This window comes from Babylonia areolata, chromosome 8, assembly GCF_041734735.1.
Source record: "Babylonia areolata isolate BAREFJ2019XMU chromosome 8, ASM4173473v1, whole genome shotgun sequence".
NCBI lineage: Eukaryota > Metazoa > Mollusca > Gastropoda > Neogastropoda > Buccinidae > Babylonia > Babylonia areolata.
This window is the reverse complement of record NC_134883.1, coordinates 21,997,995-22,070,083: the sequence shown is the minus strand read 5'-3', so window position 1 is coordinate 22,070,083 and position 72,089 is coordinate 21,997,995. Positions and strand designations below refer to the sequence as shown.

Here is a 72,089-nt window from a genome sequence, read left to right as displayed (position 1 = left end):
TATACAGGAGCTGGATCAGGCACTTCAGCGACAACGTCGCTTTGAACAGAGGTCACGGACAGGAGTGGACTACAGCTGGCTGATATCTGAAGCGCCAAAGCCATACAAGATTCCACAGCTTGAACGGCTCGAGTTGGAAGAACTCTGCATGAAGGTGATGCTGTGCTTTTGTGGTTGGACCATAAATGGTAGGGATACTTTATGTGTGTGTGTGTGTGAGTGTGTGTGTGAGTGTGTGTGTAAGTTTGTGTGTGAGGCTTATGTAGACCTGCTGATGTAATATTTGGTGTCATATACTGTACCATGTCATACTGATGCAAACTAGGCCTATCGGTTTGCTCTGCTTGGCCAAATTTCACGTGGCTAACAGTGGAAAGACGACCCGTCTTGCCCAGTCCACTCTTAGCCAATCAAACGCCTCTAAAAGCTATAAGTGTTGAATCATTCCTTTGGCCAAGGCTCTCCACGCCATCTTGCCAGGTTTACGCTCTGTTTCGTCTTACGCTTTTTTTGGCTGTTAAGCGTATTCATTTGGCCTGATTTTGCTGCATATGGCTTGTGTTTATTGTATTCTTACATTCTGCGTACTCGATTCAACTCGGCCCCCTCTAATCGTTCGTTTTTCTCTACCTCTAAGTCGATCCTGTCTTTCCTTTCTCTGTTGGGGATCGGATTTTCGCTGGGTGCCTAAGCGCGGGTACCATGCCTCGTATGCCATCCCACGACGGCAAGAATCATGATGGGATCGAGACCTGGCAAGAGACTCTCCCAGGCCTGGAGCTCATGATTCCTCCCGACAGGGACTGCGGCGATGCGTCTTTAGACGCTGATCGCGGAGGCGACACTCATACCAATTAAACGGTCATGAAGGGGACTGGGGGGAAGGGGTACGAGCGTCGCCTCCTGAGGTGTCCCAGTGCGAGGCAGGGAAAAGGGGGAGTGGCAAGTCCTCTCTTGGCAGTGAGGACTCACAGCTAAGCATGAACTCCCAAAGGGAGGCCGCGCCCGGGCGTTACCCGGGTCCCCACTCGGAGACGGCCCTCAGGGGCCCCATTGCTGTTCCCCCTCCTCCCTCCTCTGCCGACCCCCATCCCCCACCTCCTTCTGGGGAGGAGAAAATTTTGGTTCCGGGGGGGGACCTCTACTTTGCCCACATCGGGCCAAGCCACCCCAGTCTCCCCACTGGAGGGGATTTGGGGCACGTGGCCACCTGCTCTGCAGGTCTTCCCGCTATCCGGCTGGTCTCCCCTGCTGGGAGAGGCCCGCACGTGTCAGGTGGTTCCGGGCAGTCAGCCCGCTCGTCTTCTGGCGGGACTGACACCCAAGTCGGACCTGACCTCCCTCCAACTTTCCCTTCATGGACGTCAAGGCGCCAGTGACCCTTGGGGTTGGGGTCACAGGATGGCTGGTGCCCACGGGTGGTTTCCCCCATTCTACCCATTCTGGGGCGCACCTATGGTGCACGCTGGGTTGCCGGGAGGACCAGGGGCCAGCCCCTCGTCCGCTCCCCACCGGACCCAACCCAGCACATCTCACAGGGTGACACACACAGCCCCGACAAGTGGGATCAAGTTCTTGTCGGTCAGGTTGAGCTCCTCGACCAATATTGCCACTCAGTCCACAAACTGGGCCTCTGTCAACCCACAGGTGACCTCCACGGTCACAACGCCCTGGTCAGGTCCGACAGCTGCCGAGGGGCCCCGCTCGGCCTGGGGGAGCCTGCAGTTCCCACCTACCCAGCCCTCGGTCCTACAGGGAGATGAGTGGGTGTTTGTCCCCTTACAGCACTCATGGGTCCCTTTTGCATCCAGGGACGCCCTCTCTGAGAAGGTGTGGCACCCACCATCCCAAGCATGGTTGGACCTACGGTCCACACGCTCCCCACCCGCTTCAGGCATCAAGGAAATAACAGCTGCGGCCATGGTCCCTGTTTGGGATCATCCCAGCTCATCCCACTGGGCTGACCACAGCTCACAAGATGCCCCAGCGGGTACATCCATTTGGGATGGCACCCTGCAGGGGATGGAATGGGAGAAAGAGTGGGAGCCTCTGTCTTCGGAGGAGGACGAATAAGCGGATGAGCACTCTTCAGGGGGACAGATTGAGCCCACGCCTCCCTAGGGACCAGCCTGAACCAAACTCGGACTTAGCCAAGCTAGAACTGACCCTGCCCAATCAGGTCACGCATGCCGAATCAGTCCCTCAAGCTACATTGTAACCCTTGACCCTCCTTAGGCCATGTGACTCTAACTCCAGAACCACCAGACCAGAGTGCCAGAAATGGCACAGGAATGGCTTAATAAACCAGCCTGCACTGTCAGGGGTGCTGCTTCCATCGTTCCTCCAGGCAGGGAGTCCCTCTCTGCCCCGGGTGCTTTCTCCCCGGGCAAGTTCCTTAAAGATTCCTCCATGGGTGGGATGTGGTCCTTGTACACACAGGATCACCCTGCCTACAGGGAAGCGGAACCCTCCGCGCAGAACAGGATGTTGGTCTCACAGCACACCACCTTCCCCACTTCAGCTAATCTATCTTTAAAACGTTAGCAGAGTGGGACAGATTGGCCCGCCGCTGCCTCCTCAAGGTTTCCACGGCTTATACCTTCTTCGACGTGTTCCTCCACAGGGCCAGTGAGCTGTGGGAACAGCGTCCAGTTAATCAGGACAGGGGGTCTCCTTCCTCTGTCCCGCCAGGCCTCTTCACCAACCAGAGGTTAAACACTTTTGGCAATAGGGTAGCATCTGGTCTCACGGCAGCTGCAGACACAGCTACCAGCCTTCACTTCAGTACTGTGCTAGCTCGGCGTGATGCCGTTCTCCGCCTCTCTAACATTCCAGTAGAGGAGAGGCCTGCCCTATGGTCCATCCCAGCACAGCAGCACTCTCTCTTCGGTCAGTATGCGCCCCATTTTGTCAGCCACAGGGCAGAGACAAACAGGGAGGTGGCCTCATATTTAGCCCACACCTCCCAGGGGCGCCAGGGTTCTATGCCATTGAAGAGACCAGCCACCAGGGCCCCTCCATATGCCACGCCACCTAAGTCGAAGCGGCGTGCGCAGAATCAGCGGCAGAGGAATAAACCACCTCATGTCCGTCCAAGCCGACCAGCCTTGCCCAAGGCCAGAAGGCAGCAACCCCAATGACTGGGCCCCAATTCAGCACCGCCAGTTGTCCATCCCCTCCAAGTAGGAAACTTGCCCCGGCATGCACATCTGTGGCGTGCTCTGGGACTCAACGACTGGATTGTGTCGGTGTTAGAGTCGGGGTACATGCTGCCTTGGGCGGAGGACCGCCCCCCTCTAAGATCCACTCCTCCTCCTTATGTGCCCAGCTCAGCGGAGCAGGAGAGCATCTTAGAGACAGAGATATAGCACCTACTCCTCATAGGGGCGATATCTCAACTCTCGGACCCGGGCCCCAGTTTTTACATCCGGTTGTTCATGATTCCAAAGGTCTCGGGAGGGTGGAGACCAGTCTTGGACTTAACTCCCCTCAACAAATTCCTCCCCAAAATCTAATTCAAGATGGACACACAGGCACAGATTCGGGATACCATTCAACAGGGCGATTGGGCTACCTCTATCAATCTGAAAGATGCTTATTTTCATATCCTCATCCATCCGGCGTCCTGTCAGTACCTGAGGTTCGTGTGGAGGGACAAGGTGTTCCAGTTCTCGGCCCTCCCATTTGGTCTGTCCCTTGCCCCTTTCCTGTTCACCAAGGTGGTGCGGGAATTGGTGTCCATCGTCCTGTCGGAATCCATTCATCTCTGTGTGTACCTGGACGACTGGCTTATCCTGGCCCAGTTCCAGGCCCTGTGCCAGAGTCATACGGCCAGACTTCTAGACCTTTGCTCCCAACTGGGCTTCCTCACGAACCCAGGGAAATGCAGTCTGTCCCAAAGTCAGTCCTTCGACATCTTAGGGATGAGATTCAACATGCAGTCCATGATAGTCTCTCCGACACCAGATCGCTGGAACCCAAGCAACAGCGTGGACACGTTCTTCTCTCTTGGGCATGATGGAGTCCATGGCACCTCTCATTCCCCTGGGCAGGGTTCTCAAGCGCCCTCTTCAGAGGGCACCGAGGCTACAGTGGTCCCAGAGCACTCAAACATGGGATACCCAGATATGTCTGGGCAAGCGGTTCCTCGAGGTGACATCAGAGTGGCTAACCACCCCTCTTTGGACACAGGGGGTGCCCATAGCCCCACCTACTCTTCAGGTGGCACTCTTCACAGATGCCTCCTCCCTGGGCTGGGGAGCCCACATGGACTCACTCCATGCAGCAGGGACTTGGTCCCCGGAGGAGCGCCTATGCCACATCAATGTTCTGGAACTAGAGGCAGTTCGCAGGGCTCTCCTGCACTACATGGGGGAGGCCACTGGCAAGACCATCCGCTTGTTCACGAACAATACGACAGTCGCATGTTATGTGAACAAAGGAGGGGGAGCACACTCGGCAGACCTCTCCCTGCAGACCGAGGCTCTCCTCCGTTGGTGCCACAGCAAGGGCATTACACTTTCAGCGAGACACATAGCAGGAAAAGCCAACATCTTGGCAGATGCTCTCAGCAGGTCCAAGAGTGTCATCCACACAGTGTGGACCCTGGACAAGGACACCCTTCAGGAGGTGTGGGAACGATGGTTTCGGCTGATGGTGGACCTCTTTGCCACAAAGTTCAACAAGAGACTTCCCACTTACGTCTCTCCGGTTGCCAACCCGGAAGCGTGGGCAGTGGATGCTCTTGCTTTAGGCTGGAGCAGTCTGATTGACTACGCGTTTGCTCCCTTTCCAGTTCTGTCCAAGGTGATATGCAAAGCCAGATTGGAACACCCGCAGCTGATTCTCACTGCACCGAAATGGCCAGCCCAGCCCTGGTTTCTGGACCTTCAGTCCCTGACACATGTTCCACCCCTGAAACTCAAAACCAAACCTCATCTGCTGAGGCAGCCTCCTCTGAACTGTTCTCCATAGTCACCAAAGCAAGGAGGGAGGGAACAGAGACTTTGTATGACTTTCGCAAGAAGAAATGGTTGCAGTGGTATACGGTGCAGGACGTTCCCCCTACTAACCCTACGAGCATGCAGCTGGCCAACTTTCTGGCTCACTGCTCCTCGGTTCTCAACTTGTCTGCTAGTTCTGTGCGAGGGTACAGGTCTGCCATCTGTACCACAATCAAACAGCTAGGTGGTCCCGCCTTTGAATCAGATTTCCTGCTCAGAGAGGTGGCTAGGGGCGCCTCTCTGAAGGAAGCTAGAAACCCCAAAAGAGTGCCCCTGTGGGACTTGTTCCTGGTGCTGGATTTCATTCGATAACAACCCTTCGATCCATTGGGTACTATTCCTTTTGACTTATTCACCCTCAAGACCACTTTCCTTCTGTTGCTGGCCACAGGCCATCATAGAAGTGAGATTCATGGTCTTAGTGGAATGCAACAAGATCTGGCCTTCCACAGAGATGGTTCCATCACTCTTCATTTCCTTCCAGAGTTCTGGCTAAGAACCAAGACCCCAAGGTCCCTTCCCCCTCTCTGATGGTCAGATGTTTGTCTGATATTCTTGCCCAAGATGATGAGGATAGGTATCTCTGCCCTGTTTGGTGTTTCAAATACTATTGGGATAGGTCTCGCCATAGGCGTTCTTCTCAGAGGCGTCTTCTCATCTCCTCAACGAGAATTACAAGAAAGACATCGCTGCAGGCACCATTTCCCGCTGGGTTTCCCAAGTCATTCGTAGAGCCTACTCTCATTCTCACAGGGATATCAGCTGTCTTAATCCCAGAGCACATGAAGTGTGGGCCATAGCTACTTTGGCTGCTTTCCAGCACTCAGTGCCACTGCAGCATGTCTTGGAGGCAGCCTTCTGGTGGTCTGAGAATCCCTTCATCAACTTCTACCTCAGGGATTTCTGTGTGACGAGGGCTGACGGTTCCAAGGGGATTTCGTTTGTCGCGGCTAACACTGCCGTCTCGGTTACAAGGGCTCCCCATACGAACCAGTAGGCGTTGCCCTCCTCCATTTGCTTTAAATTCTGCATCAGTTTGACATGGTACAGTATATGACACCAAAAGGAGGAGTTTGTATTATACTCCATGTTTGGTGATACATATACTTACCATGTCAAACTCGAATGCCCACCTGTCCGTCCCCATGTCGCTGCCCTGGTTCTCATGGAGCATATTTCTCGATGGCCACGGAATGATTCAGCGCTTATAGATTTTAGAGGCGTTTGATTGGCTAAGAGTGGACCGGGCAAGACGGGTCGTCTTTTCACTGTTAGCTGCGCGAAATTTGGCCAAGCAGAGCAAACCGATAGGCCTAGTTTGCATCAGTTTGACATGTTAAGTATATGTATCACCAAACATGGAGTATAATACAAACTCCTCTCTGTTTTCTTGTCTAAATCTTAGTAGAAAACAGACGGGAACCACTGTGTTTAATGTGGTTTTTTTTAATGGATGTTTTTCATGCGATGTAACTGTGTAAGTCCGACCACTCTGTTCAGTCTAGTTGTTTAGTTGGTTTTTGTTTGATTGTTGTTGTTTTTTATTATTTCTTCTTCTGCGTTTGTAGGCTGCAACTCCCACGTTCACTTGTACATACACGAGTAGGCTTTTAAATGTATGACCGTTTTTACCCCGCCATGTAGGCAGCCATACTTCGCTTTCAGGGGTTTGCATGCTGGGTATGTGCTTGTTTCCATATCCCACTGAACACTGACATGGATTACAGGATCTTTAACGTGTGTATTGGATCTTTTGCATGCGTATACGCATAAAGGGGGTTCAGGTACTAGCAGGTCTGCACATATGTTGACCTGTGAGATAGGAAAAATCTCCACCCTTAACCCACTAGGCGCCGTCACCGAGATTCAAGCCTGGGACCCTCAGATTGAAAGTCCAACGCTTTAACCATTTGGCTATTGCGCCCATCCATTTTTGTGGGTTTTTTTATTAAATTTTTTGGTGTTTTATTTAACATACTCTGTAAGTCCTATGAACTCTTACAAGACTTGCACCAGTACAGAAAGTTTAGCCATTGCTTGCATGTTCCATAGTGGTCAGAACAGAACAGGATAGAACATTCAGAATAGCATCAGATTTTCTTCTCTCCCAACCCCCACTCCCACCCCTCCCATCATCTGTCTTCATCTTGCTTAGTCAAGTAATTGGGTGTATGTGATTGATCAAAGTTTTCATTTGGATGATGTCCGTTGTCAATTAGATCCATCCCCTGACCAGATTAGTTCAGTATAGTTAAGTAATTTTATTTAATGTGTCTTCATTTTACTGACATAAGACACAATGTTATTTGTTGTAAATTTCGAATAAAGCAAAGTATGAAATATACACGTAAATACATGCATATCTTCTGCTGTCTTTGTTTATTTAGCGTGTGTGTGTGTGTGTGTGTGTGTGTTGTTTAAGGTTTTATTTTTTAGTGGACAAGTTTTCTTTGTGAAAAGAATTTTGCAAAGGAGTATCATGGTCTTATCGCAGTTATTATTATTATATCATTGACTGGATTATTTTTCTCTGTTGTGTGTTGATTGGATTATTTTTCTCTGTTGTGTGTGTGCTCAGCTGGAACCATGTGAATATTCCAAAGTGGTGATGCTCTTCAGAAATGCTGTTGTGAAAGAGCTTAAAACAGAAAATCTTCCTCGCATCATGCGCTCTTGTGTTTTACAGGTACAACTGTTGTTTGAGTACATTTTTCTCTGTTTCTGTGTGTCTCTGTCTCTTTCCACCTCCCCTTCTTCTCTGTCTTTCTGTTGGTCACCACTCTCCCATTTCAACATCTGTTCTGCTATGATGCAGTGCTTTATATTGGATTGAAATACCCTTGTAAATTTTTCATCTGTATCTACCCAGAGACATTCCACAGGCACAAATGGGAAGACTGGTATGAGAACAGTTAGGTGTTATCCATATCACTATTGTCTTTGATGACCGAGCAGGGTTTTTTTTTTGTGTTTGTGTTTTGTTTTTATTGTTGTTGTTTTATGAATTATTCATGCAAAGTCATAGACAATCTTTTCACCTGTGTAATATTCTTCAATTTCATCATCAAAATATAACTTTCATTTCGGATTGTTTCCTGTGTTTCATCTTGTTCATCAGGCAAGTAACACATGGGATGATAAATGCTTATGTCTACGCACACATACCCATGCACACAGGCTTACTCTCTGTCAATTTTTCATTGAAAAACACTTTAATGATTATGAATGTGGCTAGTAAACATGAATATACCATACTTACAGATTCAATAAATTACTGACTCAATCAACTTTTTACACATATACAAATGTGCAGAAATCCAAAGATATTATATTAGTATTTTTTTTAACTCTTATCACCTTTTTTTCAATTTCTATATTTTTTTTAACCATGCTTTTTTGTGACAGTGTCAGAGTAGACTTCCATCTATGAATAAAGGAAGCTTTTATGTCAGACTGTGCTCATTGTTGCATTTGTTTTTTAATGAAACATTTTGACCTCCCAGTTTTCTTAGAATGCAAATGGCTGAGCTTACTTTTTGTGATTTGCTTAAAATGACTCAGCAGTTGTTGTTAGTTGAGGCTTAGTGTGCAGTGTCATGCATGGCCAGGGTAGCAGTAACATTTAATTAAGATGCCATAGTTATGTTGGACATTGTGCAAACTAGACACATGAGCATTTAAGTTTACACATGTGATGTACACTCCTCAGAGTAACTTGGCAACTCTTTGTTTCTTTTCTGTTCGCAAGGCGTTAGAGCAGAGACCTAAGCAACACTCTGTGAGAAGCAGTATATCGGACTGGGTGAATCAGCGCACCTACAGTTTGGTCTCCCTTAAGATCAAGCCACCAACCCGCATAAAACCTGCAACTGAAGATATCGACATAGAGATGCAGACAGAGAAGCCTGGTCGCTCGGAACGCTCTTCCAGTATGCCCAACTTCTCTGTGACTTCCAGTGTGACTGCCATGGATTCATCATCCACAAGGATAAGTGACTGCACAACCGGAGCGTACCCTGTATAGAGCAGTACTGGGCTCTGTTCTCCACAGAGGGTGCTGTAGCAGATGTTCCCAAAGCAAGCAAGAGGCTCTGGGGACAGTGTTGAGAAAATACACTTTTCTCTCCTTTGGACTGCTTGAAGTGATCTGAGCTCAGTGATCTGACTTCAGTCAAGCGGAACAGGGTCAGATCATAGACAAAGGTCACTAACTTCTGGTTGCTTCGAAACATTAGAGAGCTCAGAGCAACAAAAAGTTGCTTGCCAACTTTGTTTTAACAGAGCAAAATACTCACCTGTATATTAAAAAGGGGTGGAATGGATGAACAGTGTACAAGTGTACTGCAAGCAGCAAAGCAAGTACTTATATGTGATTTTTTTCTTTTTTTTTCTTTTTTTTTAAGGATGGGGGAATGATTTAATAGGCAAGGAAGTGGAGAAATATCAAGTTAGAACCTGTACCTTTCAAGAAGCTTCATGTAAAAATTTTTACCAGCCACTCTGTGGCCAAGTGGTTAGCCTCACGTACTGACAGCTTGGAGAACACTGGTTCGAATCCTAGTGGAGGTGGGATTTTGTGTTCGCGGCCAGCTTCTACCCAGAGTTGAGTGTGCATGGGCTTAAATAGGAAGACTGAGACAACACAGTATCACCCACTTCACGGAAGCGTCTTTGGGTGTGTTGCTCTTATTTCCTGGCCAACACTGCAAGTGTATGTATCTAGAGCCCACTTAACACTGGGATATTATTATGACAGGAAGCGTAGAGTACAGCCTTGAAATGTAGCCCCAAACCTAAATGGACCTCCATAACAGTATCGTCGTCGTCATCATCATCACCATCATCATCATCATCCCCCTTTATCATCAGTATAAAAAAAGTCCGAATTCATGTGGCCTTTCATGCTCTGCTCTAATGGTGACCTCAGTTTTGATATCCCCTCCACTTCCGAGCTTGGGGTGAGTCATTTCAAGGTCTTCAGTGTTGACAGATTGATGGGAAGCTGTTGTTGAAGGTAAGTGGTGGTGGTCTCCACTCTGGGGGTAATGCTCACTCAGTCTGGCTCCGCAGCTAAGCCATTATTGTCATCAGCAGGGGGCTGAGTAGGTGGTGTCCAATGTACACAAAATCAGAACAGGCACTACTGAACACCACCAAAGTGACTCAGCAGAAGTGCAGGGTCTCCTCTGGTGTGTTGCCTCCTGGTGAACTAACACTGATGGTCCTTGCAGACTGACAGTGCTGGGACTATGACAGACGAACCCATGTGTGGCTGTGTATGGGGGACTTGGAATGAGCAGTGTGGGAGTAATGCCATTGAAATGATGCAGATGATATGGGACAGCAAAAAAAGAAAAGAAAAAGAAAAGAAAGCAAAAAAGCTTTATGCAATTTAAACATGCAATAAATCTATTAATGCAGTATATTATGTTTCATTTAATTTTAGTAGATTTATCTCTACTGCTATATCAAAATGACTCTGTTCCCCAAGACTGAGGGCATTTAAATCCCAGGTTGGCTCTGAAGTTTACTGCTTGAAGAAAAATCCAAGAACAGGAATCGGTGTTGGTGCAATGCCTTTGCATTTCGCTTGTGTGACAGTGCTTAAAATTCAGTGCAGTATAAAACAGTATTGAAAAAAATTTTGACTTTGAAAAAAGAAAGTATTAGTTTTGTGAGAAAAAAATCAAGTGTATTAAAGGAAGATTGGAAAAAAAGAAGAAAAAAAAGGAATCAGTTTTGTAAAACAAAACAAACAAACAAAATATGTGTATTAGTTTAGAGGAGGGATCTTTGGCAGTGTGCTGAAATTTGAAAAAGAACTCAGGCTGCTTGTTTTTCAACTATGAAAATGTAACAATATGTTGTTTTAGCAGTTGGCATGGCCAGTATCCATGTAGTGAACTGTGTACATGTTGTTGGCTTCCCATGTAACAGATTGGCAAAATGGTTGTTAGTATTCATAGAACTGGTAGCATGAGGATAACAGTAACAACAGAGAGAGGCCATATTTGTCAAAAGGTTTGCTGCTTGGGTGGGCAGATCTCATCAGAAAACTAAATCTGTCAAACATGTGCTCGGAATACCGGTAACATGTAATTGTCATTACGAATATATATCTCGTTTCGTTATTTAGGGCATTTTTATCAGTGCACAGTTGCTGGTCTATTTCAGTTTCAGGATGGGTGGTAGTTGGCATTACAGGATGGAGGGGTGAGGGAAAGGACAGTTTTATGACAAACGGAAGGTCTCTGGACAGATAAATCTAGTTAGTTTGTCCTTGTTTTGGTGACCAGTGCCTCAAAACTATTTGTTCATATGTCGCATAAGACGGCATGTTTATGTATGAAAAAATGTGTCTTGATATATGTCACTTCCAAGTTTGCTGCTTTGCATGTGAACATTTTTCTGACCAGTTATAATACAGTGTGGCTTGAGGGACATTGTGCTTTGATTTTTTACATCTAAAAATGTTGATTATTTTGTATTTATTTAAAATTCTTTGACACAGACATGCTTAGATTGTTATCTACTACAACTGCACAGTTTGTTTTTCCCCCAAATGTGTTCATTTTACATATGATATATGGTTTCACTTAACAGATCTGTTTTAACCTTTTTGTTCCGCTCAGGTGATTGTATTCAGTTCCTGGAAAGTTTGAGTAATGCTTATTTCTGGTGCTTGTTTTGTCCACATTGGATTGTAAATGGCAATGTGCAATAATAATAATAAAAAAAGACATGTAATCAGTCAGATTAGTTTGTATCATCAGTCATTTTTTTTAAATTAGTGTCATTGTCAGTTTCAAGTTGTGTCATAAGTTATTTTTCATGTTGTGTCATCAGTAACTTTTATTCAAATTATATCATACATCAGTCTGTTTTTTTAGGGGGGGGGGGGGGGGGGTTGTTGTTGTTGTTAAAAACAATTTTTTTTTTAGTTGTTTTATGATGTCAGTTTTGTAAAAAAAAAATTTAAAAAAAAGTATGATCAGTCATTTTAATAGAAACTGTTGCGTTATCAGTCATTTTTCTACTTGTGTCATCAATCATTTTTGAAGTTGTTGCATCTTGTTAATTTGTTCATTGTAAGGTATGAATCTTGCTCAGTGTTCATTCTGATACAGTTCTCTGGTTGTGCTAAAGTAATACTGTATGATGTAGTGAAAATGACTAGTTTACTGCGCATTTGGAATTGATTGCACGCTCTTATTTGTCCTCATGATGTAAATAGTATGACTTGAATAATCACTCTGTGCATTTGAAAGAGAATGCAAAAAGATCCAGAAGTGACGCAGCAGCTTTCTACGCACATTTTATTTTATGCATATCATACTTAACAGTCAAGTCATATTCTGTTGCGTACCCATGTCACCGTTACCTAGGTAGAGTGGTGGCAATGTAGGTATGACACTAATCTAGAGTGGTGGCCATGTAGGTATGACACTTATCTGGGAAGCAGGAATCATTTCTCTTGATCAACCAAAAAATAATTTATCAATATACCCAGCTGTTGGAAAACTGAAAAACAGATAAAGGACGCAGTCCTCATTTTCCAATCAAAAAATGAGGAGAGTTGTCTTTAAGGAATACACAGAATGTTGACGAAAGGATGTTAAAATTAAAATAAAATAATAAAAAAATAAAAAAAAAAGACAAAAGAAGAAAGCAAGATTTAAGTAAATGTCAGTGATGTCTTTCACTGTGGCCATGAAGGATGGAAAAGAATGATGTTTAGAAAGAGATCTGCAAACCCCATCCTTGACTGGAAGGGAGAAGCTGCTTGGAGAGAAGAAAGTGCAGACATAAAAAATATATTAAAAAATAAAAAATCATGTTGACCAAACCTTTGCAAATATGCACACATTCCTGAGAGAAGGGCGGTACCATTGCAGAATCAGGTGTTGGGCTTCTGATCTAGTTTTCACAAGTGATCAGTTTTTGAGGCCCCATTTCAGCATGGTGTTGTCCTTTACTCAAAATTTTTCTTAATTCCCTCAAGGTGTGAAAGTGGAAGGAGATCATTGGGCCCTGCCTTTCTGTGCCAAGTCCTACACACAGTGGATATGAATTCATTACCCTGATGGCAGTAAAAGGCTATAGGATCTTTAACCTTTTTTAACCTATGAGAAGCCATGAGTGAATGGTATCGGGATAATCAAAACTTTTTATCTGGTCGTACCAGAGAAAAAGACACAAGAAAAGATATTGAAACGAATACAAGAGTAAGAGAAAGACTGGCACATTGCCAAGTGTCCTTTCATGTTCTGGTTCATAAGTATTTTAATGATACCTAAATAAAAAAAATTAAAAAAAAGAAAAAAGATAATAAATAAGAAAGAAAGAAATTTATTCTTGTTAGCAGTCAGATTGAGTATGATTAAAATCTGCATGTGCACTTTGTTTATGCTGCAGCCATTGGAAACCAAGCAAAGAGAATAAAGAGTGGTGCGTTGTCGTTTTGACTGACTAATGCATGTTCTTGGCAAAGATGGTTGGTGGTTCTGGTCGAGTTTGTTGTGCGTTTGGCGTTAAAATCAACTGATAGTTAATATGATTTTGGATTCAGCAAATCTGAGATGAGATGAATCAAATTTTTATTCATTACTGTGTAATGTATGTGTCAAAGATGAAATGGTGCAAGGAGTTTTACTAAAGAAGTGTCTATGATGGTAATTATGTTTTCATTGACTGTGTTGATTTCTGTGGTGGTGGTTTGTAATGGATCTCTGTATATAATGTGTCCAAATATTATTGGTTGTTTCTGTGTTAGTGATAAAGCATAAAACAAAACAAAATCTGTGGTACTCCAGGTTTTATCAGGAAACAGAGACAAAACCAAGTGTCTTGACTTGTCTTTATGTTGATTGTTCAGCTGCTGTGAACAGATTTTAGTTTGCAGTTTTCAGAAACTGTATACATGTTCCTTCAGGCTTTATATGATTTGCAGCTCACTTATAGACAGTTTTGCGTGTAAAAATATAATTGTTGGTGTTATTGTTTTGGGGAATTCTCCCAGAACTTCACAAAGAGAAGCATGTTAGCTGATTTTCTTTTTCTTTTTCCCCAAAATGTGTTCATTGTATAGTTTATTTTAACACAAGACAAGATGTTCAACATCTACTCAGTGCATCATGTAAAACATGCATGGTCACTTTTTTTTCCCCAGATGTTTATAGTTCAGTCATCTTTTTCTTTGAATGCGTTAAACAATTGTTTAAATCAGTTCATTTTTGTGATTAATATTATTGAAGATGATTTGACTTGGAAATTTTTTTTTAATTTTTTTTATAAAGATGAAAGGTCATTTGAGTATGGGTTTCTTTTTTTTGTATAAAGATGAAAGGTCATTTGAGTATGGCTTTCTTTTACTTGTCCATTTGTTTACTTGAATGTTTATAATTGCTTCTTTTTGGCATGACCAAATTTTAAAATCCGAAATATTGCATAGACATGTGACAAGTTTTCATTTGTTTAATATCAGTGGAGGTAGGATGACCCTTTTCTAGAACTGAATAACTTTAAACCACTGCTAGGTGTTTGCAGTTTAAAGCTCTGACTTGTGGCAATTATTGTATTTCTTACTATCCCCTGTGGAATGCTGGGGGTCTTTCAGTATAAATAGCATCCCCACCTACTGGAAATTCTGTGCAAGAAATATCCTATTGCTCTCTTTATTTCTGCCCTTTTTCTTCCTTCACTGTTGTCTCCCTTTTCTGCCTTCCCAGTCCATTTCCCTTTCTGTTTTTTTTTTTAGCAAGCCTCGACGCCTTTTCTCTTTTCCACAGTCTATGATGTAGTATCTGTGCTGTCCTGCTCTGGTGATTATTTAATGACATTGTATACACTAGGATGTGCACTGGCTGTCCATTCTGCAGTGTTATTTTTCCTGTCTATGGCATTTTTATGTATTTTATTTATTTTTTTGTTTGGCATGAAGTATTGTTTTTTCCTTGTTTACAATGTTTTTTAATCTGGGAATGATAGATTAATCGGAAGGGCTGGCATTCTCAGCGCGGCCTAATCTTATTTGCCCAAAGGAGCTCAGCAATAAAGATAATGTGTCATGAACAGTGTCTTCCCCTAAGGAGCTAAACATTTAGATAATGTGCAGTTGGGCAGTCCTGATATGGCCCTTGCATGGTTGGCTGGACAATAAGCAACCAGAATAATAATGATAATGATAATAATAATAATTCTTACAACATGAAGCCCAAGCTGGGAAAAGGAAGCAGGCACATCTTGGAATACTACATTTTTCACAGAAAAAAATAAATTAACAAACACATCAGTATTTTGTGGGCTTGTCAGTGCAGTGCTGCATGAGCACCTATTTTGCTGCTGGAGTAGACCAATTTTCACTGGTTGACAAGTCATTGTCTTGTTCAGTTAATGTAATATAGTGGTGCAAGCTGCCAAAATCTGGAAAATGAGTGAATTTGCCTATGTTCCCAAGCTTGGGGGTTGGGGGTGGGGGGTTGTACTTGAAAATCATATTATATATATATATATATATACATACACACACACACATGCACACACATATATACATATATATATCAGTATTACTACTGCCTAAAAATTGTAAATAGCATCAGTCAGTCAAATGTATCCCCAAGGATCCGGTCAATTTTATTCCCTCTCGCTGTCAAAAACAAGATTTTGTTGAACTATGCTGGAAAGTGAATAATTCCATGTAAGATAGCCAACGTCAGTAGGAAATGTATTCACTTATAAATTGTGAAACATTCTTAAAATCACATTCCTTTTCCTTTTCAATGAAATACTTGCTTTTTAAATTCCTGCTTAAAAAAAAAATCTAAACTATATGTTATGCCTATAAGTTGTGGACTGCAAGTTCATGATTTTTGTTGTTGTTTTTGCCTGTACTCTTTTTTTTCTATTAATCATGGTGTCAGGCAGTCTTGAAACTGCAACTGAACATAACTGAATCTGCTTAACACGTTTATTGATTTTCTGCAATGTGGAAACATCCAAAAGAAAATATTGCTATTCTTGAGACTGATCCTGTGATCCGAGTTAAGGCCCTGTTTTGCCATGGTGTTGTGCACTCTGGAAAGGCTTCTACTCTGATTTATTACTTACTTTATTTATTTTCTAACAATTCCATAATTACTGTGCTAGATCACATGAGTATCACACGAGTCTTGAAGGCTTTCTCTTAATCCCTTGCTTGCCAAACGTTTAAACAATTTTGTTGTTCCTGTGTGCTGGTAACATACAACAGGGTTGCCACTGAAGTGTAAAAAACCAAAATAAAGTCCACTCCTTCCTTAAAATTCAGTCATATATCTTTGGAAATTTGCATGATGATTGCTCATACATTGTACTTTTAAGTAGGTGATAAATTTATAATTCCATTATATACCTTTTGTTATTGTTTTAAATCAAAGAAAATTTCCATAAAATCAAGTGATTAAGCCGGAGAGCGCGATGAGCCACAGATTGTGGCTTTCCCGGTGAAGTGCGATGGGCCACAGTCGTGGCTCTGTTTACATAAGGTCCGACATCGTACGGCTATGCTCGGCAGCCTTCGTAAAACTGCCTAGTTCTGGTGTTACTGCCTCCCTGCTTGTGTTTGCACAAACTTTGACCGAGTTTACAAGTCCAGATCTTCGGGTTTTTTTTGTAAACAATGAGTGACACTGAAGTTGACAAAGCTCAGGAAATGAGTGACCTTGTCACCAGTGATGATTCGTTTGCTGACAGGGATTCTGGTGAAAACGGCTTTGTTATTTTGACACTTGGGCATGCTGGCTTGCTTGTTGTTCATTCAGTTTTGTGTTTCCATCTACAGAAACTGGGGGGTGGGCGATTGGGGTGGGGAGGGGTGGTAAAGTGGGTTAGGCATGGATCTATTGATTTCTTGACCAAATCAAGATAGAAAACTGGAAATTATTTTGATTTAAAGCATTCTTGCTGCTTTTGAAAGCAACATGAGCTTAAAGAAAACATTTATTTCTGTTTTTGCCTGTGATTGCATAAAGTATTGTAGATGTGCGCGTGCGTGGCGTCGGTGGGTGTCTCAAACAAATAATACAATGCTTATAATTTCATTGTTTCAGTTATATTCATATCATGATTCTGCAGCCAGAACATTTTTTGTACAGTTTAATTCCAATTTTGAGATTTTGACTCTGTAAAAGATCTGAAAATACCTATAAACATTGTGGTTGACGTTTTTTGAAAACAAGTGTGCAAAATTTGTTAATTATATCCTATGGAATATCTCCAACTACATACAAGGTACAGCCTTTTTCTTACTTTTATCTGATTCTTCATTCACTCTACTTTCCAAAAATATGTAGGTTTACCTATTTATTCTTACTGATAAGCATACAAATGCCCCAAATCAGAGCACAGGTAGCGGAGGCAAACTATCTCTTTGTTTTAAGCATGATTTCTGTATGTATGTTTTATTATATCCAGCACTTGAGGGTTAAAAATTATCTGCATGACAGTTGATTCCAGGATTTTCAGTCAAATTTGTTTTCATTGCGTGCCTGTGGCCCACTAACACACAGAGAAAAGATGAAAGAGAAACTGGCCCTCTGGCTGTGTGTAGGTCGTTTCCTTTAACTATCAACCGTGAATTGCTGATGAAATTGGAAGTGAGAGTTCCGTCTTGTAGAAGTACAACAGTGCAACAAAAGGGACACAAGTATCACTTACCAAGGCAGGCAACAGGTTCAGTCTTTCTGTAGAACAGCCATGTTTTCTTGTTCTGCCAAAATGTAAAGCACTGTTGTGACTTTTTACCCTTTTCAGTTCGGGAGGGTGTTGGTTTGTTGGAGTCTGTCTCAATGTAATAAACTCTTTAAAAAGTGTTTTTATGCAGTGTGATCACTTGTCTATTAACTGCAGCGTGTGGTGTGCATGTTTGTAAGTATGGATTCAGTTTCAAAAAGGCATTAAAACATGCAGATTGATCATTTCCACTATGCCACATCTGCATAAAAAGGAATGCGGTACATTCCTGACCTTATGCGTAAGCCACATGTTCTGATGAGGCCTGGAGAGTGTGTGTACATACATTTTCTTGAGTGTGAGAACATATTCTGATCTGTCTTAATTGGCTAAAATATTGGTTTGAACCTCCTCATAAGCACAAAATACTTCTAAAAACATACACTTCACCAAAAGAGAAACCCATCACTTTGAATATATTTACTGATTACACATGAATTGAATGTTAATATCAATATATGGACATCATGGCAGCACACTTGACTGTCATCTCATCACATCTGCAAAAGAAAATCTGAATACAAGACTGGAAACTTTTTCTTAAAGACAGTTTGTACTGGTTCAGATTTGTTCACCATTCATATAATCATTGATCAAAGAAGTGAAGGATAAAAATGAAAATTTAAAAGATGTAAAAAAAAAAAAAAGAAAAAAAAAGAATGTCAGGTCAATCTTTTTACACTTAAGTGACTGTATTTGGGCAAAAAACAGTCACAGACATACACAGGCATGCACACATACATACTTTGCATAAATGTACGCGACCACAGTTCAATGACTGGCAAGACTACTGTTCAAAACTATTTTTTCTCCACCTCAAATAGTATTCAGGCTGCTTTTGTATTAAAAAAGAAAAAAAGAAACTGTATTCAATCTCGTAGAGTTTGCAATGTGGATGGAATTAATTTCAAGTCCATTTATTGAAAAAACAACAAACAAAAAACACCTTATATAAATACAAAAAACCTTCTGAAAAGGATGTAACAGTACATATCTGGAGGAATATACCAAAAATGAAAATTATTTCTAATACTTCAGTAGAACAAGGAGAAAAATGTTAGCAATCAACTGAACTTCAGTCATAATTTAAGTCCATTAAAGTTTCTCCTGCAGAGATGAATGGAAAAAAATCTGACACAAACTAATTTCAAATCTCAAAATATAATACAACTGTCTTCATCTGTACTATTTATCTCTCAGTTATTTGTTGGTGATTCATATACTGAATAGTAACATCCAATGGAAATCATCATCGAGGCATATTGTGTGAAGGTCAAAATCAGTATTCAGCTCTCCTTTTTCAATACAGCACATGAGAAACATCACTGAAAGGTAAAATGAAAAAGAAAAAAGTCAAATTCACTGAACTCTTGTGTACATTCACAGTCTAATGCACATCTTTGCTCACACACGCGCACACATACACACTTATATACAAATGCAATGATTAACACAAACTCAATGCATATCCATAGCAGTTATGTTTTCTAGCAAAGTTACGTTCTTTGAGAAAATATATGCATAACATACTAAGCTTAAGATTAGTATAATTTGTTATAATTTGCAAAAGTGCAATATCTACAATATTTCATATGACACAATTACTACAGGGTTACACAATTTCAATTCAACCCTGTTTAGTCTTCCAAGGAATAAATAACAATAAATACCACAGATTAGCATTTCCATTATGTTGAAAAAAATCTTTTAACAACTAGCAAATAGTTTTCAATTATGCTAAAATATCTTAAAATAGCAAACTTTCTAAGCTAGGGCTGTTGAAGTTTGCTGACTGGATTTACTGTAAAACAGTCACATTTTCTGGACTCTGACTCCTCAGTAAATGACACGTCTTGAGCCTGGAAAACAAGCACAACAGTGTCAAAATGTATGACTATTGTTCTGTGCTTAGGAAAAACACCTGTGCTTCATCAATAAATAGTGTTTTCATATATACATTAAAAACCATCCATACATCGATGAAAGTTTTTCATTTGTTTCTTTTTTTAAAAAAAGGTTTTTTTTAAAGTGCATCACAGGTGTTTCCATTTGTGCATTATCAAGTGTCATTAGAATATGCTTTCTCTGTTATGGAAAACATCTGATTTTTATCAAGGAAAGTATCAGCAGGAACCCTCCATCTAAAAAAAAAAAAAAAAAAAAGGCATTTTGTCCTTATATCATTTCTTAGAAGTAATCTGACATCACCAACCAATTTTAAAAAACACACTGACAGAAGTATTAACATCTATTCTGGCATGTGATCAAATCAGTATTGTAAAAGCATTAAAGAAAAAGAATAAATACAGCTCTTAGGGTGCTAAAAATGAAATAAAAAAAAGATCACAGTTGAAAATGCAAACCAAGATTGCACAACACCACTTTTTATTTTCCAATTTCATTTTGATTCAGCTTACACTGTCATAGAAATGTGTAACAGCTTAAATGTTATATTTTCAGTCCTGCTAAATTTATTTTAATATGTACACCGTTTTCCCCCTGTAACTGTCAACTGACATAACATTATTCTTTCTTTTCAAAATTAAATTAAAAGCTTTTGCTTTATTACATTTGGAAGCACAAGCTAAAATGTTACAGGAGGGACTTATATATACTCAAATTATACATTTTAAAATTAATAACACTGTAAAATGCATAACTGTTCAGTACAAAATGTTCCTTTTCAAATCTGTCATAAACCAAGCGAGATAAACCTCCATGACAAGGACTGCACTACTGCAACAAAATATACAAACATGACAAACTGAACATGTTTTGATTTCATCAACAATGAGACAGATTCAAAACACACTTTATCATGTGCACACGCATCCATCTTTAAGAACAATTGTTACTGACATCAAAAGATCAGATCCTTGTAGAAAGGCTGCCTGTGTTGTGGTCTGCACCAAAGATTCAGCAATTTGAAATGCACTTGACTTGAAAAGCTTGTCATGTACAGCACCTTGCTCAAATTCTTTAGAGAAAAAAAAAAAGACTGATCAAGATATGTTGATCAGATCTTGGTCTCAACAGAAACATCATAGAAACGTTACTTGAATCTGATCCTCCTGGTCCAACTATTCACTGTTAAATTTAAAGTGATCCCAAATATATAAAGCAAAAGAAAAAAAATGAAATACAATGAAGTGAAAATGTTAAAAATTTGATGTCCTGATTATCAGTATGTAACATTTTCCTGATGCCTAAAAATAATCCTGATAATGAAGTACATGATCATAAAAATAACCAAAAGAGATGCCCTTTCTCAAAACCTTAGTTATCCAGATTAAACAGATCTTGAACAACACATGAAAGTAAAAAATCCAATTAAGTTGATCAGATTACTTTTTCCCCATGGTCTTTGTGCATACATGCAGGATAGAGCAATAAATATGCTGCAAACAATTACAGCAATACATGGGCAAGAACTTGCTCAGAAAACATTTCTTTCTATTTTCTTTATGATAGGCTTAATCATCAGTCACCACAGAGTTTGAGTGTAAGGAGGGGGAAAATGCAAACTTTGTGGAAATTTCAGCAGGAGGGTAAACCAAGTGAAACAAAAATTCCTTCCTCTGTCAAAGCAGAATCACAACCGCCTAGGCATTTCAAACTTGACAAAGAACAAAGTCCGGTCCTGAAGAAAGATGTCACAGTCAAATCACTATGTTACTCACAAGGGAAAAAAAAAGTCATGTGGGATGGCTTTATGTTACTCACATGGGGAAAAAAAAGTCATGTGGGATGGCTTTATGGACCTTTCATCACACATCATACCACCTAAAGCATTCACAAAGGGGTCACAATATCAAAACACTGGCAGAACACAATCTCAGATGGACCTATGCTAGGGATGCTGCCACTCAACTCGAGTCACACATGTGAAAATGTTGGTCATCTGCAAGCAGCACCACTAAAGGTAAGGCAAAGGCCACACATCTCCACCTATCCAGGCCACACTGACTGCGAAAGGCGAGGCGAAAGGACAGTGTGTCCACTTGAAGACTGCATGGTGGCTGGTCTCTCATCAACGCCTGGACAAAACCGTCCTTCCCTCAGGGAAGAATGGCCCCCCGGGACAAAACTGGTGTCTGGGTCGCTGTCAGTTATGAGGTAGTTGCTGTGATTTGTTCCAGAAATGGATAGATGGCCAGTAGCACAGCAAAAAGCAAAACCAGTAGTGGAACACTGGACATAAAGGACAGCTGAAACAAACAAAACATCCTTTCTCGAACTTTGCTCCAGATATTGTCATCATAATAACCCCTCTCCCTTCACTGATTTCACAAATATAATTCCAAGTATATGATGTAAAACAGTTGAAACCAATATGTTATATGATGCAAAACTGTTGAAACCAATCTTTCTTACATTCATGACAAAGGATTTTCAACTTGACAACTAAGAACAAATTCTTACATATAATCCATAAAACACAGATAACTACACATGACATAAATGACAAGATACAAAGTATACACCCAAAAATAACATAAATGACAAGATACAAAGCACACACCCTATGATAACATAAATGACGAGATAAAAAGCACAGACACCTTGTCATAACTAAACCCCCCTATTCTAAATGACAGACATACTACATGCGTACACAATGAAGAAAAAACCAACATCATGTCTGAACTTGTAATTTTCACTGATATAGCCCAATAATATTTTGTGATATCACTGATTTTAGAGCAAGAAAAACAAGGAACAGTAAAGCTTCTTTTGAACTAAAAATAAAGGAGTTCAAAAGAAAGGAATCAATACTGTTGCAATGGAGAGGGACCTGTGGATATGCTCCAAATATTCTGCCGAGGGAGACTTTTGAAGTCAGATGCCAAGGTATGGCATGCTAAAACTTCTGTAAATACAATACTAAATAAAGTATTAACTATAATGCTAAATGCGATATTAACTATAAGAAAATAGATGCAAGAAAGAAAAACAAAAAGCAAAATTTCCTAACTCATATCTTGACTCCTACAAACTTACTTCTGATCTTTAATCAGAGTTCCATCAAAGTATAAATGACATTCTCTCAGCAAATAACAGCTGCACAGCCTCAAAACTGCTTTCCGTAAATTTCTTCAAGTAGGTAGGTAACAAAAACACAGACAACAGTAAGATTTTACATTTCTCCAAGTCAAGCTGTACTCCAATACATAACAGAACATGAAGACATAATGAGCACCTTCTTGCTGCGAAGAGCAATCTGTCGATAGTCTGTTTCCATGGTTTCGATCTGTGACCTGAGGGTACACACTTGCTGTGAGTACTGCTGACACTGGGCACGAAGCTGTGCCAGTTCATCCCCGGTGTTCTTCGACTGTAAATAAAATGTATCACTTTTGTATCACTTTTTGTTCAGTTCAGTTACTCAAGGAGGCATCACAGCATTCAGACAAATCCGTATGTATACACTTCACCACATCTGCTGAGCAGACGCCCGACCAGCAACATAACTGAACACTTTTAACACCATCATCTAACAATCACCCTCCCCCTGTTTGCCACCTTCTGCATGTTTGCACTTCAAAGGAACTGTTCTCTTTGCACATACATTTAAATTGTGGAATTGCTTCTATGTTCTCAGCCTGCAAACAGTATACTGAGTTGTCACTACATTTTGTGTATGCTGTTTGTCTAAGAAAATACTGTGTTGTCATTCTTAAACACTCACGCATGTGCACACACGCACACACACACACACACACACACAAACCCATCACTCACACACACAAACTGACCAACCAGCTATCGAATTTACCTGTGCCTGTTTGCCTGCTGACGGCACCTTTCGCCCAGTGACCGAGTGGGACATTTTTGCAGCAGCAGAGGCAGACACAGGGGACAAGGGGGTCTTGCTGGTCTCCTTCCCCTCCTGCCGACTTTTCTGGGCGTCAGTCAGGTTCTGACGTGTGGCCACTTCACTGCTGGTCAATTTCTCCTTCAAGGCTTCCAGCTGCTTGTAGGATTCCTGGAGCTTGTTGTACTCAGAGGACAGCTGGAGGTTCTCTTTACGGGACCTGCCCGTCACCATGTCGTTATTTGTAGTATACATAAAAAAAAATTACCGCTTCTTGTTATTGTCAATGCAGCAGCAGCACAATGTACAACAGCCTGATTTTTCTTTGCAAAAATCACTGCTTCTCATATCCAGATTACTGTGATTTTCATTACTCCAAAATTGTTTATATATATAACCAAATGACTGTTTTAAATACTTAACTGTGGACACCAGTACTTCATCCTACTAATTTTGGAAGCAAATCACACACACAAACACACAAGCATCACAAACACAAAACATACACACAAGCATACATGTACACACATAAAGCACATATTGTATTTGTATTTCTCTCTTTTGTCACAACAGATTTCTGTGTGAAATTCGGACTGCTCTCCCCAGGGAGACTGCGTTGCTACACTGAGAGCACCACCCATTTTTTTGTATTTTTTCCTGCCTGCAGTTTTGTTTTTCCTATCAAAGTGGGACCTCAGTTTATCATCTCATCCGAATGACTAGCGTCTAGACCACCACTCAAGGTCTAGTGGAGGGGGAGAAAATACCGGCGACTGAGCAGTGATTTGAACCAGTGCGCTCAGATTCTCTCAATTCATAGGCGGACGTATTACCTCTAGGCCATCACTCCACATATACACGCAAATGCCTAACCAGAAGCCACGTTATCAACTTATACATTAATAACAATAATAATAATAATAATGAAGTGCTCTTCTAAAGCGTTATTTCCTCACAGAGGCTCAAAGCGCTTCACATATTATATACTGTATACAGTAAGAAAGGAACAACAATAATCAAGAAGATTCAAAGAACAACCTATCACTCATGCAATCCACAAATTACATGTTACAAAAGAGAAGTAACAATCATCAAGAAACAAGAATCAACCATAAAGATCCTCAGATCATAAACAACACACACACACACATACTCTTTCATACATACATACAGAGAGAGACACACACACACACACACACACAGGTAACCGCCCGCACACACATACATACACACCACTGGAAAAAAATAGTACATCCCTCAAAAAACAGCAAATTAGACAAAACTGTTACTCGAATGCAAGACAAAAAAGATGTTTCCAGTTTGGACTTGAAAGTCTCGGGAAGGGGCCTTTTGCAGGTCAGCAGGCAGTGAGTTCCAGACAGTTGGGACTGAGAAACTAAATGATCAGTGACTGAAGGTTTTCTGATTAGTTCTTGGAACCTGACGTAACCTTTCAGCTGAAGACCGAAGTGACCAGGAAGACTGATGTGTTGTTAATGAAGAAGAGTACTGCGGGAGTGCGCCATAAATTTTTTTTTTTTTTTTTAATTGGTACACAAGCATGGCAATTTTGAACTGGATGCAAAATTTAACTTGAAGCCAGTGCAGCTCTTTGTGCAAAGATGTCACATTCTCTTGCTTAGATTTCCATGTTACAAGATTAGCTGCACTGTTCTGAACTCTCTGCAACTGACTGATCTGTTCAGCTGGAAGACCCACAGGTACCGAATTGCAGTGGGGGAGATGTCTCACCATAGCAGTCTTTGAAAAATAAAAACAAACAATGCTGGCAATTTTCCAAATTTTGAGATTACTAAGAACACAGATCACAGACATCAACTGATACTTACATTTTCATTTCTGCTTCAATGGCTTGTATCCTCTTACGCAGATTACTGCATTCCTCTTTCAGAGCCAAAAACTCAGCTGGAAAGCAAAAAAGGCATCACTAATTTCAAAAACAGTTCTTTTTTTTAAATCGACAAGATTATGAAATGCAGAAATGGAAATGATGCTATTACTACAGTGATGACAATGATTGTATTAGGTTCCATGCTGTTTTTGAGTACTCATACCAAAGATACATACAGTAAAAAGATAATGCATGTTGTCAGACAATGTAGATAATATGTCTTCCCATTAAATACAGGAAAAAGATAATGATCGTTGTTAGATAAAAACAACAACAAAAAACCCCAAAACAACAAAACCTTGCCCTATTTTGTGGCAGTACATAAATACACGTTCATATCTATACACTAGTAGGCATATACATACCCACACACATAAAACAAACATGAAAACCACTCTGAAATTATTAGTAGAATTGACAGAAAGAGCAAGACAAATGAAAGAATATGTCATGATGTGAATAGGACACCACAACCTCAGCTGTTCACACATGAGAACCCCCCAGAAAAGAGCCATATCCTCAAGCCTACACCAGAACAGATTACCTTTGCTGCGGTTAGTTCGACCTGAGTGGGAAGAGTCTCCATGAGAGAGGCGCTGAGAGGACTGCCGCTCCCTTCTTTCCAACTCCAACTCCTCCTGAAGGAGTTTGGTGCGGTCTAAACACACACACACACTGCCGGAGCTGACCTTCACACGACCCCTCAGCAAGGGAAAGACCACTCGCAATCATCAACAGCAGGTTAGACGCAAAGACCCAATCACCAGCATGTATAAAGCCAGCCACAGACAGCCAGGGTTTTCATAACGAAAGCAAGGAGAAGGATCGCAGACAGACACCAATGAAAGAATGAGATGTAAAAGTGTACAATGTCATCGCAGGCTGGTTTGCCATATCACAACATGTAAGCCACAGGAAACCGCTCATCTCGATGGCACCTTCCCATTAGAACAGGTTTCAACAAAGCCAACAAAAGACTGGACAGCAAATGAAGTCATTCCAGTGACAGCAGGAGGCCCCACAACAAAATGCTGAGTGATGCTGGTTGAGGACAATGAAGCAGGAAATGGATGACAAAAAAGTCATTGGGAGAGTGACAATGAACAAAGACATCATCTCATGCTCAGACAGCCCATACAGCCACATCAAAACAAAAACCAAATGCCCCCAAGGGTAAGAAAGCACAAAGCATCCAACATACAAAACTGAACATCCCACTAAGATGCAAGACAGTGCCAGGAATCAAAGAGAAAGGAGATTCATGCAAAGGTGCAGAAATGGATGCAAACAGATGAAACTGACAATCGAACACAAGAATGGGAATTCACAACAGCAAACTTTGTGACAGCAGAGCATGCAACTGTCATTCTGAAGAAAGATCATTTTCGAACACATTTTTTTAAAAGTCATGCTAAAATGAACAGAATTAAATCCCACATCTTTCAAACTGAACCAGAAAAAAATGGATCCACACTATGCCATACAGAACCGCATATGTGACCTTAACCTATGATGGTCATTTACAAAGCTATGTTTTGAACATGTAGTCATGTTCCATCACCCCCACCCACTCTGCTCCCCCATCCAGGATCACAATGTTCTGTTCCATTTCTATCCCTTTGTGTGTTTGATAAATCAAGTGCAAATTACCATCAGGTCTCTTTCCAAATGCTTTGTTGCTGTATTAATTTACAAATCTCTCATTGGGAAACCCTTGTCGACAGCTGCTTGTTCACTAAAAAAACCATAATAGTTACCACCAGAACAAATCGTAACAAACCAAAAACAAAGAAAGAAAAACAATAGAAAATGTCTTTGCTTACTTTTGTACTCCAATTATTATCTGGTGATGAAAGAACCATTTACTTTTGATTATTAGGTGCTGAGTACGTACATTCATCTTAAAGACTTGCCAATCTTATGTTCACTGGTGACAGCTTTTATAGTCTGATTCACTACATCAAACTCTTTATTGGAAGTACATCACACACACACACACACACACACACACACACACATATATATATATATATATATATATATATATATATATATATATACACACACACACATATATATATATGTGTATGCATATATATATATATGTATATATATATATATAAATATATATATATATATCTTAAAACAATGCAGTTCTCAAGACACACATAAAGAAGGAGATACAGCAATAAGCTGGGTACAACACAAACATGCAGTGAAGGTAATTGGAAACGGCTTTTCCCCCACTATCTATTTCAAACATAAAAAATAATATAAAAATAAAAATAAACAAAACACGTTTTGAGAACTTATGAAATTGAAATGATATGTGTCACAATGATGACACTGCATGGGGCAAAAGATCAAGCAGAGGCAAAGACACATCAATCTCTGGGTTTACTCTTACATTCAACTTATCATTCCATATCAAAATAAAACACTGCATACAATGTTATCAAAATATTACATTGTACACTATGTTATCAATTACAAATACATCTGCAAACCATATGCAGGAACTATGGATACCGGTCAACATTTTTTAATCAAAGAGGGATGCTCATAAATATCAACAGCTGCACAATTATCTCACAAGCTACAAAAAACATGAGCTCAACTTCTGGTAATTAATATCATGCTAAAAGAACAGCACCAATGAATAAATGAGAATTTTTTTCTTAAGTACTACTACATACATGCTAAGACCTTTATCTCCCTGAGTTCAAAGTATATAAACAAGTAACAAATGTCAGCAAACTCTTCAAATCTGAAAACACAGCATCAAGCTCCACAACAGAAGCAGCTAGTAATAGTAAAAACTGCCAATATTCATGATTACAGAGTCCATAACTTTATGAGGTATATCCTGTTAACAAAAGGACGAAACCAGTCACTCACTACGTAGCTGTTCTGCTTCATTGTGGCTTTGTTTGGCTGCCTGCTGAGCTTCTTGCAACTGACCTGTAAGCAACAACAACAACAAAAATGTTCAGTCATTAACTCTCTCCATACGAACGGCGAAAGAGACGACGTTAACAGCGTTTCACCCCAATTACCATCATCAAAATATTGCAAGCGGAAGGCTCTTATACTGAAGAGATGAATGTTGACAAAGAATACAATTCTGACGACGGAAACTAAAGCTTGGGTCATTCAGACACCCACTGGACATCCGAGGGGTCTGTGTAGAGGAGAAGAGAGGACTGGCCGTACTGAGTTAACAAGTGTTCAGTCATTAACCTTCCACACTGCTTCAACTTTCTTCTTTCTCTTCTCCAGTCTCTTCTTTTTCTTTTCAGTTCAGTTTCTGTGCTCTCTATCCTTGGCAGATTCAATCTTCACTTTCAAGGAAGTGTCAAAGCATACTGATTCATATACACTACACCACATCTGCTCTATGTAAAAATCCTTGGCAGAGAGAAGGTTAAAATGTTATTATACACCATTCACATGAATTCCTGCACACACAGAGTGATGGCAAAACAATAAGACAGACATGGCCTCATGGAAAAGTTTCAAACACATGGCTGCAAGAATAGTTCAAAAGACAGAATGTACTGACACAAACTGAATGGCTTACCTTTGGTCTCCTCCAAGTCAGCACTCGTCTTTTGGTGCATTGTTCTCTCAAGTTCCAGATCTCCTGATAACAAAAGACATCCACAGACATTATCACACTGTCTCCTATTTATCAGTTTTATAGACGAACTCCCCCCCCCCCACCTCCCCACTCCCTCCCTCCCATCCCCCGACAACCCTACTAACCCCACCTCCCCACCCCCCTTTTTGATTGGTTTCAAAAGGAAGTCATGGATACACTGTTACATGTGCAGTATACAAGCTGATGAAATCATAATTCTGAAAGGGTATGCAAGATTCAGGGACCCACAAAACAAAATGTTAAAGCATGCACACAAAATGCAACCATTTTAACACATTAGTATACAAAGAGATAATCAAACAATAATGACATAATAAATGTCACGTACACAGGAATATCTTTAAAACCAATAGTACAGAGTTCACACAAACATTTCAACATTTGACACACACAGTATCAGTGGTTTCAATTTGAAATCTTCAAACTTTACCCAACATTCATGTACACTGACTTGCTGCTCCAAAAAGAAAACAAGGGTACACAGACTTAAACTGGTGCTGAACATTTCCTATCAAGCCTGCACACACAATGTTGAAGGGCACAGTAAAAAAAAAAAAAGAAAAAAAGACTCATTCTTTATGGAATTTAAGAAATCGTTTCTCTACACCTGTTGTAAGTGTGCAAGCTGACTTGGGGACTGCATAGCATCACTGCTTTACAATTGCATACACCTAACATGGGGTTTTTAACCTACAAGAATCACTTGTATGTCAGTCTCATTAAATATAAATCTTATTTCCCCTGCTGGAGTCTGCACTAGTGGGTCAAGGTAAAGTATGTGTAATTAAAATCTTATTTCAATTAAAAACATTTCAGTGGTTAATATTCCTATCAATAAGGTTACTGAACTGAAAAGCATAAACTTCTACACTAATAAATAAACAAAAATAAGAGACATCAATTAGCACATGGCATCTAACAGATCTATTGTCAAAAAAAGAAAAGAAAAAAATTGCTCACTTTCACCTAAATGTTCAATAAAATTACAAACACAAAAGTAACTGAGGGATTAAGAATGAAAATACAGCTCAAAGGTTAATACAGTTACTAACTCACTTGATATTAGAAATCTGTCGGATCAGTATCAAATGAACTGTGTGGACATACTGTTCAGAACAGTTTGCCTTGACCTTGCATGCAGATGAATAAAATAAGTATTGAGAACACAATTTCACTTCTTGACCCATGTATCTGAAATCCCCCCACCCCCTGCCTCCAGCCCTAACCTATGTTCCCCAACCTATAAATAAGGATGCATACATTTTCAAGCACTGGTGAAATGCTACCTGCATAATCTCCATAAATGAAAAAAAGAGAAAAAGAAAGAAAGCTTAATGCACTAAACACCAGCATAAAGTTATTGATACCAACCCACACCCTTCAGTCAGTTGAACAAACAGTACACAATGACAGATTAGGAGGCTCAACCAGGTTACTCTGACTGTCTTGTACATAACACAGAAGCACAGAGGTTTGAGTCAGTTATATCTAAAGCTAGAAATGTTTTCTTAAAACACACACACACACACACACACACACACACACACACACAATGGATTTTTTCCACTTGCATTTGTAGCACAATATTCCGGTGACTTAGTAACCCCGACCCCCTATTTCTGACTTCCATTATTCCTATGATGCACTGACCATTCACTTCAGCATTCTACCAGTAAATACATCCATCAACCAGTAAATCAAACCCCACAGACACACTCCCCAAATAGTGATGATACATCCTCACCAACATTTCTATGATGAGATACAACTAAATATTTGCAGAATAACCTCCACAGTATCCTTTTTCTTCTGTCTTAACCACATGAAGACATCACACTGGTTTGAAACTATCTACATCAATTGTAAAGTTACATTCTGACAAAACTGGTCTGGAAGTAAAATTCCATTTACAGCAACAAAACAACAAAAGGAGAAAATAAAAATCATTAATTTTCTGCAAGTCTGTCTGAGATCACTCAAAACACTCATGGCTGTTTCTGACTTGTGACAACTGACATCACTGATTAAGAACTTGTGGACTCGAAGTCTGGAAATCTGGTTTCAAAGTTGATTCTCCTTTTCCTTCTTCCATTCAAAATGACTTGCACAATCCCTTGGTAAAACTAATGACAATCATATAGTCATGCATCAACGAATCACATTCGAGTCAAAATGTGTCACTCCACATGATGCACTTATGTGTCAATGTGTGAGCTCATCACCATAACTTATTTTCATGGCCACACTACACATGAGCTTACTGTCATAACTTCCTTCTGGATCAAAGGCGTCATGGAAATTCAAACCAGTTAGTTACATACCCCTAAAAGGAAAAGTGGTTCACCTAAGTTCTCCAGCTGAGAAAGACAGTGTTTGTGTGTGTGTGTGTGTGTGTGTGTGTGTGTGTGTGTGTGTGTGTGTGTGTGTGTGTGTGTTTAAAATTAACTGAAGAGTAGCAAGTAATTCTTTGCATCAGGTTTGGTTTGCTGTGACTGTGTTGGGTGTGTTTTTTTGTTTTTTTTTGTTTTTATTATATATGACTGTCAAATTTTACTATCATGCTTATTATCTGTACGTATTTAAGAATTCATCACAGTTAATTCTCTTACTGAGAAAATAAAGCTATTCTAATTCTGGTCCATAAACACATCTAAGACAAACATAAGTTTAGTGATTAAAAATGAGTCCTCAGCAACAGGCCAACAAAAATCATTTCTCTCACTGAGACAATAAAGTTATTTCAATTCTGGTCCATAAACACATCTAAAACAAACATAAGCTTAGTGATTAAAAATGAGTCCTCAGCAACAGGCCAACAAAAATCATTTCTCTCACTGAGACAATAAAGTTATTTCAATTCTGGTCCATAAACACATCTAAAACAAACATAAGCTTAGTGATTAAAAAATGAGTCCTCAGCAACAGGCCAACAAAGGAGGCATCCACCAGCACAACAGCTACAGACACAACACAAAAGCTTAACTGAAAAATCAAAGGAAAACAAACATGAAAGCCAACTAACAGAAACTCACTCTGAAGATGGTGCAAATTTTCCTGATTTAATCGAAACTGTTCCTGCTCTTCCAGCAGACCATCTTGAGAAAAAGGGAGAGAAATTGGGAGAAGGACAACAAAAATGGTGACAGATATATACAAAGGCGTTTAGGAGGATGCTGAGAGGAGAAAATGGTGCATTTAAGGGAGTTGGGGGTGAGAAGTCTTGGAGGGAGGGGAGATGCAACTTAAACTAACAAGACTGAACGATAACATGCATGAACTGAGAGTGAATGTAATCAATAAAAATTAAACTGAAAAACAGCACAAACAGATATCAAGGTTAAGCTGGAATTTCCAGACTTTATAGATCACACAAACACATACACACGACTCGTACAGGAATGTATATGTCTGCAGACATAAGTACAAACGACTTATCCCCTACTGCAAGTGGTTCCCAAATCTAAAGAACAATACAGCCTTTCTGACCCCCCCCACCCCAAACCCCCCCTCGCCCCCCCCCAAAAAAAACACCTGAATTTTGACAGTTTTACCTCAACCATTCCAACACAAACGACACTCTTGGTTCCTGATGAAATATAACTGATGCAGGCATAAACATCAGATTAAGGATTACACTACTTTGTTTCAAACTATCCCCCCCATATTAAACATGAAGCAACATTTTTCAGTGTCAGAGATGACAGAGAAGATACCTTTTGTATCAATCATGTTTTACTAACAAAAGAAAGAATAACCAAATCAAGAAACCAGATAATGGAAACAAATGAGGGAGAAGACGATACACAACTCACTTCACATTAAATAACACAACTTACCTCGCAGTTCTAAAATCTGCTGTTTCACTTCTTTTGTGTCTGACTCCGCCTTCCGCAACTGCTCTGTGGTGGAAAAGTTTGTAATGAAACAAATTAATTATGGCCTACATTACTAAGAACAAATTTACTTTCATACACTGACCAAAAATTATAGTGAGCATGCTTTTTCTTGTTTCTTAATCCTCTTGTATTCATACTGGGAGAAGCCAGGACCTGCTTTTGTGCCGCTCGTTCACCTACCGGGAGCAACCAGGAACATGCGACTGGTAATTTTCTATCACACGTTCACCATGTGTTGTCACTCAGGGGGGCTAGAAATTTAACAAGGGAATGTGTGCAATAATCCAGTAATGTGCCAGCACTATTTTTTGAGTCTGGCACCTTTCTATTCAGAGAAACAGGAAGAAAACAGACAACAGCCATCTTGAGAATGAACCAGACCAAGTTTCACAATGGCGGCTTTATTATCTGCTACGAAGATCAACAAAATGATTAAGAGGCATGGATCAAATACTACAATAAGTGGAATATATATATATAAAAAAAAGGGCAAATCTGAAGATGACTTGGTCACAGACTCAGCTGATCAAGAAGAAGAAACGGAGAAATGAACCCAAACATGTGCCAATCACCACTCAACATACCAGGTGGCGGCCTGCGATACGGGTAGCTGCCATGACTGACCTTCTGCTGCCATGTTTTCATTCTTATTTCTACCACTTCTTTCTTTGTTGTTCACTTTTTTGTTCATTTGTTTGTTTGTTTGTTTGTTTTCAAAAGCTGCTGAAGAGACCAACAGCTATACTAGTTTCAGCACACTGGGTTGATACCACAACCGAAGATGTAGGCCATTTGACAGCCAATGGGTGACAATGTGACACATTCATACAAGTGTCTATTCTTCCAATTGCCTCTTTGCAAGAATGACTGTTTTCATGATTCCCATGGCCAGAACATTGCCTAACAATAATGTAGCTTCTGTCCCCCTTTTTAATGTTAAATGGTGCAAGGGTGTTTGTGATGTTCAACTGTGACTCTGTACATAGCAACAGGTTTTGAATGAAAGGAGATTATGTGTATATATCACGGTTAAGTATGTGTAATTAAAGCTATGTTTAGTTCAGCTATGTGACAGTTGACAGTAGTTGTGAATGTTCACGGAACAGTCAGTCACCTGTCTGGAAGAATCACGTCAGGTAGGCTCCAGCTTCTATCTTACACTAACTTGTGCGTGTTTGCATGCCGTAATGTCAATGTAACCCTAAAATGTGACATGTCTGGTGACGCTTAGGTGACAATCATTCAACCTTTCATGCTCAGGCAAAAAGTACTTCAGATTATTGTATGCAGTTGTATGAAATTACTTGCCTAATTTCATTATCTTTGAGGTTCTTATTATGTCTAAAGTAAGTTATGAATCATGCACACCCACTGAGAGTATACTATAACACTTTTTTTTTTTAAATGAAATCTTGTGGGATTTTCATGTCAGAGAATCCATACACAAGATGGTTAAATCTAATCAAATCACACAGCTCTAACACTAACTTGCCTAATATGCATGAATGAAATCAAATGTGTACAAAATTAGTAGTTCAAATATGAATTTACAGTTTACTTGATAAACTTTACAGCCAAATACAAGTAATAATAAACAAAAGGGTAAAGTAAGTGCCACATCACTGTCTAAGAGAGGCAGGCTAGAACCATCCAACCCAGTTCTATTACCCAGACAACACAACACACAAACTTCAGCAATAAAAAGTTCAACATATACATAAATATATATATTTATTCTGTATATTATCATAAAACAAATTTTTACAAATATATCAAGAAATTCAATACATTTCAAAATCAACTTTTTAAAAAAATCAATTAAAGAAAACCAAAAAAAAATCAGGTAGCTCATAGTTTCTCTATCTGAATCTTACTCATCCTTGTCAATACCCCACACAAAAATTTTACAATGCATACTAACAGAAGTGTCGTGTGTTCAAATTGCCTTCTCACTAACTTGTGAGACACAAGTGACAACATTCCAATGTTCACACGAACATCATCAAGAACGAAGAACCTTGAACCTTCTTCTTCTTCGTTCGTGGGCTGCAACTTCCACATTCACTCATACGTATGCGAGTGGGCTTTTACATGTATACTGTTTTTACCCAGCCATGTTGACAACCATACTCCATTTTCAGGGGGGTGCAAGCTGGCTACGTTCTCGTTTCCATAACCCAACGAACGCTGACATCGATTACAGGATCTTTAACGTGCGTATTTGATCTTCTGCTTGCGTATACACATGACGGAAGTTCAGGCACAAGCAGGTCTGTAAATAATTTGACCTGGGAGATCCAAAAAATTTCCACCCTTTACCCACCAGGCACCTTTACTGAGATTTGAACCTGGAACCCTCAGATTGAAAGTACAACGCTTTAACCACTCGGCTATTGTGCCTGTCTAACCTCGAACCAATTCACTCCCAAATTCTTCAGTCACAATGTGATCCAGAGCACGAAACAATTCCACCACTTGAAACGATCTACACGAATCACAAGCGCCTAACAAACAGTTGCTCAGCAAAACAGACATGCACACTGTTAAAGACAGATGTCCCGCCCCTCTGGAGACAGCCCACAGGATCAGCACGGACCACAAAAACAATTATGACAACTGAAGAAGCAACAACACACTCCCAGCTGCTGAGATGGCTTATATGCACAATGCCAGTAGATTCACTGTTACCAGAACTCCAAAAAGCCACTTTTCCATTCAGATACCTAAAAGGTAGACAGAGGCGTTTCTGTTACTTCACACACATAGGATAAACACATTTTGCTGTGCCAAAAACTGTCAGTGCCACCCAAGCCTCCTCCTCTCCATTCAGTTAGTCCTTCGTCATTCTCAAAACGACACATCAAACGCCCAAAAAATCACGTCACACAAGACACTGTTGTATACTACATGGCATGTGAGGAAAAGCCCTTCAAATATTAATCAAGGATGATGAGTGACAGAAGAATGAGAATTTCAGGAGTTGAGACAGAAAGTTTGTTTTATTCCCAAATAAACTTGAATACTAGAACCTTTACCTTTATAACACATAAAAATGGATGAGCACACATGTGCATGCAAGTGTTTTATAAGTGTAATTTTTGCATGAATGCGACAGACCCAAAGGGTTAAAACACTGAAACAAAATACCACCACTTTATCCAAGAAATACACACTTTACCACTAGCTGCTCCAGCACTATTTCTGAACAGCCTTTGTCATTTGGCTATGTAATTTTCACTCCACGATGTAAGAACATGGAAGTATTTTTTAGCACAAGTTATGGTGATATTCATGGTTATTTGCATGATTTTCAGCAGTTTGTTGCATCAGTCACCGAGGTCACATGCCACTCTGTGGTGAGTAGCTTGTAATTTCTTTTACTTGTAATATGACTGATGACCCCTCCACCCAATGCCTCCACTGTTAACTCGTGTGTGTGTGTGTGTGTGTGGTGTGTGTGTGTTTGCGTGTGTGTACAACCCCCTCCCCGCTTCCGATCACACACCCATTCGCCCAATCTAATGTATGAATATGTAGATGTGTTGAAATAAACGAAGGTGTACATCTAAATCATTACCTAGAGAACAGAAAATATATAAACCAATGAAAAGAAAAAATACACACAAACACAGAACCGGGGTTAGCAAAAGAATACCTTGCAAGTCAGAGACAAGATCCCCCCTCTCTTTTGCTGTCTGCTGCACCTCGAAATACTGCTCCTTTAGCTTCTCAAGCTCAAGGGTTGATTTCTGTAGCTGAAGACTGGTCTCTGTATATTCATCTGCAACAAAATGGCTACTTCAATGTAAGTGTTTTCTGCCTTTCCCGAAACACTTGTTATTTGTTTGATCATTGTATCTTTCAACATCCTTTCTTCTTTTTTTTTTCCCCTCCAAACAAAGCAACAGCTTACCCTTGTACTTCTGTATTTCCACTTCAACCTTTCTTTGGGCTTCTCTGGATTCGGTGACATTTTCTGCACACACACGCAAAAAAATTGCAGAATGCACATTCACTTACAATTACACAACAGACAACAAAGCTGACAATGCAAGCTTGAGGTCATTCTAATTTTGTTGCCAAAAAATGGTGAATCTAATGTAAGCATGAAACAGCCAACAGGAAAATCCATTTCTTACAGAACACAGCGCAGAAATTGAAACTGTGTCTTCCGAGTATTTCTATACTAAAAATCAGAAAATTATTAAATGCCACTGTATTTTCATATAACCTATGGCTTGACCACAAAAAAGTAAAAAAGAAAAAAATTCAAGCATACTCACATGGTAAATTATTCTTCACATATCATACATTTGACACCAGTTTACTTTAGTTCAGCAGAAGCTACGTGGCAGAATGGTTTTGATAGCTTATCTGCCATACAGTGTCCATGAGGTTCTGGGTTTGAATCCCAGTCTCAACATTTCTCCCAAGTTTGATTGGATGAGATGATTAACCGAGGTCCCCTGTCAGCATGCACTGGGTGCACTGTAAAATAACCTATGGCAACAAAAATCTCCTCTGGCAAATTCTGTAGAAGAAATCCACTCTGATATGTACACAAATACATATATGCATGCACTGAAGGCCTGACTAAGCATGCTGAATTACCCTGCTGGTCAAGCATCTATGCACTCAAGACCTGACAAAGCATGTTGGGTTATGCTGCTGGTCAGGCATCTACCTAGCAGATGTGTTGAAGCACATATGGATCTGCCCAAACACAGTGACGGCTCCTTAAGAAACTGAAACTGGAAGTGGAAACGTAAGTCCTGGTTGGATAAACTAAGAACTCACCATCATCCGTATAGCTCCCTGAGTCAGACATACTGGAGGTGGTCGAAGACACAGGCACTAACAAATTGGAGTCTTGAATGGGTAAAGAATCCACCTCACATCCATTGACTGTTGTCACGGTGATAGTGGCTGTGGAGTCCTGGTCGGACTCATACAGGGTATCATCCATGTTATCACCACTGACAGTCTTGCCAGGGAGTGGAGCAGTCAGAGGATCGATCGCTGCCTGCTGCATCAGGCGTTTTTCTATCTGCCAAATGTGACCTGGGGAATAACAACCACCACGTGCACTCTATGTCATAAATGAATTCACAAATCTGCCCCTTCCTATTTCTGTGGCTGCCTTCACCTCTACACCCCATCTTGCTTATGATCAGCTTCAGACCCACTCTGTTTACGTATACCAAGATTCAAACACTCCACTGTCGGCCACCGTTCGTTCTCTGTCTATGGACCTTGCTTTTGGAATGAACTTCCTCTTTTGCCTCATCAGGTCTGCGCACTCAGCTTTTTCAAGTCTGGCCTTAAAACCTGTCTTTTTCCAAGAGAGCCTCCTTCCCCTGCCTATTCTTGGTCTTCCATTTCTCATGTTTAGAGTTATGAATGCATGTGAATGACTGGTTTGAAAACGCTTTGATTTGTCTCTGCACACAATTCAGTGCTATATAAATACTAATTATTATCATTATCATCAAACTTTCTGATCAGTTCAACACTGGCCCATCATCAGTCGTATCCCTTTGCCACTGTCATACAGTACCTATCCACTTCTCTTGGTAAAGCTCTTTAGAAAATCAAAATTTTTTCACTAGTTTGAAAAAAGCTTATTTGTCTTCCATAGAAGAGACGATTTCACACATATATGTGTGTCTGTGAACTGGAACTGTCAGCATTGGAGGCAGAGTCATCACCAACCTGCGCTTTGCCGATGACATTGATGGCCTGGCAGGAGAAGAGAAAGAACTCGAAGAACTCGTGCACAAACTTGACAAGACATCATCAGCCTACGGCATGGAGATCAGTGCCGAGAAGACCAAGGTTATGACCAACAACAGCCAAGGCGTAACGTCCAACTTGCACGTAAACGGTGAAAAACTGGAAGAAGTCTCCTCCTTCAAATACTTGGGTGCCATTGTGTCAGACGAGGGTTCGAAACCAGAGGTCCTGTCCAGAATCGCGCAGACTACTGCCGCACTGAGTCGATTGAAGACTATATGGAAGGACAAAAAGATCTCCCTCTCGTCCAAAATCAGACTAATGCGCTCCCTCATCTTCTCAATATTTCTATACGCTTGCGAATCCTGGACCCTCACTGCAGAACTCCAGAGAAGAATCCAGGCCCTGGAAATGAGATGCTTCCGCAAGATCCTGAACATTACATACAAAGACCACATCACAAATGAGGAAGTGAAAAGAAGAGTCCAAAACGCCATTGGCCCATTCAAAGACCTGCTAACCACAGTGAAGGAACGCAAGCTCCGCTGGTATGGACACGTCACACGATCAGACGGCCTAGCCAAGACCATCCTGCAGGGTACCGTACAAGGAAGGAGGAAGAGAGGCAGACAGAGAAAGCGGTGGGAGGACAACATCAAAGAGTGGACGGGCCTGCCATTTGCCACAACTCAAAGGGCCGCTGAGGACCGAGGCAGGTGGCGCGAGCTGACCAGGCAGTCATCCATGGTGCCCCAACGACCCACCCACGGGTCAAGGGATAGATGAGATGAGATGAGAATTGGAACAACTTTCCCCCTAGCAGACAGACCTAGCTTCCTGTTCAAACTGGTGTTTAAAGTTCAGTCAGCAACAAAGGCCATCTCAGGGCTTACTCTTACTACTGTCCAGCCAATTTTCTTACAAAATGATGGTGCTGAATACTGATCAAACACTTGAAGACAATGTTTAGTGGCAGTACAATACATACACGTACACACACAGAGAAATAAACCCCATAATAAATAAGAGAAATAAAATGATACAAACAGATGCATGATACTTGTTAATGTTTGTATAACAGCTTTTGTTCAGGAACAAAACAAATATAGATATTTTGAATCGAGAGTTCACCAGAATTTTCTCCCCCTCCACTAGACCTTGAGTGGTGGTCTGGACCTGTCATGAAGATGAGACGAAAAACTAAAACAAGTCCTGTATGTATCAATCACTTTGCACACATAAAAGAACCCACAGCAACAAGAGAGTTGTCCCTGGCAAACTTATGTAGAAAGATTTACTTTGATGGCCAAACAAATACACTTGCAGATAGAAAACGAACTTTTATGTGGGTGGAGTTGAACTGTGGAAACAGGCTCTCCCCAGGCAAAGCAGCCTGAATTTCACAAAGAGAAAGTCTGTTGTGAGAAAAAAGTAGTACTATACAACACAACACAAATACAGATGCAGTGTGTACAACAAAAGGTACTATTCAGTTTGATGTTAAGAATGGTATATGGATGTGTTGCTGACACACAGATGTTAGGAAAGGTATGACTCTACTGCTGACAGATAGATGTTAGGAAGGATATGGCTCTGTTGCTGACACATAGATGTTAGGAAAGGTATGGCTGTGTTATTGACACATGGATGTTTGGAAAGGCATGGATGTGTTGCTGACATACAGATGTTAGGAAAGTATGGCTCTATTGCTGACAGATAGATGTTAGGAAAGGTATGGATGTGTTGCTGACATACAGATGTTAGGAAAGGTATGGATGTGTTGCTGACATATAGATGATAGGAAAGGTATGGCTGTGTTGCTGACACATGGATGTTAGGAAAGGTATGGATGTGTTGCTGACACATGGATAGGAAAGGTATGGATGTGTTGCTGACACATGGATGTTAGGAAAGGTATGGATGTGTTGCTGACACATGGATGTTAGGAAAGGTATGGATGTGTTGCTGACAAATAGATGATAGGAAAGGTATGGATGTTTTGCTGACACATGGATGTTAGGAAAGGTATGGATGTGTTGCTGACATATAGATGATAGGAAAGGTATGGCTGTGTTGCTGACACATGGATGTTAGGAAAGGTATGGCTGTGTTGCTGACACATGGATGTTAGGAAAGGTATGGATGTGTTGCTGACACATGGATGATAGGAAAGGTATGGATGTGTTGCTGACACATGGATGTTAGGAAAGGTATGGATGTGTTGCTGACACATGGATGATAGGAAAGGTATGGATGTGTTGCTGACACATGGATATTAGTAAAGGTATGGATGTGTTGCTGACACATGGATGATAAGAAAGGTATGGCTGTGTTCCTGACACATACCTTCCAGTGAACAGATCAGATCCTCACTACTGTCACTCTGCTTCTGAGACTCCTTCAACTGGACTGGAAAAAAAAACCCAACACAATTTAATTTTGACAATCATTTGTTTCTGTGTTTGTGGGTGTTTATTGTTTCCTGTTCCTGTTTCTTTTTTTCATTATTACAAAAAAAATCAATGTTACGTATTTACATATTACCATTTTGTATAATGATTTATGGTGTATGTGAATTTTTTAAATACATGAAATGAGAAAAGAAAATAACACGAAAAATATACAAAACCAAAAGACAAATAGAGGTTAGGGATACAACGAATGCACTAATGAGGAAATGAACACTGGTAATAAAGACCAGACAGACAGACTGACAGGTACAAAAGACATTTTGAAGAAAAGATCTGGCTCACTGATTTAGAAGAAAAATACAGTTTTTTAAAAGAATTATAACGGGCGCAATAGCCGAGTGGTTTAAGCGTTAAACTTTCAATCTGAGGGTCCCCGGTTCGAATCAGCGCCTGGTGGGTAAATGGTGGAGATTTTTCCAATCTTCCAGGTCAACATATGTGCAGACCTGCTAGTGCCTGAACCCCCTTCGTGTGTATACGCACGCACAAGATCAAATACGCACGTTAAAGATCCTGTAACCCATATCAGTGTTTGGTGGGTTATGGAGACACGAATATACCCAGTATGCATGAACCATAACAGAGTCATTGGCAAGTCGATGTTGGTCATGTAACGGAAAGAAGAAATAAAAAGAAGAAAGAGATGACACAAACAATAGTCTTGATTATACACCAGTGATACAAGTCATGGACTGAGAACATGAGAGCACACATATGCATACTTGCACATGTATGCAGGCAATAGTCTTGGATTATACACCAACAATACAAGTAACAGACTGATGATATGAGAGCACCCATGTGTATACTCACACATATATGCACACACACACACACACACACACACACACACATATATACACACATATCAACATATACATACCCATATTTGTCTTCTGTGTGTGAGTATTAGAGACACAGATTGTTAATGTGTGTATGGTGTGTGGGGGGAGGGCATGTGTGTGTGTGTGTGTGTGTGTGTGTGTGTGTGAGAGAGAGACAGTATGTGCGCGCGCGTGTGCAGGTGTGTGTGCACGCATCCTGCATATGAGTAAAATTCTTTAATTAATCAAATCAATGTAAAAGACACTATTAAATGATTATTTACCTTAGTATGTCATCCATTGTCTCTTAATTTTTCTCCTTAACTGGTAAAAATGTGTCTTAACATTCATAAAGTATGCAAATCTATTGTCTGAATAATTCTCAGTGTAAACATAAAAAAAATCTTTAAATGAGCTACAGCAATGCCTATCCTTTAAATGATCTTAAAACAGTAATCAGTCAAACAATAATAACAACTTATGATTTAAAAAATGCTGATGCCATCAATTAAAATAAAAACATGCATAAACTGAGTCAAGAGAGATCAACAAAGTAGCTTTATCAATTTAGAATAACTAAATGAGGAATCAACATACTAAAACCATCCACAAACACAAAACTGCCTGCAAAAGTCAGAAACAGACAGACTGACAGAGAGAATGGAAGAAACACAACAATACAAAGACAGCAATACAAAAGAAAACATCAGCAGGGTCTAGTGAAAAAATGAACGCAGATAAAGGTCTGTGGAACAGAGCAGAACACTGACAGTATCAGTATCACTATCAGTAGCTCAAGGAGGCGTCACTGTGTTCGGACAAATCCATATACGCTACACCACATCTGCCAAGCAGATGCCTGACCAACAGCGTAACCCAACACGCTTAGTCAGGCCTTGAGAGAAAAAAAAAAAAAATAATAATAAAAAAAAACTAAATAAAATAAAATAAAATAAAATAAATGAAAATAAATAACACTGACACACACGGTCTAGTGAAAAAATGAACACAGATAAAGGTCTGTGTAGGACAGCAGAACACTTCATTTCCATTAACCACATTTTCAATCCTCTCCATGTGTCATACTGTTAATTTTACATTTCTTGTTTTGTTTGAAAAGTAGCTAAAAGCAACAATATTACTCAGCTTCAGATACTTATAATGACTGCGGCTGTTGCTGCTTATGGAAGAGAATGAAATCCCTGAGCCAGTTTATCCCAGCAGAGCTAATCACTCTGAAAATTCAAAGCCAAGCAATTTCAATGCTGCAGGCTGATCTGAAAAATATATATGCTGTATGAATATGTATCTCTGAATTTCTTAAACATTCATTACCTTTTTGTTTTAAAATATAGTAAAAAAATAATAATAATAATAATAAAAAAAACAATAAAAAAACAACCAAAAATTAACTGCTTTATGCATATATATATATATATATATATATATGTACATGTATATAATGGTACTATATTGGCTTGCTGGTGACTTAGCATTGGCAATTCCCTGAGGACTGCCTGCACTAAGGTTATGGCAGATGAACTCAGGTGAGGCTGTGTATGGGGGACCTGAAATAATGGGCATCAAAGAAATGCTACTTAAACAGTCCAGTTGAAAGGGGCAGCAAAAAAAGAAAAAGAAAAGAAATACATGTGTGAAACAAACAAAAAACAGGATTCCATGCTTGTAAACTGCATACACAATCAGAAAACAGAAGTGAATATGACACCAAACAAAATTCATTTCTAATTGTGTGCATGTGTATATCTGTATGTGCATTTGTTGATGAATTCATAAATATGACTATTTTCATAATTCAGACACCATCATTTTCCCTAATTCACACATTCCTAGTTTTTAACAATATATACGCTACATGTACACTCACGTTTTAAGCCATCCAAGGCATTTTCCATCATTTCGTTCATGTGTACATGAGACAGTCTAACCTTTTCTGTAAAGAGCAAAACACAACCAAATCAAGTGAGAACCACCATCACAAAGTCACATCAACACAAAACCATCTACACCAAATAAAATAAAAATCAGTCACAACAAAATGAAAACTCACACATATATCTCTACCACAATACAACAAAAACTCATGCCCATATACTGCTTCCACACATTTCAATCTGATTACTTCCTGATATCTCTATTTCACTCAGACTCTGAATTCTACATTAAATGTTGTTGGCTGAATTACAGACTAGAAAAGACATAATCTTATGATTTTTTATATATGTGTTTATGCCAGCCATCAAACAAATCAATTTGACTGCAAATGATTTATAGAGGAAGAAAGACCCTGGAACCATTTACAAAGAAATAATAAATGAATCTGATTCAAACTTCCAAACTTAGGCTTTAACATTTCTATCTTCAGTAAACAATTCTGATGCTCAACTGCTTGTTAGTGAGATATAATCTGTAATTAAATCTAATGGTTTCTTTTTTGTGTGCGTTTATGCCAGCCATCAACCTTGAATCTATTTGACTGACAGTGATTTACTGAGAAAGAATGACACTGGAACCATTTACAGAAAAATCATAATATGAATCTGATTTAGACTTCCAATCTTACGGCTTTAATAGTTCTGATTTCAGTGAATGATTCTGATGCTTAGCTGCTTCTTAGAGAAATCATTTTGTCATGTATGTCTACACTGAACTTAGGAAGGAACTGTAACCTGCAACATCCTTCCTTCTCCTCCTTTTCACAATTATTTGCCAACCATGCTGACAAGAACAATAATATTTACTACTCAAAATTACAGAAATTAAGGGAAAGTTAATCATCTACTCATTAAACCCCAGAGAAGTTCTTAACAATTTCATATTAACAACCATTCAAAAAGACAAACAGTTTGCTCAACGACGATCCAGAAAAGGTCACCTAAGAAACAACAAGAAAGAAATACTGAGCTTCTTGGGGATAGGACATCACAACAGAGTAAAACACGTTGAAATAAATAAGAAAAGAAAATGCATAGACCAACCGACACAAGATATCACTGACCTTCAAGACTGGCAATTTTGGCAATGTACTGAACGGAATCAAACTGTGCCATTTCCAGTTCTTCTGCAAAAGTCATCCTCAGGGTTAGCAGTCAACACAGCAAGTATTCTTCATTTGATTTGGCATGAACATATGGTTTCTAGACTGACAATGATGGCAAATGGTGAGTATTGGAGAGACAGAATCTGAACATGCAAGTTCTTTAAGTTAAGCCCTGATTGTACCTGCATATGCAGAAGTGCAAGCATGTTCACACATGTCAAATCTAGTTAGTTATGAACTCAAAGAATTCAAACATAATATTTTCATACATTTAACCATATCTGTTTTTAATTTTTCTTTTTCTTTTTTAATATAAAAAATGTAATTGCAAGGGGTGTAAACTGCACAGGATGATTAAGTTATATTTTCTGCTTACCATCTAAAATGTGTTTTTTGTCAAACTGACTTATTTACTGCTAACACACACACACACACAGACAACACACACACACACACACACACACCTATATACTGGATGACTGCACCTTGCTGACACACAAGAATCAAATTCCTGTTGCTTAAAGTTAATAACAGATAGAAGGAAAACTCAGACACCATTTTTCCACAACTTACTCTGAAGCTGCTCAATATTATCACTGCTTTCTTTCAGCTTCTTGTCTGAATTCTCCAGCTTGACTGAAAAAAAATAATGAAAAAATATGAAATGTACATAAATAAGGAAGAAAAAACATATTCACAACATGACAAGTTTTACCATAATAAGACAGTCTGTGAAATATTTAACTGCACCATGAATGCTGGGGTTAAAATCCTAGCACGTTAAAGTAATCAAGGTCCTCTTTCTGCTTCAGTACTTGTGTTCATGCAAAAGCCTGGGTTTACAGACATAAGATACTACTGCATGGAAACCAGGCATGCAAAACTTGTATGTCTTGATTCAAACCACAATGTCACAAATCAAGAAACAGACGCTAAACACTTTTAGCCCTTCTCAGGAAAGCACACACACACACACACACACACACACACACACACACACACACACACTCACACACACACACTATAGGCAAATATAGTTTCTGAATGAAAAATTCAGTGCACAAACACAAAACCAATATGACCAACACTGATGCATGCAATTTCATACACACACAATCCCAGACGAACATAATTGTATACTCACTTACACCAAACATTTCACAATCTCAATCATCACAAAATACTTCTGTCACTCACTTTTATACACCTCGATCTGAGTCTGTAGTTCTTTCAGTTTTTCTGGAAACAACAACAACAACAATAAACAATACTGTATTAGATTATCCTTATCAATGTTTAAGTAAGCAAGGTTACTTTTACATAATAGAGATCAGCCAAAAAAAACAATAAACAATATTGTATTAGATTATCCTTATCAATGTTTAAGTAAGCAAGGTTACTTTTACATAATAGAGATCAGCCAAATGAAATTTCAATTCATATAAAAGAACTCCTCAGTGATCAATGATAGAAACAAATAATTTAGTTATTTAAACTATATCTTAAGTCACATGGAAGAATTGCTCAGAGATCAATAACAGGAGCAAACAACTCATTTAAAACTAACAATATCAATTAATCTATAAAATGAACAGGAACAAAAGAAAATAACTTTCACTCAATACTGACTGATATAAGTAAAAAGAATAGAAAAACACAGATGATAGTGTGTCACTGGATACATTCAATGTTCAAAAACTGAACACAAAGTAGTGAAAGTGACTGCATATTCTTTCCCTCCCTTCGGCCCTACTCTCTTCCATTAAAAGAATGTAATAAACTATGTACTTAGCTGCCCTTAATAATATCACAAAACTTCTTGACAGAACTCAACTGCTGTAATTTGTAATTAAGTGACTGGTCAATAATTTTCACAATCAACATCATGTGGAGAGGCTAATCTGACAGTTACTCTGCAGGCAAAAGGAAATTTTCTATCTAAAATTACGTTTAAATAACATACTTACCGTGACCCAACAAGTGCAGACTCCGGCAGGGGTCTGACATTCCTGGCAGGAATGTCAGACCCCTGCCGGAGTCTGCACTAGTTGGGTCATGGTTAAGTATGTGTAATTAAAATTAAATTTACATCAATCTTGCATAATGCTGCAAAGGTATACACAGAATGGCTAAAATGATGGAACAATGTCCAGACACCCAAAAATGACAAAATATCTGTCATCTTATCACCAACAAGAACAGGACAAATCATACAAATCAAGATACTTGAAAATAACACATAAACACACATGTTAACACAAGATGAAAAAAGGGAAGGGTGTGGGGATTGGGGGTGGGGTATTAATACCACACCATTCTTCTTCTTCATTCTTGGGATGCAACTCCCATGTTTACTTGCATGTGATCTACGAATAGCTTTTTAGGTGAATAACTGCTTTTACCCCACTGTTCAAGCAACTATACTCTGTTTTTGGGGGGGGGTGTCCATGATCAGTGTAATTGTGTTTTATCCACCTAATGCTCACTTGGATTACAAGATCTTCAATGTGTATATTTGATCTTCTGCATGTGTACGGACTTGAGATGGATACTATGGTACTGGCAAGTCTGCATATATATTGACCTGGGAGATCAGAAAACAACAACAACCGATTTCCACCTTTAACCCATCATGCCCTTAAATCAGAATCATGTCCGAGGCACAGTACCCTCAGACTGAAAGTCCAATGCTCTAACCACTCAAATTTTGCTCCTATCATGCTGCACCTTTACTGGAGAAACTCCCCAATTATGGAAGAGCAACCAAAATTTTTTCTGTTGCACGCAAAATTTCAAAATAAAGGGCAGGTAATGTATGTGAAACAACTGAATAACAAATACTGCTGAACAAATATTTATTTGTTATCATCACAGGCAGATACATATTCTAACACTCGCATCATCGCACACAAATGAGCAAACACACACACACACACACACACACAACGTTTTGCATACAACACAAAGATGGCAAATTATACACACATATACCCAATACTGCTCGCACACACACACACATGCGCGCGCGCGCAAATACACACAAATATCACACACATCAATGCATAAAAAGAATCTCTTAAATTTTCATACAAACACATACACATACAACAATGCATGCAACAAACCTTCTAAATTTTCTGGTGCACTATCTTTGTCACCAAGAGGTATAATATCTCCTGAAGAAAAACCTGCATCAGCAAAACCAACACTTCTTTGCTTATAATACTCTGCAAATCTAACACAAACAATCATTCATGGCACCACACACAAACACTCGTACGATTCCCTACAGGGTCATGCGTATCAGACTCTCTGATCAATTAGTAAAATGAACCAAAGCCAGGCCATTATGACAACTGAAGTTAGGGGAAATGTTGCTAAGAACAAATGTATAAAAGCATGCACGGGCAATTGATCAGTTTTCAGATATTTACAAGCAGACTCTGGTATTAACAAACAAACCTGAACCTGTATAATTATGTTCTTACAATTTCTTCATTAGAACAGATAAACTAGTGCTCCTCATCATCTGTGCTTCTTAAGTTTCTTCATTCACACATATGAACCAGTGCTATTCAAATGTGCTTCTTGTACTTTTTTTTTTCTATACTGATAAGAGTGCTACTCATAATCTATGTGCTGAAGCATCAAATTTTTTTGGTCAAAAATAAGGATGCAAGCACCAAATTTTTCAGAATGCAATGCCATGGTCACAGACTGGTTCTAGCAAAGTCTGCTTAATTTAAGTCTGTGTTTTGCCAGTGTTGTTTCCATAAAACACACGAGCAGCCAGAAAAATGTTTGGCATGGAGCAAAAGAGGTGTCTCACATACATCTACATACATAATCACTCTGGACAATAAATCACTGGTCTAAAGACACTTGTACGCCAATCCCATGCTTTGTCTGACAATGCTAGTCAATATCATTCCACTGTAATACATCATGAGAACAACACAAAATCTATTAGATCACAGCTCTAGATTGGTATCACAGTCAAGGCCTACTGAAGGAGTAAAAGGTAGCGTATTGCACAGATGCCTGGCAAAATCCCAACGTAAAAATCAGATCAATACACAGGCAGCAGCTAGTTCAAAGCCCTTGAGACAAAAGAAAAACAAAACAAGAAAGGCAAGGCCTTTAAGACTCACTTGTGATACACACTTAAAAAAAAAATATAAAAACTTTAAAAAAAATAATAAATTAGTTTCTTGAAATGTGTTCTCTATTTGTTATTATAATCATATACAGCTTCGCAAAAAAAAAAGCTTCCATGCGGATTCAAACCACAGATGTTTGGATCGAGACCGAGTGGTATTACCCACTGCACTAACGCAGGTTCAATGTTGACATTCAAAAATTATTTCTTGAGCATATTCTTTTAGCGGAATGAATCGACAGTGGCAATCCAAGTCATAACACTGTTTAAATCATGTTATTTTGGTATATCTCGGACATTTAAAAAATTTCTTGTGTCAGACCCCTGCCGGAGTCTGCACTAGTGGGTCATGGTTAAGTATGTGTAATTAAAATTTCTTTCAAGTCCAAGGTAAAGGAGGCGTTCCATCACCTCAAAAACACTGCAATATATGTCCGTTTTTATAGATCTACAGAGATCAGTGATCAACAAGCTTCGTCTTCTAAGAAACGATGACACCTTCCATTCAATTTCTTTTTTCTGTTCATTCTAGTTAATTCAGTATCCACTTTAAAATATTCATTGCAGTAAACACGTCGATGATTATTTCAGAAATTCTTTTAATTCGGCAGTAAAAGAGACACTGCCATCACGTCAGCCTTGGCAACATGTTTTGTCAAGATCTGCACTGACCAGTGCCGTGTAGACATGGCAGTGAAAAGAGTCAATTCAAATTTTCTTTTCTGTTCATTCTAGTTAATTCAGTGTCCACATTAGAATATTCATATGCAGTGAACATGTCAATAATGTAGTTAGTGTCACTGTATGTGTTCTGTCCAGAATGTGTATTTCTTTGCTTTTAACTGTGAACAAGAAAAACAAGGTCATGCTGTATTCTCATCAGACAATCGAGAAGCTGCAAATGGGTAACAGCGGTTTTTGGAATGCGGAACAAACATCAATGAAATAAACTGTTAATGATTCAGAAATACAGCTAAATTCAGGAGACTTACAATCAATTATTGGTATGACTGTGAAGAATTTTTTCCCCTAATATTTCTAAGTCAAATCTGGTATTGGCAGACAAAGTATTTCCAGAGAAAATTGCAATGTTAAAGTCTACCACAGACACACAAATACACACAGAGACAACCAAACACCAGGTTATAACACAGACTCACTTTGTTTACAGAAGTGAGTCAAACAGGGTGGGGGGGATGTTACCAATCTGTGCATTAGTAAATATTTTTATATCTTAAACATACCGAATATATCAAAAAGGATATTTCCAATCTGCATTTTTCTTCTTATCTGTGCATCATATCTGTTACCAAAAAGGTTACCAACATGTGTATTAATACACATGTTTTTTTTTTCCCGTATGTTATCTCTTGGAAACAAAAAAAGAGTCAGCACACATCAGTTCAAATGTGTCTATCCTCATTTATCTTGATCAAAATTGAAAAAAAAAAGCTGAACACATAAACCTTTTTCATGATGTTTGTAAAAGTGTGAGCTCAGAGACATAACACAACAGACAGAAACTTTTTAAGATAAAAAAAAAAAAATCTATCTGTGTTATTCATACTAAATATAAGCAGCCAATCAAATTATCATCAGATATCCTATCTGAACTGTTGACATTTAATTGGAACAGACAAGAAGTTAGGCGTTCTAAAGATGATTATATCATAAAAAAAAATTAAACGAAAGCTACTAAGATTCAATAAAAAAGCCAATCAAAATCAGTTCCACAATAGCAAAATACTAAAGCTGGATAACCAAAGAGACAAACGCATTCATCTTTAAAAGGCTAAAAATAAAAGGACACAAAATGAAAGCATAAGAAAGACAAAAGAGGCAGAATGAGAAGCGGGTAGAGAAAAAGACAAAGCGACAGAGAGAGATAAGGTGAGAGAATGAGTGGGTAAGCACAAGAGCAAGAGAGACAGACAAAGAAGCAGAGATGTAAAACATGCTGCTTCACCTTCTAAGCCCAACTCCAAAGCTTTCTCTTCTTTCTGGTTTGTCTCCTTTAATGACTCAAGTTTGGCTGTCCATAAGGAAAAACTCATGTAATTCCATGACAAACATACACACTCGCACTCGCACGAACATTCCTGTACGCATAATCAGGTACACATAAACATGCACACCTATATACACACATGTACATACATATGCACCCAAACACACACACATAAACCAAACACACACATACATACACAAACATACATACACACACACAAACACACGCAAGTGCACAAATGTAATTGTATACCTTCTACAAATGCAACTGGTTAAAATAAAAATCATCCTGAATATTTCAACTCATGCAACATCCTGAGACTTTCTAAAAGCAAAAGTGTGTCTGTTTTAATCACATTGATACATGAGGATAAACACATGTAATTCCATCACACACACTCACATCACATTCATACAAACATACATGTACACAGAATCAGGCACACATGAACAAACCCACATACAAACACACAGACACGGAGTATATACATATACATATACACCCCACACACATACACAGATACATCACAAACACACGCACATGTGTATACAAGTAACTGTATCCCTTCTACAAATGCAACTGGTTAAAGTAAAAATCATCCTAGATATTTCCATTCATGCAACATCTTGAGACTATTTTCAAAAGCAAGAATGTGCCTGTTTTAATTATATACATAATACATGTGTATGTGCATGCATGCACATGCATACATAGCTGTTTATCCTTGGGTACACATGTTTAAAGAGCAAAAGCAGCAAGAAATGGTCTAACTATCTGATCTACATACAATAAAACTAAAACCAGATATGCGATTTTATCTCATTTATCATCTGATCACTTGTTTTCTGTTCGTTCATTTTATCTTCCACTAATCTGCACTTTATTTGTGTCCAATAATCTGTTGGTTCCATTCATTTATTTACTTCTTTTTCTATCACTGTCAATCTTCCTGGCAACTATCATATTAAACAGAAAAAAGAAGTGTAACTGCAAATGAAAAAGAAAAAAAAGGAATGATCACTGAAATGAATGCAATAACATCTACACACTGAATGATTCATCCATTAAGATTTTAACATAAAAAAAATTATGAAAATGAAGGAATAGAACCAAGGAAAATATGAAAGAATAGAACCAAGGAAAATGTTTACGCTGCAGACAATCCATGAACATGAAAATGGCAGAATAAAACCCCTTTATACACATCACTTTAAATTTCCCCATCCTTTTTCTAAGTATTTAAAACCACCTTTGCAGTCAGCTCAAAATAAACCATTCTTTACCCTAAGATCCTTTCCATCACACCAAAAAGAAAGAACCCATAGATATGAGTATCCTGGATTACAATATTACAATAATATCATAAGAACCAAAGTAATCATGCAATGAAAGGATAACAGAGGAAAGAGTTACATTCTAAAGCAATCAGCTCAAGCTTTGGGTGCAGAGTCATACCTTTCATAGCTGCCAGCTGTTCTCTTGCGAAATCATTGTCTACCTGGAGGGATTCAATCTGTGGAAAGAAGAATGCCATATTTTGTCACAGCCTCACCTGCTTTCCCTACGCTTGATGAGATATCAAACAAGGCAAATATGCCAGCCTCACCTGGAATCCATAAACTTGGTTACCTATCCTCAAACTAGTCTAAGCTAATAAAACTTTGCTTCTACCTGAAGCAAGATGCTTCATAAAACTAAAAATACATTTACAAGTATAAAACCTTGCTTTTATCTGAAGCAAGATGCTTCATAAAACTAAAATACATTTACACATATATACATTTCCATCCTTATGATCACACACACATAAAACCTGAAGTGTTTAACAGTAGCGCAAAAAAACAAAAAAAAAAGCACAAGAGAAACTACCATACATTTGACAGTGAATTTTGTCCGCACAGTTTTCACACTTCTTCGCCATTTACATTCACTTTATAATACAACAGGAAATGGAAATATTTATATCATTTGAAATACATATTCTACTCTGCCTCCTAACTTCTTGACTTATTCATGTTTATTTATTCACCAGTTGTTTTTTTACAATCCTATTCATTGTGCTCTCTGAACTACTCTAAATGCTTGAAAACTTTCTGAAATATCCAGATCTCGTCCAGTCTCTTCCAAATCAATGTACAATACAAACAGACCTTTTCAAATTAAAGAAAAGTTTATAATCAAGGGCATTTTATCTATCATTACTCTCACTCACAGGTGAAAAAGGCTTACCTTGTTGGACAGAGAGGTTTCCTGTATCAGCATCTCTTCCAGTTTTTCCTGCAGTTCTTCCTTTTCTTTCTCTGTCCGCTGTATCTCCTCCGCATGTCTCTTCTCTGCCTCCTAAGGCCCAATCATAGCAACACCAAAGTCAGTATTCACAGCCTGACAACACCAACTGACTGACTGACTGATAGATGTAGATTACTAGCATAGTACCTATCCTTGGTCAGAGACAAAGCTTTAAGCGCTTTACAAACACAACGGGTGGTTTATACGGGTAGAGCTGACCGACAGCTGCCTTTAGGCATTATCATTTGTTTCCTGTGTCATTCAGTCAGACTTCAGTCACACACACACACACATATATATGTATGTATATATATATGTATATATATATGTATATATATATATATATATATATATATATATATATATATATGTGTGTGTGTGTGTGTGTGTGTAACACATAAGCGCATGTATAACAGAGTGGAATCTATTACTTAACTTTGTCAGCGCAACTCTCTTTTCAACTGGTTTCTTTTACGTGCAGTAAGTGCATGCTACACATTGGACCTCAGTTGATTGTTTTTGGCCAAATGACTAGCATCCAAAGCACCACTCAAGAGTCTAAGGGATGAAAATTCTGGCAAGTTTGGAATTTGACCACATATGCTCAGATTCTCCTGCTTTCTAGGCTGATGAGTTTCCAATAAGCCATCACTCCACTGATTAACGTCAGCCTGATCACTTTCATAAGGTAGTGGCGTGTAGGTCAGAGTAACTATGGAAGTGAGAGCTCCATGATCTAAGGTAAGAAAGACCAGATTTTTGTTCCCCACAGCCTACTCCAACTTAACGTCCACCATTCTACACCCAAAAAATGATTGAATAGACTTTCTTTTTAAATGTAACTGAAAGGCTTCATGGAACAGTTGATTTTCATGTATGGATTGTTTGGATGAGAGTTAATAAAATCAAGCCAGATAAGTCTGCACTCTCTTCACCGCCACCACACTCACACACACACACAAACACACACACACACACACACAAATCCCATCCACCAATCCACCCAGACACATCCTTATCATTTCCACCAAAAACATGAGGAACATATACATCCGGATGAGATGATAAACCAAGGTCCTGAGTGTTGCAAATATTCAGAACACAGAAAGGACCCACAGCAACAAAAGGGTTCTCTCTGGCAATATTCTATCAAAAAATCCACTTTGATACAATAACAAATATACTTGCAGGCAGAAGAAAGGAAAAAAAAGGGGGGTGGCATTGCACTGTAACAATGCGCACTGCCTCGGGAGAGCAACCCGAGTTTCACACTGTTCTGCTGTGACAAAGAGTAAAACAACACAAAACACTGCCCAAGTTTCACACCACTGTGCTGTGACAAAGAGTAAAACAACACAAACCACTGCCCGAGTTTCACACCATTCTGCTGTGACAAAGAGGAAAACAACACAAAACAATGATGGTTCCAGTAACCTGAAGTTTGTCCTGCAGATCCTGAACCTCCTTCAGTTGGTCCTGATATTTGATGGCAAGCTGCCGGAGCTCCTCCTGACTGGACTCACACATCTCCTTTACGTGACTGCACTCGTCTTCTGCTGAGGTCAATGACCGCTGGACCAAGCAATCCCAATGAATGAGTTACTTCAGACTGCATTATGTCCTTATCTCATAAGGAACATTTCCTTGTAAGCTTTAAAACACAAAATAAAAGCATGAAGACATACTTCAGACTTCATTACACCCTCATTAAATGAGGAAAATTTCCTTGTAAGCTCATCAAACACAAAATGCAAGAACAAAGACATACTTCAGATTTCATTATGTTCTAAAAAAAAAATAAGGAAAATTTCCTTGTAAGCACATAAAACACAAAATACAAGCACAAAGACATACACGTTCATGCCCTCCCCCACTCCCTTCTGAACGTTCCCTTCTCCCCATAACACCTCTCCCTCTGTGCAATCATACAGCACACTTGCTATCAAACATGTACTTGCAATCACACACACACACACACACACACACACACACACACACACATACTGTGTTCAATGCTACCGCACCCACTTACCACTGGAATACAAAACTGACCACTTGTAAAAAAAACCCTGATAAAGCTAAAAGAAAACAAGCCAAAAAAACAGTAAAAACACACACCAAACAATACACGATTATACACATTTACAGATATAAATGAGTTAACTCATACAGAGACCAAGTGAGCGAGAGAAAGAGAGAGAAGCTGCAATAAACCACCCACATAGACAAAAATATCTAAATACACAGACATTAGCACCGTGTCCAATATGTCACACCATCAGTCTTTTCAAGGCAGCTGTCAAAACAGCAAACACTTGTAGAGTTAGATTTTCATGGATTGGCGAGATCAGTACAGACTATAGGCTATATGTTAATCATCAATTTTACTGCCTATCTCTTCTTCTGCTGATCTCGGTATATATTTAAAAATTTGTTAACATTCTTTTTAATAAAATAAAATTGTAAAAAAAAGGCTCCTTACTTTGCTATAACCATCATAAATAATACAAACAATTGTCTCTTATCAGTATCAGTAGCTCAAGGAGGTGTCACTGTGTTCGGTCAAATCCATATACACTACACCGCATCTGCCAAGCAGATGTCTGACCAGCAGCGTAACCCAATGTGCTTAGTCAGGCCTTGAGAAAAAATAAATAAATAAATAAATAAATAGATAAATAAAATAAAATAAAACAACAAAACTTTTTTTTTTTAAAGAAAAAAATAATAAAATAAAATTAAATTAAAAAAAAAAGATCAATACATAAAAATACTATTACTAATATTATTTATAAGGCGGAAAATCTTGATGAAGTCAACTCTAAATGCACGCGTGCACACACACACACACACACACACACAAAAGTAACTCAGCACACACAAAAAATCACACACGCACACACAAAATTCTTGCATTACTGTACAACAATCCAAAGAAAAGAGATTATGTCAGTATGCTTGTAAACTGCACTTGCACAATCTCATGTCAATCATTAATTCTCTAAGTACATGTATGCATGCACATGTCAATGTGTCAAAGTGTATGTGAATGTGTGCATGTGGCATTGAAGTGAATCCAAAAAAATAATAAGTATTACACAAGATAAAATGAAATCAACAGCACCTCCAAGTCAGACAGTTTTGTGACAGCATCAAGCTTTTCTTGAAGCACCCTCCGCAAGGATTCCTGAAAAACAAATTCACACAATATTCCATTTTGGCATTTTATGTAATCAGACTGGCATACGCTACAAACACATTCATAAAAGCTGAAATGGGTAAGCAGACAAAATCATTAATTCCAATGGACTACCAGTTGCACCAATTGTTTAAAAAATTATATTACAAAAAAACAAGAAGAAAAATATATTAATAAAATCATTTAATCATTTTACATGTCTCATGTTTCATGGTCTAAAAAGATGCATGTCCAGTCAGATTTTTGTGACCCACCTTGTGTTATCATGCACATTCCTGGTTGCCTATCAAGATACTTTCTTTTTTTCAGTTTCCTTTTTTCTGTCACGCACAATAAAAATGTTCTATCATGCCTTCACTAACATAATATGAACCAAAGTAAAGAAATTAAGCAACACAGTGGACTTGTACAATATGAAGTAAATGTACATGTGCATACACCATCAAACCCATCTCTTCCAAAATAATTACAGAAACTTACCTTGGCTGTAGTTTCATAGTTGATCTTATCTTCTTGTAACGCCATCAATTCCTGTCTTAGTGTGTCCTCAGCATGGTTCTTCCAAGAAAAAAACAACATATGAACACCCATTAGGCATGAGATTGGGAAATTGTGACTGAATCTGAAAGGTGGGGGCCTGGGGGCCACAGAAGGCCCCCAGTGGGGGTCCATGGGGCAACACCCCTGGTGGGGGCGAAGCCCCCTGAAGCTGAAAGTTTTTCTGAATTTCAAACCATGAAATCTGCACTTGCGGGCCACCAATGCTGCTGAGGTATTCCAACCCACAGAAGACAAAAAATCAGTCCAATTCTTCCTAAACTGAAGTGTTTTTGCTTCCAAACCTGTAAAGTCAGCCTTGGGGGCATGGTTTTCAAAATCGCGTCTCATGTGTGTGTGTGTGTGTGTGTGTGGTTTCAATGCAACTCTGTATGTGAGAAAGAGAGACAGACAGACAAAGAGACTGAGAATAGGGGTCGGGCTGGACATGGGAGGAAAGAGTTAAAAGTTCATGTATGTACACTGCTTTAAATACAACTCTCTCTGTGTTAAACTCTTTGTGTGAGTGAGTGAGTGTGTGTGTGTTTTCAAGGAAAATGTTCTTAGCACACAAGTTTGCACTGTACCAATGCAACTGACCATCTGGTCTCTTCAGCTGTAGTCTCTGTTCCTCCAACATGCATGTGTGTTGGCTGAGGAAAGAAAGGGGGAAGTGGAATGACTGGAGGGAGGAGGGGGTGGGTCTGTGACTGGTTATATCACTTCCAAGCAATCAAGGATTCTTAGCTGGAGCTAGTGGTCAGTGTCTTGGCTCAATGCCAAAATTGCCACAGTCATTGACAATGGTTTCATACCCCCCACCCCACCACACCCCTCCCTCAGCACTGGTAGAAGACTCAAGAGAGAGGGGAGGTGTACCTCAGCAAATCATGAAAGTCTGCAGGAGGGGGGCGGGGTTTTGGGGAGTGACTTTTTTCTCTCTGAAATCAACTGCTCTTCCGCTGAAAATAGCGGATTTTCAAAGTGTGTGTTCGTGTGCGTGTGTGTGTGTGTGTGTGTGCACGCGCACGCACATTCAATTCAACTCTCTGTGTCTGTGCGTGCATGTGTAACTTCGGTAATCTGGCCGGCTATAGGTCTCAAATCTAAATACACTGACTCTTGCCATGAACTGTCTGTACTACGGAAGTGTCGGCTGTGTCAGAAAAGGCACTGAGGTCAATAAGTTGCTACAAAGTTTCTGTTTCAATCCAACACTGAATGTTACTTGTGCATACAGTGGCAAACATTGGCAGCTTCTGCTAAATGAACAGAGGGTCAAGCAGATGTACCCACGGCCCTTGTGGTTTGACATGGATGGAGATCGCGCGCACTGATGTATCTGTGCGCGCGTGCAAGTTTGTGTGCGTGTGCGCGGGCGCGCGCTCCAATGTCTGTGCCGCACGTGTGTGTGTGTGTGTGTGTGTGATCGACAGCATGTGTGTGTATGTGCGCGCATGCGTGCTTTTCACAGTGCGTTAGGAAACTTGCAGACTTCGATTTTGGTGCTCTGACAAGTCACTGGATCGCCTCTCAAGGGATCAACAAACGACGCTTTGGAAAGAGTATTCCGTTTTCATTTTTGACAGATCATCGGTAAACGATACAGAACGGCCCATAGGCTTTTTCTTTCTTTCTTTTTTCTCCTAGAAAACAGACGCTCCATTTTTAATGCAAATGTGAAAACTGATTTCCGTGCCTAGACTGGAGAGTTGCACCCATACAATCTGACACCAACCTCACTTGGCCTTGCCTGTGGTGTCTATTTTGTGAATGATGTTGCCTACCCGTAAAGTTATTTTTTTTATTCTTCACTTCTGTTTTCACGATCTCATCTTGCCAGACCCAGTTCCACTTATTATTCACTCCTTTATCGATCTCTGCTGCAAAAATCCTCTAATCCTTTGTGAGTTTTCTCATTTTGTCAATGACTGAAGACGATGGACGAAATCAAGCATCTTTAGCAAACGCTGTGGGTCTGTCTTGTCGATCTGTCGGACAATGTGCAATCTTCGTGGGTCAGAAAAAAACCTCACCTCCCCCTCCACCCCTCCGATTTTCTCAATGGATTTACGCGAATCTCAAAAATGGCCTCTGCAGCCAATTTTCGGTCAGAAACCCGACTATAGTTGGAAAAATCTCACGCCTGCCCATACACAGCAACATACATCAAAAGAAAAATGAATGGCGCAGAACTGGCAAACATCATACTAAAACTACTATGAATATATAATTGTCCAAAAATCAATGAAATATATCAGAAATGAACATAACAAATTTTGAAAAAATATACTTTGAAGAATAAACCACTTTCTGTTCTTACACAATATAATAATAAATCGCACAACTTTTTTATATTCCTGATACTAATTCAGATGGGCACAAATCACCACAGTTAAAAAATTTACAAACAATTGTAAGAGTTCCAGTGCATGTAGTGTCTCTCTATGTGTGCAGGTGTGTGAGATTAGGGGAAGGACTTGGACTGATGATCCTTAACAGTAACTATTTAAGTTGCAGATCTTTGGCAACTAATACAAATATCCACATTTACAAATAAAAACAAACAACAAAAAACAAACAAACATCAATGCAAAAACTATATTGTAGTTGGCTGTAATAAAAAACACATGATTGCACAAATGTACCTTTGAGTATACATGGAGCTGTGTCTCCAGCATCTCCAACCGAGACAACAACTTGTCTTCATCAATGAGGGCCTGAAAAATGCATCATCAACACACAATGAGCAACATCATAACATGTACTTCACACAGGGATTCATGTGTAAAACAACACATTTACACACTTATACACACTATGTCAAAACAGACTCAAAATAAAGTGGCTGCTCTGGTAAGGATAAGACTGAGCTAAAGCATTTACAGACTGTGATTTGCTAGAGTCAATATGACAACCTTAATCCCATATTAACCCTTTCGCTGCCTAGGGAATAAGATGTAAGTGAAATTAAAAATCTGCCAGTTGGTTTTTGGAGGTTTTTTCAAAACAAAAAACGGGTATATATTTTCAAAAATTCTATGTGCTTTGTTATTGGAGAGAGACCCATAAAGTATATATTTTCTGAAGGGTAAATGAATAAAGAATACAAAACATGTGATGTTTTCCAATTTTGTATTTTACCAAAGACATGCATTAGTTTTCATATCAGTATTTTGTTTTTTGTCAGATTTTCAACATTTTACGAACATTAGTTTGTTTATTTGCACAGTAATATATTATTATTTCTGGACAACTGGGTAATAACTGTACACACAAATTATACAAGAACAGCCACAATGAAAAAAAAAAGAGAGATACAAATACACGATTCATTGTGACTACTCTTAGTGATAACAACATTGATGTGATTGTCCAGTCCTTTCAATCAAATCAGTTTTCTTGAAAAAATCATCATGCCCATCAGGAAAGTCAGACCCACGAACTGTTTCATTTCAAACACATTTGTATCTGTCCATGCTGACAGTCTGGAGTACTTTTTTCTGCCTGCCTGGATTTGCCCATACCTGCTTGAGTGCCTGCTATGCATACAACTTGGATTCCTCAAAAAACTTCTTATCTTGATTATCATCTACAAAAAGAGAAAAAAGTCAATGCAGTCTGTGTTGTGTGGGCCTTTTTTTAGTCCACTATCACCCAGTGAAGTCGGGAATAACATGCTGCGTGTTATTTGTTGTCCCTACATTGATCCCCTCAAACACAGCAAGGCCACGCCCCCTCAGCCTCCACCCCCTCCTCTGATCCAGTACACTTTGTCCAGTTATGCTTAGTCCTCTCATCCTGTCTCTACCTCTACACATCCCCTGCACTGGCTCAGTGCCAAGAATGTGGCTTGCACTGTGTACTGCTGCTATTTTGGTTGTATCACTGTCAGTCTTATGGTCAGAGTCTGCTCTGTACAATGTCAGTCACTGCTCATCAATCTTACCAGTCCTTTCATTGCTCCCTTTATTCTCTACTGAACTGTCTGATAAAAGTTCATCACTGTCTTCTTCTTCAAGCTGATGCTTCAATTCTTTCTGAGCATCAATTAAAGAAAGCAATTTTGGTTGATTTGGTGCACCTTGATCACAAAGCTTGAACTGTGTGTTGCCACTTTGCTAAGCATGTGTCAAGCAAGTCAAAAAACAGCCAGTAACCCAACCAAACAGTTCAAATAAAGGACTACACATAACGTACATGGGGTTTCTAGCAATCAATAGAATCCAGAAAGATTCCTCAAAGTAAAGCTACCAGTGTTTTTGTCGCAAACTTAATACATACCTGGGAAAAGTCCAAATATTTTAGTGACAAGTTATCTCTTCTTTAAGTAGTAATCCTGACATATTTCAATATAAATAACCATAGGCTCATAGAAATAGTGCCTGGCTACCATTTTTTCCTAACAAAATCCAAATTCCCACTCACAAAGAGCACGAAAGAAAACACTGACCTGCCAGCCTCCTTCTGCTGCTTCCTGAGTGGTGAGGACCAACTGCTGCAGGCTGCTCAGTTTCTGTTCCAACATCTTCTCCCTGTGAAGAGCCTCCTGTGGCAATACACACAGTACACATTATGACCCTTGTCCAAATACCATATACCACAGTAGGTCTTTACTTTACAATCTGAGAGGCCTGTCTGAATACTACATACAACTGCATGTCATTACTTTACACAAATTACAGTCTGTGGGGCCTATTCTGAATACTATATACCACAGGTATATACACTCTGTGAAGCTTAGCCTGAATACTACATACCACAGTCGATCATTACTTTTACACTCTATGAAGCTTAGCCTGAATACTACATACCACAGTAGGTCATTACTTTACACTCTGTGGGGCCTAGTCTGAATAATACACACCACAGTAGGTCATTACAACTTTACACTCTGTGAAGCCTAGTCTGAATACTACATACCACAGTAGTCATTACTTTACACTCTGTGAGGCCTAGTCTGAAATACCACATACCTCAGTAGGTTATTACTGTACACTGTGAGGCCTAGTGTGAATACCACATATCACAATAGGTCATTACTTTACAGACTCTGAGGCCTGTTTTTACTACTGAAAATGTGTCTTGTTGGCTCAGTTCTCTCTGCAGCTCAGTCCCTCCAAATCATGCACATGCACAGTAAGATATGCTTAAATAATATTGGCTAAATATGTACGCATGTTCACACACACACATACTTGCACACACTAAAGCACTAACAAATATACACACAAATATGAATAAACACACACACACACCTTTCCGACACAATCGCACACACATGTTGTGCACGCACACATACGAACACAAACACACAAACTTCAATTCAGTTCAGAATCTTAACTCATTGCCTGCCTTGGGATCCGAGACTTAGTCCCTTTTATTGCACTGTTGTATGCCTGCAGAACATATCTCTCACATCCATTTTCATCAGCAATTCACCGTTGATATTTAAAGTCAAACGACCTACTTTGTTTCTCCCTGTCTTCTTGAATGTTTGAAGACTGAAGAGTGCAGTCTGCACTGTATGACATAGGCAGTAGGAAATTCCGAAGTCACTTGCATACACAGTCAAAATGGTGTTGTCTACCAAAGATCTATCTCTGCTCATTTATCAACGGTTTCCAGCCTTAGAAGTGGCTCAGAAAACACTTAAGATACAGACAGCAGGGAAGAAAGCCTGTGTAGTGGTAAGAGTGATGATTCAGGTGCAGATTTGGATTATGATAATAACAGTCACAACCCACTTCGTGACACATGAGTGAATGTAACAGTGATGTAAGTTTTGTGCCCCAGACAGATCAGCCTGTGTCTGCACAGGCCAGAAGTAAAGTGACAGTGAATTACTGAGTGTGAATCAGTTGGCAGCAAAAGCCCTGTCACTCTGCATGTGTTGCTAGAAAGGGAAGGGGGATGAGAAGAGTGGTGGTCAGTCAGGCTCGCCACCAGCTGGTGAGGTAGAGAAAGGGGGTGGTATCTGTTGGCTGGGTGCCAACACACAGCTGGGTGGCCAAGTTTCTTTTTCAACAAGCTGTTTTTGTAATCCTGGGCCACAGGCACACAAAGAAAACAAATTTGACTGGAAATCTTGGAATTAATTGTGATGCTGAGAAATAATAGCCACTTGATTTCATGGCAATTTTATTTGACTCCGATCTAAAACAACAATAACAACAGTTATACTAAAGAACTGGAACAACTTTATCATCTATAAAAGCAGAATATGAGCAAACATCATGCAAAATTTCAAGGTGACCTTTGTATTTGAGAAAGTAGTGCATGTTTCTTTGCACTTAGGTGGCAACCCTCAGTTATCGTTCGGCACACACAAATGACAATGTTATTAAACTGTTCGGCAGGCAAGGGGTTAATGACTGTTGGCAGGCTGCTTTTGGCTGAAGCTAAGACTATCTAAGTCACACACCAAAGCGATCATCAGGAACGAAAACAACAAATGAAAAATATCATGACTATTGTGAAAAATATACATAATGCTGCAAGTACACTAGTTTGTTTTAAAAAAATACTATGACCATTGAATAATTTTACCAAGTTTCTTTAAATCTTTAAAAAATAAATTGCATATCAAGTCTCACCTGTAAGTACTGTGCAAGGAGGTAGAGGTCTTGAGTCTCAATCTTTATGCCAGGCTGGTTGGGGGCATCCAGGAAAGGGCTAACAGGAAAAGCAGAAACAATAATCAATAAAACAATGAAAATTATGGCACTTTTAATGACATGCAAGTGCACCTACAGCAAATCTTCCATTCAGTTTCAGTGTCAGTTTCAAGGTGTTAAAGCATACCTTAGAACATGTCATCTGCATTATCTCTTTTGCGGCAAAAGACGACAAAGTCAACATCGAGGTGTCATGTTAAATGGACTGTTTTCACATTGCAACAAAGTTTGACAGATGCATCTAACTTCTCTGCCCAATAGGAAATTGGCTAACTTCCCCTCTTAACTGAGTTTAAAGTGAACAAGTCCACTGTGTTCTTTGACACAAACTGAATTGTGTGACCAAGAGTGTCAAGTCTAAAATATTTGCCTCTGGAGAGTGTATTCTATACAGAAACTTGGTGGCGAAAGAGTTAAGCAAACCTTTGACCTACACTTAGACCATTGAGAGCCAGTTTCAGTTTGTTTGTCAAGGAGGCATCACTGGATTCGGATAAATCCATACATGTTGCACCATAATTATCTGCTAAGCAGATGCCCAACAGCAGCATAACCCAACACGCTTGTCAGGCCTTGAGTGCATGCATATTATATTTGTGTACCTATCATAGTGGATTTCTACTGCAGAATTTCACCAGAAGACAACACTCTTGTTGCCATGGGTTATTTTTCAGTTCACCAAGTGCATGCTGCACATGGGCCTTTGGTTTATCATCATGTCTGAATGACTAGATGCTCAGTTTGATTTTCCAGTCAAACCTGGGAGAAAGGGCCAGAGTGGAAATCGAACCAACACTCTCACGCACACTATATTAACAGTTAAGCATATAAACCATTCTGCCACCAGAGCCAATCAAATGCTGCAGAAAAAAGTCTACTATAACTGAATGTAATTGGGATGAAGGAATCTTCAATTTCTACATACTTCCTGCAAACGTATTTGTGCATTAAGCTACTAAAATGAGGATTCACTCTGTAAGAATTTGCATGTTAATTATGTAAAAAGGGGACACTGGTAAAAACTGATCAGATTGCTTTTAAAAGTTATTGTCATATCCAATCCAATCGGCAGGATTTTTCTTGCTCGGCTTTTGTTACTGTTTTTAAATTTGTCTCTGGAGTTATTAGACAAACTGATCAAAACTAAATAATAATCCCAGTGCACATAGTCTCTATACCAGCATTAATTAAAATAAAATTATGTTGACTAATCATTTCAAATAACTGATCCAGTGATTAAAATATCTTCATATATGTGTTACACAAGTTCGCAGTCACACACACATTCACACAAATGTACACATAAATACCCCCATCACACACACACACTCACACAAATACTTTGGAGCAATATATCAAACTCACAGTGGTTTTGCTTCCCTTCCATCAGGGTGATAGAGGGTAATTGTTGCAATGATACATCCATGAGTAACTGAAAACACAACAGCAGAATTTCAGAAAATGCACAATTAATCTGCAATCAAATTTGTATGAAATTTTTCCTGCCTCTGAAAAACCAAAAATCAATACAAATAAAATAAGAAATAGCATACTTTCAAAGCAAGACCACTCACAAAGACTCTGAATTTGTTCCCCGTTTTATGTTTTATCATGTGATAAATATTCAGTACATCATGAACTTGTAAAATGTATTGTACACCTAAAATCTACACAGAAAGAAATCAAATATTTAAATTAAAAGTTGACTATTACTACAATACTAGTATTAGCAATTATATCATAAAAAGTGGTTTTGATGGCACAGGAATAACAAACACACAAGCATGCGTCTGGGCACACACACAGTGACACACAGAAACACACACACTCACTCTCTCACTCATACACATATTCACATGCAGCACATAATTCACACAGTGATACTGAGGAGAGTGAAAGATAATGAAGAGAGGAATTAACAATCTGTAATGAAGATATGAAATTAACTAACTGTATGTCATCACCCAATTCTCACATAGGCTTTTCTATCCACAATGTCCTCTTTTCATCACCTGACAACGGGCCAATGGTTCGAAACGTCGTGCCTCACTCCAAGAGGATTCATCTACCACCAAAAAGATTTCTATAAACTTAAGTTTTTTGTTCTTTGTTCTGAAGAATCCTGCAGTCAACTTTGTCTTCTTCTTCCCTGTATACATACCTATATATATATATATATATACTCCAAAGAAACACACACATTTGCACAAACACACACATTACCACACGCACACACTCTCTCTCTCCCTCACTCATGCACATATTCACATGCAGCATTTACATAGCCATAATGATACTGAAGTGAATGAAAGATAATGAAGATTTAATTTCAAAACTGTGGACTTACTTTTTTCACCACGACGGTTATTCTCAACCACTTCAACACCCAGTTGAATCAGATCACCAGAGAAGATTTCTCGTACAGGACTTTCTTCTCCACTCTTGCAAAGACGCTGATTGTTGATGAATGTTCCATTGCTACTCTTTGTGTCTTGTATGTAGAACTGACAAGGAAGACAACAATTTATCCACCACTACTATCTCATCAAACAGCATGGTTGTTTGGGTTTGTTTTCGGTTGTTGTTTTTTACATATCTAACACAGACATCAAAGTCAGCATGCAACGGCTTTGTCTTAAATCAGTAATCACACAGAACTATTCCCCACCCCCTCTCCCTCCATTTAAGAGTACTGTCAGTATTTACCAATAATGACAACTTAAATCATCAATGCTCTTTTTTTCTTTCTTTTAGAGCCGAAACAAACAAAAATTAATACACTTCCAGTTATGGTTATCAGACACCTTAGCATTAACCATTTTTCCAAAAAAATCACAAAAGCAACAATCCAACATACCTTGTCAGCTTCATACCACAGTATAGCATGATGGCGAGAGAGCACTTTACAGTCAAAAACACCATTGCTTTCCAAAGGTCGGGCCCGAGCAACGGATCTGCCGATTTTGACTGGTTCGTGCAATGAAACATGCCGCTCTTGGAATGGATGCGAGTTAGGTCGGCATGACAGGACAGCCAGCGCACACATGTTGGGACGCAGGCTTTCCTCCTCTTCCACCTGCACACCAGGAAAAAGAAATCATATATATATAAAGTAATGAGTAACTAATCACAAATTTACAAATCCTTAAACAGACAAAACTGATTCGATGCCTTCCTTTAAATCTAACCTCAAGACTTTCCTCTTCCAGCAGCATTTCCTCTAGACCCTCTCTCAATCATGAAAGTAGCTAGTTGATTGTATAGGTATATTTGTAATGCTGTATTGTGTGTGTGTCAAATGTATATATGTATGGATGCATGGATGAATGCATGCATGTATACATGTATGTATGTATGTATGTCTGTAGATATATATGTATATATGTTGTATGTATGTATATTTGTATGTATGTCTGTATTGTATGAATGAGTATGTTGCACATATATGTTTATTGTGCATGATTGTGAGTTGAGGACTGAGTGTGTTTCGTATGTGTGTGGATTGTAAAGCGCTTTGTGCAATAAGGAAAACACTGATAAATGTCCAATTACTATTATTATCATTATTATTATGATGACGAAGTGACATATCCCTGTTTCCCCTCCACACCTCCCTCAGTGATAAGTCTGGGGATTTTCTTTTCTTTTTTTCAACTTAAAATCGCAAAACTTCTTTTTAATGAACAAGGTAAAGTCATGAAAATCCATGAAAGAAAACCTTTTTGCTTTTACTTCCACCATTGTTTCAGCTTTGACTTATTTCTAAAAAGCTGTTTCAAAAGGCCAACAGTAACACAGTAGTAGTATTTTGAACTGAATAAATTGTATTCTTTCACACATTTCGATGTCTGTGCATACAAGCATTCATTCTCTCTCTCTCTCTCTCTCTCTCTCACACACACACACACACACATATATAATCATTCCACATTTGAAACACACATACAGACAGACACACACACACACATGCACATACTCACACACACATGCACATACCCTCTCTCTCTCTCACACACACACACACACATACACACGGAAAGTATGAAAAATAGCAAAGAAAAAAACTTTTTTGTTATGAATGTTGATAAACTTGTAAAGTATCTTTGTAATTAAAAAAAATCTTTGTGAGTTACATTGACAGGAGTTATGTGCCATTGTTTTCCTTCACTATTATGTTATGCTATTCAGAAATTTGATCCAGTGCTCTGTCTAAACTTTTTGACATCCCTTCCGTCCTCTAAAAATCTACTAGTTAGACCCCCAACCATTATTATGTAATAGTAGTAATTCTTTACAAGGCATTATTTCTTTTTTCTTTTTTTATTGAAGATATTTATTTGTATTTCATCACTTATTCATATTCATTGATTATATTTTGTTACTAATACTATTTCAACTATTAATCATTTCTGGTACCTTCAACAAGTTCAGGAAGACTTTGGATTTTTACATTTGTACAGCAGAGATAATTGAATACCGATCACTTAATAATGATTTCTCTCAATCATATTTCAACACCAGTAAGTTATTGCAAAACTCTGAACAGGATCTAATGTTATACTGTGTATTTATGCATGGTAAGAAGTAGACCATTACATAGAAAATTCTTTGCCTTTGCTGTCAAATGTCAAGAGTTAATAAGAACCCAGAATCACTTACTTTTAACTTAAAGGTCTACTAAACAGTGTCAAACACTTCAATCATCAGGCTGACAAGATTACCTCATTGCTTAATTTATTCATCAGTCTGTGACTCAAGCTACAAGTTTAATAAATTCCCATAGCTCCATGTGCAGAGCTTTTAAAACTATGAATACTATCAATGAGAATTTAGGCTGTAATATCTAAGAAACATATTTAGCACTTTTACTGGTCTCACAACTGCTCCATCGCCATGGATGTAAGATGAGTCACAAATTCATTATCCTTATTCCTTTTCATAAAACTCTGAAGTAAAACAATACTAGATCTAATACAATAGTAAATAAATCTTTGTTTCGGTGTTCTCTGCTTTCAAATAATATTCTTCTGCATCATTCATGAATCATATATATACGAATGTTGATGTAGGAACCTAACAGTACTTGAACAATCAGAAGTCCACAATCCGTGTAGGTACATCAGAGCACTTATCAGGTCTGATGCTGATGCCTGACACCAGCCTAGAGGGGTCGAGCAACGAGGAAAAAACATCAGCATTTCAGGACGATCGAGTCTAGTGCAGTGTTGCTCAAACTGACAGTTAACCTAGATGTGCGCACACGAACAGTTTCTGTGGCAGCCAGCAGGGGCATTCTAAAAATAACAGTTCCAAAAATACTTTCGTTCTCCCCTGAATCCTCCATCAGCTCCAGTGTAAGTGTTCCGAACACAAACACAGACAGTTCCGTCATGCAAACATTCAACGTTGCAGTTGCTTCTTCAAGTTATCTTACGACTTATTCATTAAACTACAAAAACATCAGAGTTGAAGAACTGATCAAATCAAAAATGTTGGCAAAGTATCCTACTTACCATTCTTTGTAACCCCCAACATTCAACCCCACTTCTCAGGAGACAACCATTTCTTCAGTCTTCTGCACTATAATCTCCAACAAGTCAATTTGTTGGGCATAACGTTGCAATCAATGAGAATTGAATCATTTCATACCGTAAGTTTTTCACCGCCAAACGAAGATGATTTTTAAAAAAATATTTTCATCATAATTATGTACGTTGATATTTCTAGAAGTCATCAACATAGTCTGAATAAAACATTTGGAGAGTATCTTGTTGCGCTGTATCATGTAATGATGGCAAAAAAAAGCTCCAGACCACAAATGCAAAAAACAACAACTGTTTCAAAACTGACTTCAAATTATACATATATGACAATTTGTTTCCCTTTATACCTGTGTAATGTGTAACGCAACTGCAAACTGAATTTCATTTTAAATTCATTTGCTACTAATATAATGTTGTATTCACGTTTTCTCTTAAGAATGCATGTATTGCCAGTATGTGAAATTTTAAGAAGTGTTTTATTCTCAGCACAACTGAAAATAGAATAGACTAGAATGTCTTTATTACCAAGTGTACCGGGGTCACAAGGAATATTGGAGGGATGGGGGTGGGGTAGTACATAAAAAGGTACAAACATAAATCGAAAATCATACACAAACACATTGAGATACAGTGGAAATCAAGATATATGCATCAGTGCCGGTGACTATCAATTCAAAAACTTGTGCACGCGCGCGCGCGCCCGCCCGCCCGCCCGCACGCACGCACGCACACACACACACACACACACACACACACACGTTTGAACACTGAGAACTGACTGAGCCGCGTATTACACAGACTCGGATGTGGATGGGGAGGCTCACCGGTGCTGACTGATGACTAGATCTTCAGGAAGATGGTTGTTGATTGCACAATTCTATTTAATCATACTGGATTTGTTCCAGAGACAGGGTATCGACTGCTTTGGGGGAAAAGCTATTGCCGAAGCGATTGGTTTCCGTCCTTATACTGGCTTCTGTACCGTGACCTGAGGGGCGGCATCTCGAAAATCCCAAAACTGAGCTGCCAGGATGTAATTCGTCCAGGCTGATTGAATTTGCTTTTTTGGGTGCAAGCACGTCAGAAGTAGACAATGGTTTGTCAAATCTGGAGTTGTTAAAAAAAAAAAATAAATAAAAATGTTGAGTTTGTCTGGAAGAGTTCTGTCAGTGCTGTCGACTGTCTGGTGGGTCATTTTGTAATCAGTGATGTTCTGCAGTCTGGTCCACACATTCCTAGAGTTGTTTGCAGACAAATTTCCTTCTAATTTTTTTCCTACATAAAAACTTTGCCTTCTTAATGCATTTTTCAACACAAGTTCTTTTTCCCATATTGTGAACTATTCTATGATCAGTTTCGCCGCCGGGTGAAAAGCTCTCTCTTTTTCCTTTAGTTTTTGCCTTACAGACCCGTTACACCAAATTTTGTCGTTTGAAAATATTTTGGTATTTTTTGTTGGAATGCACACACTTTCACAGAAAGAAATATAATTACACACGGTGTCGGTATATTCATGTAAGTCAGTCCCCGGCAGAGTCATTAAAAACATTCCAGTCCGTACATTCAAAACAGTCCTGCAAGGTCTCTAAGGCGGGGGCCGAACATTGTTTGACATTTTTCACGACTGTTTTATCGGCTTTTAGTTTTTGTTTGTAGACCGGCACCAAATAGATCATGCTGTGATCGGACTGGTGGATCGAGTGGTACGCCTTCTTGATGAGGTGTAACAGTGGTCGAGGGTCTTGTCACGTGTTGGACGGTCCACTTGCTGGTACAGCTTCGGCATCTCTTTCATGAGGCTGGCTTGTGATCACTTGGCAATCTTTTCTTCTTTTTTTTCTTTTCTTTTTTCAAATAATGCATCCATGAGATCATTTCAGTGCAAAACATATAATTATTTGCAGCACTCTTTTAGTAATCTAACGTGAGGTTTTATTTTCCCACGTTTCCTATTGCGGACAGTGAATGCCGAAAATTTAATATAAAAGGGGTTGGAGTGGTTGAAAGGTTAGAGGGGCTCGAAATAATTATACTTGCATAGTCTCAATTGAGGCTGAACCAATCATTAATGGTTGTTTGTTGCTGTTGTTATTGTCGTTTCTTTCTGCTGATAAAAGTGACACCAAAGCAAGTCCGGCGATCTTTTATTTTTTTTTTTTTTTTTCATTTATTTATTCCGGCTACACTCGATCATGGCATCATGAGTCGATATCTTTATATCATGATAGTTCTAAATTCCTTGTAGTTCGTTTCAGTTTCCCAGCAGATCGAAAATTGGATTCATATATATTTTTACCAGTATACCTATGCATATTCAAACTATAGTAATTTACATGCATCAGACTGAACATTCGTTCCATTAACATAGAGAATAATCAGTTTAGATATATGCCGTTGTAGTTTTTTTTGGTTTGTTTTTTCTTCCTTCTTTTATATTTCATATCTTTTTTTTTTACGCGGAATCTGAACTGCCGGACAAATTGTTTATAAGTATTTAATACTTTATTGTTTTCAGTATCGTCTGCTACGCGAG

At 39.1% G+C, this 72,089-nt stretch overlaps 2 protein-coding genes across 9 annotated transcripts in view; one reads left to right on the top strand and one right to left on the bottom strand.

Annotated features, from left to right (window-relative positions):
• The window catches only part of LOC143284651 (protein RD3-like), a 17,060-nt gene extending 5,195 nt beyond the window's left edge, over positions 1-11,865 (top strand). For both annotated transcript variants that reach the window (XM_076591542.1, XM_076591543.1), the window contains 3 exons: positions 1-154; positions 7,582-7,689; positions 8,752-11,865. The exon at positions 1-154 is cut by the window's left edge. In XM_076591542.1, coding sequence (XP_076447657.1) covers positions 1-154; positions 7,582-7,689; positions 8,752-9,027 — 538 coding nt within the window. In that variant the 3' untranslated portion in view covers positions 9,028-11,865. The remainder of the gene's footprint in view (positions 155-7,581; positions 7,690-8,751) is intronic.
• Positions 11,866-18,176: 6,311 nt separating this feature from the next.
• LOC143284650 (uncharacterized) lies at positions 18,177-69,594 on the bottom strand. 7 transcript variants are annotated; one of them, XM_076591535.1, is made up of 31 exons: positions 69,527-69,594; positions 66,871-67,089; positions 66,361-66,517; positions 65,379-65,445; positions 63,933-64,011; positions 61,790-61,885; positions 59,985-60,056; positions 57,280-57,357; positions 56,725-56,787; positions 55,035-55,172; positions 53,541-53,651; positions 52,767-52,824; positions 51,270-51,335; positions 48,270-48,332; positions 46,342-46,383; positions 45,718-45,780; positions 45,103-45,165; positions 43,972-44,037; positions 41,135-41,197; positions 37,853-38,116; positions 36,969-37,031; positions 36,711-36,836; positions 32,996-33,058; positions 32,192-32,254; positions 29,079-29,141; positions 28,397-28,459; positions 26,043-26,156; positions 25,437-25,512; positions 23,548-23,806; positions 22,972-23,106; positions 18,177-21,979 (listed from the first exon to the last, which is right to left on the bottom strand). In XM_076591535.1, exons 1-31 carry the CDS (start codon positions 69,527-69,529, stop codon positions 21,881-21,883), a joined length of 2,955 nt encoding a protein of 984 aa, XP_076447650.1. In that variant the 5' UTR covers positions 69,530-69,594; the 3' UTR covers positions 18,177-21,880. The 7 variants fall into 7 exon arrangements, with proteins under 7 accessions (XP_076447650.1, XP_076447654.1, XP_076447651.1 ...); XM_076591539.1 differs by lacking the exon at positions 26,043-26,156; XM_076591536.1 differs by lacking the exon at positions 32,192-32,254.
• Positions 69,595-72,089: the final 2,495 nt, after the last annotated feature.

Bases quoted from the DNA above. Each gene is read 5' to 3' on its own strand.
- LOC143284650 (XM_076591535.1), bottom strand. The intron at 64,012-65,378 runs GTGAGTTTGATA...TTTTCCTGTTAG, and splicing joins GGAAGGGAAGCAAAACCACT to CCCTTTCCTGGATGCCCCCA. The intron at 44,038-45,102 runs GTCAGTGATATC...TGCTCTTTACAG, and splicing joins CAAAATTGCCAGTCTTGAAG to AAAAGGTTAGACTGTCTCAT.